Genomic DNA, 72089 nt, shown 5'->3' with positions numbered 1-72089 from the left:
ATTGAGATTGGGTCTCAAAAACTCCCTGCCTGGGCTGGCCTCAAGCCACCATCTTCCTAATCTCAGCCTTCCAAGTAGCTAGGATTATAGGTTTGAGCCACAGGTGCCCAAATGTTTTTCTTCATTTTAAAAACTGATTTCTTTTTCTTTTGAGACAGGGTCTTACTACGTAGTCCACATTTGGCCTTGAACTCATGATCCCCCTGTTTAAGCTTCTCAATGCTGGGATTATAGACATGGGCCTGGTTTCAATCTAATTTTTTGATTAAAGACAGAAGTTTTTTCTATAGTACTGCTTTTCCCCATAAAAATAATTATTTTAGTAAGAACAAATAAAGATTTAAATAAGAGGAGCCTCCAACCAACCTTCGACTGATAGTCACAATTTTGCAAAGGACCGGCATCTCCTTCATATTGTCCCCACATACTGCTGTGTGGTCTTGGGCCAGTCACTTAATACCTCTGACCCTCAATCCTGTTATCTGTGAAGTGTAGATAATAATAGTACCTACTCCTGGCATAGCTGGCATGTAGAAAAGGTTAAAAAAATTAGGTATTTTATAATTACCACTACTTAGATACCTTTTCCTGTCCTTTCTCCTTTCCTTTCTCCCTTCCACAGCCCTTGCAAAGGAACAAGTCACTTCTTAGCATGCGAGGAGATGAAGAAGTGTCATATGGAGTAGTGGCCACAATCTAATCCTTTCTGCCATTAAAAAAAATGTTGAAATCCTAAAGAAATCAACAAGATGGCCATATTGCACAAGTGCAGGGGGCACCGTACACTTTGTGGTGGGAGTCATTGCTACTCCTAAAGTTATTCAGTGGATGGTCCATGCAGCCATGCATGGTAGCGCTGACTCCCACCAGTCAACTACTTTGATTTTTTTCTTTTCCACACTGTTTTCTTTTTCATACATACATTGGTGTAAATACTCACTAGATGACATATACATAAAAGCTTTACACGTTGGTTCTCCTATACAGGTCTTTTTCTTCCTTTCCAAAGGTGTTGACATTGCATGTGTTTGTGTACATAAAAGCTTATAGCTACACATCTGTGGAGAATTAATAGTGATAAAAAATGTAAGAAATAAAGACTAAATTACATTTGCCAGGACTGAAAATGCTTGTAATTTATAGACAGGATTGCTTTTTCTTACTTTGATGAGACGATTACATTTGGATCAAAGCAAAGGATTTTAATAGAATCAAAACATTCAATTAATTGTTCGAAACATTCAATAATAGATTTCCTGCCACCTTAAGCAAACGTAGACAAACTGGAACAAGTTGAGTGACATCTCTTAGTGTTGTCTGCATGCTTTTCTGTCAGATGTCTGCAGATACTGCCAGCAATCTGAATCAATATAACATTTTTTATCATTGTAAATAAAATGCTTCATCTAGTTAGTTCTTTAGCTGACATGAGGAAAGATTGTTTCTGATGAAATATGTGGAGAAATAGCCTTTGAATTTCGAATACTGTGGCAGTTTTATTTCAGTACAATTTATGACCAGTAATGGAACTACGTACAGGTGGTATTAGATTTCTATGAGTTCCTCAACGCCATTAAGCAACACAGATGTTTCCTTTATTCATAATGAGTTAATCCCACTGCCATTCATTCCAAGGAAGGAGAAGAGACCCAAGAGTCTATGTAGCTAGAGGGAGTGGAAGGAGCAAAGGGCTTAGCTAATCCACAAATTTGATTATTCACTCTTGAATAATTGAAGGTTTGATGTATTTGTATTAGAAATGTGTGATCAAGACCACTAAAGTTCAATAGACTGTGCTAAAATTAATATAGCACTTAGATGGACTGAACAGTATTTTATGAAGTGTACTTTTTTCAGTTTTTGGTTTAGAATTTTCTTACTTGTGGAGGAATTGCAACTGAAAATGAATTAAGACTGCAACTTTGCCTATGGAGATAGATATTCTGCATGCAATGATTTCTTCTTTCTCAAAATCACTGTTTGGTCAACAGACATCTATGCTGAGAGATTCAATAGAATAAAACATGCTCCCTGCTCTTTTGTCTTCTCTCAGTTCAAGGAACTGAGAGAAAGTCAAGGGACCAAGGTACTGGATAGGGAGGCATGGAAAAGGGTACATAGGGCATAGGTCGGTCATTTGGATTTTTTTGTGTACTCACTGGCATATTGTACTCCTGACCAGATTGTCTCCCCATATTTTTTGCCAACTCTTAGTATTGCCAACCGTCCTTGGTTTTGTTTATGATAACATATTTGTCTAACAAATATGTGTGGTAAAATTCTTATGTACAAGTAAATTTTTGGTGCTGTCAGTGACACAAACTGATGAACTTGAAGTAGATCACGATACATTGGTTGAGAAGACAGTCACATGAGCTAAGCCCAAAACAGATCAAATGATAGTTGATATAATAATAGAATTATAAGAAGCATAAGTAAGTGTGGAGAATTAGGTTCTTGACCAAGATTACGCCTCTGGTAAGCAAGAGAGGTAGGATCTGAGATCAAGTCTGTCTCCCATATTGGCATCATTTTCACTTTAAAACTGCAATACCAACAGCTGGACATGGTGGCACAAGCCTGTTATCCCAGCTACCTCAGAGGCTGAGATCTTCAGGATCACATTCCAGGGTAACCTGGGTAAAAAATTCTCAGGATCCCAGCTCAATAGAAAAATCTGGGTGGGGTGGTACAAGCCTGTCATCCCAGCTGGGAAGTGTAATCAGGAGGACTGTGGTCCAGGCCAGCCTTGGCACAAATGTGAGAGCCTATCTCAAAAATAACCACAGCTAAAAGGGCTGGAGGATGGCCCAAGCAGTAGAGCACCTGTGCAAAGTCCTGAGTTCAAACTCTAGCACCACAAAAAAATTTTTCAATATCAAGTAATTTCACAAAGTAAGACTTAACACAGAAATATGAAGCAGTAAAAATGTTTTCTCTTTTCATGTGGAACATCTACCAAGTATTACAGTTTTGACCCATGGGGTACCTTTTCATCCTCTGATTTGCCCACCAGTAGAGAAAAAAACTCACCCTTTAGAATGAGTGGAAAGAACATGAGTACTGAAATACAATACTTAGGATTTTCAATTCCCCATGTACGAAAATCATGCAGCATTGTGGTGGAGATTAAATGAGATAATTAACGTGAAATCCTTAGCATAGCATTTGTCACTGAGTGGCCACTCCAGGTATTGAGGGAGCGATCCAGTATGTTGATATTCATTTCCCTAAGTCAAATAGATATAAGCAGCTTGAGTTTTATTCATTTTTTTTTCATGTGAAAGTATAGAGTTTATTAAAGCAAGAAGAGAAGAAAGGGAGATCTTGCTGTCGGGCAGGAGGGGTCCCAACTGGGTTGCCCTAGAATAAGTATGAATGTGTGTCAATTACCTTTCTGTGTCTGGTGAGGGGACACCAACTCCCCAAAGCAAAATGGAGAACTGGTGTGGACTTTGGGGACTGTTGTCAACCTGTCATCATTTCAGTGATAAGATTATGGAAAAATATGTTTCTTTTATGATAATGATGACAAAGAATTTGTACAGGTTATCAGCCATTTATATTTTCTCCTGTGATCTTCCTGCTAATGTTCTTTGCTTTCCTATTTTCATCAACTCTAGCCAGATTATAGTATTCAATCTTTTGTTGGTATACCTTGCAGATACATAACCTCTCTTCAAAATATCTGCTGTGTATTGTGTTAGTCAGTATTTTGGCACTGTGACAAACTCCAGAGAAAGCCAATTTAAGGGAAGAAAGATTTATTTTTGGCTCATGGTTTCATAGGTTTCAGTTCATGGTCACTTGGCTCCATCACTTTGCACAACACAGCAGGGAGCACATGGCAGAGCAAAGCTGCTCACCTCATGGTGGCCAGGAAGCAAAGAGAAAGGAAGAAGCAGCAGCAGGGGTCACATGATCTCCTTCAAGGAATGTCCCCAAGGTCCACTAGGCCTCACCAACTGAAGATTCTACTACCTCTCAACAGTGCCATCAACTGGGGACTAAAACCTTCAGCACAGGGGCCCTTTGGGGAAACATTTCAGGTCCAAATATGTGTCTTTTAGTTTGTTCAAGTTTTCTTTTCCACGCAGAAATTCTAAATATTGATGTAGCCCAATCAATCTGCCAAATCTGACTTGCTCTGTGACGTTCTCCACAATTCAAGGTTCAATGCATTATTTTGTCCTATGTGCTAAGCACCATTAGGTGAACATGGTATACTTTCTCCATGGAATTGCCTTGGTGCATTTGTTAAAAATCAGTTTCTCCGTAGGTATGAGGACTAGTTCTGGGTTCTAGTCTGTTTTAGTGTGACTCCTTTGTCAATATTTATCCCAGTACCACCCTGTATTGATTATTTTAACTTTACAGTAAGTGTTTAAATCAGGTAGCATTAGCTCTCCTAATTTGTTTTTTTTCAAAGTTGTTTTGGCTATTGTAGGTCCTTTCCATTTCCTTATGAATTTTCTAACCATCCTCTCAAATTCTACCAAATCCTGCTGAGAATGCACTGAATCCATAGCTCAAATTAGGAAGAACTGACTTCTTAACGGTTCCAATGCTTCTCATTTAGTCACATTTCTTTAATTACGCTTAGAACTGCTTTTCTTTTTCCAGTGTATTGGATTCTCATGTCTTTTGTCAGATTTACCTCTAAATACTTTGTATATTTGATGCTATTACAAATGACATTTTAATATTTTATAGCAATTGTTTATTGGTAGTAAATAGAAATATAATATGTAATAGAAATATGATTTATATGTATATATATATATATATAGAGAGAGAGATCGATCTTATCCTGCAAGCTTGCTAAGCTCATTATTTGTTCTAGTAGCTTTTTTTTCAAATGGGGGTCTCACTATGATCTCCAGGCTGGTCTTGAACTCCTGGGCTCAAGTGGCCACCCCTCTGAGCCTCCTAAGTGACTGGACTGCAGGCATGACTGCACTCGACAATTCTAGTAGCTTTTGTAGATTCCTTAGGGTTTTCTGCATAGATGGCTGTATGATCTGCAAATGACATTTAAATTTTTTTTTTGCAGTACAGGGATTTGAACTCAGGCCCTTGTGCATGTGGCAAACACTCTGCCATCTAAGCTATGTTCCCCCACCCCCCAGTCCCAGTCCTTTTTTGCTTTAGTTACTTTCAGGTAGGAGCTCTCATTTTTGCCTGGGTTGGCCTAGAACTGTGATCCTCCAGATTTCTGTTCTCTTGAAGCTAGAATTATAGATATTATTGACTGCACCCATCTACAAATGATAGTTCTTACTTCTTTCTTTCCAATTTGGATATCTTTCACTTTTCTTGTCATATTTCACTGGCTAAAGCCTCCAGTGAAATGTTTAATAGAGGTGGTAAAAGCAGGTGTCCTTGTCCTTTTCCCAATCTTACAGGAAAGCATTGCATTTTTAAAAAATTTTTATTGTTTTATTATTCATATGTGCATACAATGCTTGTGTCATTTCTCCCCCCTGCACCCACCCCCTCCCTTACAACCCACTCTGCCCCTTCCCTCTTCCCCCCAACCCCTTGATGCCTGGCAGAAACTATTTTGCTCTTATCTCTAATTTTGTTGTACAGAGAGTATAAGCAATAAAAGGAAGGAACAAGGGTTTTTGCTGGTTGAGATAAGGATAGCTATACAGGGAGTTGACTCACATTAATTTCCTGTGTGTGTGTGTTACCTTCTAGGTTAATTCTTCTTGATCTAACCTTTTCTCTAGTTCCTGGTCCCCTTCTCCTATTGGCCTCAGTTGCTTTAAAGTATCTGCTTTAGTTTCTCTGCATTGAGGGCAACAAATGCTAGCTAATTTTTTAGGTGTCTTACCTATCCTCACCCCTCCCTTGTGTGCTCTCGCTTTTATCATGTGCTCAAAGTCCAATCCCTTTGTGTTTGCCCTTGATCTAATGTCCACATATGAGGGAGAACATACGATTTTTGGTCTTTTGGGCCAGGCTAACCTCACTCAGAATGATGTTCTCCAATTCCATCCATTTACCAGCAAATGATAACATTTCGTTCTTCTTCACGGCTGCATAAAATTCCATTGTGTATAGATACCACATTTTCTTAATCCATTTGTCAGTGGTGGGGCATCTTGGCTGTTTCCATAACTTGGCTATTGTGAATACTGCTGCAATAAGCATGGGTGTGCAGGTGCCTCTGGAGTAACGTGTGTCACAGTCTTTTGGGTATATCCCCAAGAGTGGTATTGCTGGATCAAATGGTAGATCAATGTCTAGATTTTTAAGTAGCCTCCAAATTTTTTTCCAGAGTGGTTGTACTAGTTTACATTCCCACCAACAGTGTACGAGGGTTCCTTTTTCCCCCACATCCTCGCCAACACCTGTTGGTGGTGGTGTTGCTAATGATGGCTATTCTAACAGGAGTGAGGTGGAATCTTAGTGTGGTTTTAATTTGCATTTCCTTTATTGCTAGAGATGGTGAGCATTTTTTCATGTGTTCTTTGGCCATTTGAATTTCTTCTTTTGAGAAAGTTTGTTTAGTTCACTTGCCTATTTCTTTATTGGTTCATTAGTTTTGGGAGAATTTAGTTTTTTGAGGTCCCTATGTATTCTGGTTATTTAGTCCTTTGTCTGATATGTAGCTGGCAAATATTTTCTCCCACTCTGTGGGTGGTCTCTTCAGTTTAGAGACCATTTCTTTTGATGAACAGAAGCTTTTCAGTTTTATGAGGTCCCATTTATCTATGCTATCGCTTAGTTGCTGTGCTGCTGGGGTTTCATTGAGAAAGTTCTTACCTATACCTACTAACTCCAGAGTATTTCCTACTCTTTCTTGTATCAGCTTAAGAGTTTGGGGTCTGATATTAAGATCCTTGATCCATTTTGAGTTAATCTTGGTATAGGGTGATATACATGGATCTAGTTTCAGTTTTTTGCAGACTGCTAACCAGTTTTCCCAGCAGTTTTTGTTGAAGAGGCTGCTATTTCTCCATCGTATATTTTTAGCTCCTTTGTCAAAGACAAGTTGTTTATAGTTGTTTGGCTTCATATCTGGGTCCTCTATTCTGTTCCACTGGTCTTCATGTCTGTTTTTGTGTCAGTACCATGCTGTTTTTATTGTTATTGCTTTGTAATATAGTTTGAAGTCGGGTATCGTGATTCCTCCAGCGTTGTTCTTTTGACTGAGTATTGCCTTGGCTATTCGTGGTCTCTTGTGTTTCCATATAAATTTCATGGTAGATTTTTCAATCTCTTTGATGAATGTCATTGGGATTTTGATGGGAATTGCATTAAACATGTAGATTACTTTTGGTAGTATAGACATTTTTACTGTGTTGATTCTACCAATCCATGAGCATGGGAGATCTCTCCACTTTCTATAGTCTTCCTCAATCTCTTTCTTCAGAAGTGTATAGTTTTCCTTGTAGAGGTCGTTCACATCTTTTTTTAGGTTTATGCCTAGGTATTTGATTTTTAAGCATTTCATTTTCAATGTAAATTTTGGTTTTGGTGGTGCTGAGCATAGAACCCATGATCTTGTGCATGCTTAGGCAAGTCCTTTCCCCTGAACTGTACCCCCAGCCTTTAGTTTTCATCTTTAACTGTGGTCTTATAAGCTGCGTACCTAAAGGTGTGCTTAGTAGGTTGAGGATGTTCCTTTGTCTTCCTAGTTTGCTGAGAGTTTTTGTCAGCATTGGATATTGGACTCTTTTTTTCTTTACTGGAATGATCATAAGTTTTCTAAGTTGTATTAATAAGGTAATTAAATCAATTGATTTTCAAAAGTAAAACAACTTTGGGCCTGGCATGGTGGCTCAAGCCTGTAATCCTAGCTACTTGAGAGGATAGTGGTTTGAGACCAGCATGGGCAACAAGTTAATAAGACCCCCTTCCATTTCCACCAATAAAGTGAGCCTGGTGAGACATGCCTGTCATCCCAGCTATGTGGGTAGTGTACATAGGAGGATCAAAGTCCAGGCTGGCCCAGGCATAAAGAGAGACCCTATTGGAAAGTAAGCAATGCAAAAGGGCTGGGGGCTTGGCTCAAGTGGTAGAGCCCTCGCCCTGCCTAGTTAGAAGGTCCTGGGTTCAATCCCCAGCACAAAAAATAAGAGGAAAGCAACTTTGAATGCCTGGTATAAACCCAAATTGGTTAGGATGTGCTCTGTTTTACATATGCTGTTGGATTCAATTTGCTAAATTTTGTTTAGCATTTTCCATATGCTCTAGTTTGGATATGGTTTGAGTATGAGCCCTCAATTTTCATGTGCTGGAAGCTTGGTCCCAGCGTGGTGCTGTTGAGGTGGTGGAACTTTTAAGACATGGGGCCTAGTGCAAGGTAGATAGTCCATGGGAGCATTAACCTCAGAAGGAATTGATCCTACTCTCACGAGTGAGTTAGCACTCACAAGAATGAATTATAAAAAGAGCAAGCCAGGTTCTGAATCTCTCTGGCTTTCTGGTTTGCACATTTTCCCTCTTAAATGCACTTCTGTCATGATGGTATCTGCCATATTGTGATGGAGTCAGAAGGCCCTCACCAAAGATGCTCTTGATTCTCCAGAACTGCAAATAAACCTCTTTTCTTTAAAAGTTCCCTGGGCTCATGTATTTTATGATAGCAATAGAAAACAGCTGTATACACCATCTATATTCATGAGGGACATTGGTTTGTAAATTTTTTTTATTACCATGTTTCTATCTGGTTAATTCAGGGTTAACAGAGTTAGTTGAAAAGTATTTCTTCTTCCTCGGTTTTTTTTTTTTAGATTTTGTGTACAATTAGAATTATTTTTTTCCTATATGTTTGATAAAATTCATTAGTAAAGGCATCTGGAGTTTTCTTTTGTGGAAAGGTTTTAAACTGAAATTTAATCTCTTTAACAAATATACATATTTTTAGATTACATATTGCTTCTTGAATTGGTTTTGTTAGTTTGTATTTTTCATGGATTTGCCCATTTCACTGAAATTATTGACTTTATTAGCAAAAAGTTGTTCATAATTTTTTTTTGTTATCCTTTTAGCATCTGTAGAATCTATATTGATGTCATCGTTCTTATCCTGATTTTGGTAATTTGTGTACTCTTTCATTTCCTGGTAAATTTAGCAATTTATTAATTTTTTTCAAAATACTAGCTTTTAGCTCATTGCCTTTGTCTATGGTTTTTCTGTTTATTTTTTATTTCTTTTCTTCTGCTCTGATCTTTATTTTTTTCCTTTTGCTTATATTGTGTTTAATTTGCTCTTTTCTCTAGTTTCTTGAGGTGGAAGCTGAATACACTGATGCAAGACCTTTCTTCTTTATTAAGAATATGATAGGCTTTAGGGTAGTGAATCCCACCCCAGTGTCTGCTAATATAACTAACAAAGTGTTATATGTTTGTTTTCATTTTCATTCGGTAAAAATAATTTCTAATTTCTTTTCAGATGACTGCTTGGATCCATAAGTTACTTATACATATTTATTTAGTGATAATGTTTGGAGATTTTTAAATCTTGAAAGTGACCTTTCTATTAATGATTTATAGTTTAATTTCTCTGTAACCCAAGAAGATGTATTTGGTAACTTGAATCCTATTGTATTAATTGTGACTTGTTTTTCGTGCCGAGAGTTGTCGCTCTGGTGAGGCATTCCATGTGCACTTGAAACAAGTGTGTCTTCTGCTGCTGAGTGAGCAAGTCTACATGTTAGCGAGGTCAGCTGGGCTTGGTGTACAATCCTCACCATGTCATCACTCAGTTTTCTGCTTATTGTTCCAGGAAGTATTGAGAGAGGGTTATTGAAATCTTTTACTAGATTCATGGATTTCCTATTTCCCCTTGTAGTTTTACCAAGTTGCTCTATGTATTTTGAAGCTCTCTTATTTGGTGAATAATGCTTTTAGATTGTCATATCCTCTTGCTTAATTGACCCCTTTGTCATTATGAAATAATCTTTTGAAGTCTGTGCTAACATTCTTTGCTTTGATTAATATAGACATCCACTCCTTCTGTATCAGTGTTACCATGGTATATTTTTTCCATTTTTAACCTATTGCCATTTTTGTATTTAAAGTATATTTCTTATAAATAGCATTTTCTTGATTTCTAATCCAACCTTATAATTTCTGTCTTTAAGCTGGGTATGTTTACACCTTTTACATTTTTAACAGACAAATAAAAACCATATATATTTATGGTATATAACATGATTTTCTGAAATGCGTTTACACTGTGAATGGCCACTTACATATGTGTTACTTTATATACTTATCATTTATTTGTCTTGAGAATACTAAATTTCTCTTGGCATTTTTTTTTTTTTTGAGAAAGGGTCTTACTGTGTATCCCAGCCTTACCTCGTACTTGTAATCCTCCTGCCTCAGCCTACTGAGGCAAGTGGGCACCACCATGCCTGGCTTCTTTCGCAATTTTTAAGTAAAAAATATATTGTTATTAACTATAGTCACCACGCTATACAACAGATTTCCTGAACGTACTCCTGCTAATTGAAATTTTGTGTCCTTTCACCAGCATCTATTCTGTCCCAGCATCCACCATCACTCTTGGCCCCTAGTGACCTCCATTCTACTCTCTGCTTCTAAGAGTTTAACTCTTTAGTATTCCATATAAAAGTGAGATCATGCAGTATTTACCTTTCCGTTCTGTGCCTGCCTTGTCTAACTTAACATAACATTCTCCAGATTCATCATGTTTTTGTGAATGGCTGAATTTCCTTCCTTTTCTAAGACTGTGGATTTATGCCACATTTTCTTTTTTTCCCTATTTTTTGGGGGTGGTGGTGGGAAGTACTGGGGTTTGAGCTCAGGGCCTTGAGCTTGCTAGGCAGGTGCCCTGCCACTTTAGACACACCCCCAGGCATTTTTGCTTTAATTATTTTTTGAGTAGGTTCTCAAGTTTATGCCTGGGCTGGCCTGGATGGCAATCTTCCTGTTTACATTTCCTCACGTATCCAGGACGACAGGCACAACACCACAGTCACCTTTCATTGCTAAGATGGGGGTCTAGAGAACTCTTTTTGCCCAGGGCTGGCCTTGAACTGCAATCCTCCTGATCTCTACTTCCTGAGTACCTAGGATTACGGCTGTGAGCCACCACACCTGGCACCACTTTTCTTCATCCATGTATGTGTTAGTGAACACTTGGCTGATAACAACTTAGTTATATGAACACTTAGTTGTTCATATCTTGACAGTTGTGATAATGCCGCAAAGAATGTGGGAGGACAGGTATCTGTGACATACTGACCAGATCTTTTAAGTAAATACTCAGAAATGTGATTGCTGGATCATATGGCAGCTCAATTTTTAATTTTTTGAGGAACCTCCATTCTGTTTTCCATAATGACAATAGTAATTTACATACCTGCCAACAGTGTATAAAGGTTCCCTTTTCTCTACATCCTCACCAATAACTGTTACCCCTTAGGGTTTTTTGGAAATAGGCATTCTAACTAATGTGAGGTGATATTACACTATGGCTTTAATTTGCTTTTCTCTGATGACTAGTGGAGTGAGTGTTTTTTCATATACTGTCTTGGCCTTTTGTATTATCTTCCTTTAAGAAATGTCTGTTCAGGGTCTTTGCCCATTCTTAAATAAAGTCATTTCTTCTCTTGCTACTGAGTTGAGTTCCTTATATGAGTTGGATATTAACCCCTTATCAGATGTGTGGTTTGCAAATGTTTTCTTCTCTTGTGTAGGTTCTGCTTCCTTTGCTGTGCAAAAGCTTTTTAGCTTGATGTAATTTGATTTGTCTATTTTTTTATTCTCTGCTTGTGTTTTTAGGCCATATAAAAAATCATCACTGAAATCAATGCCATGAAACTTTCCCCTATGTTTTCTCTAGTAGTTGTATAATTACATTTACAGTTAATGTTATTGTTAGCTGTAACTTTTTTTTCTTGTGCTGAGGCTCGAACCCAGGGTCAGGAGCATGTTAGACAAGTTCTCTACCACTGAGCTACACCCTTTGTCCCAGTTGTAACTCTTTGTTTTGTTAGTCGTTGCTGCAGGGCTTGTAGCATATATTTAACTTTCTCCCAGTGATCTTATACCATCTCATGTGTGATATAAGAGTCTAACAATTCCAGTGTTGTTTCTTACTCCTACTGTCACGTATTATAAGCCCTACAATGCATTTTTTTATTAAATGATTATCCTTTAAAGTTATCTAAATCAAAAATCTGTATATATTTATCCAGGAAGTGGTGGCTTCCATTGCTCTGTGTACTGTTGCATAGATCTCTGTTTCTATCTGGTGCCATTTTTCTTCTACCTTAGAGCTTTCTTTATCACTGTACTACAGGCCCGCTCATGATAAATACTACAGTTTTCATGTGTTTTAAATAGTCTTTCTTTTTTTCAGAAAGATGTTTTTATTAGTTATAGAATTCTAGACTGACAGGTTTCTCTTTCAGTATTTGAACAATGTTGCTTCACCACCCTTTTTATTGTCTTGTATCCGATAAGAAACCTGCTATTATCTTTATCTGTTTCTTCCTCCATAATGTGACTATTTTTCCTCTAGCTATTTTTTTACATTTTCTCTTTATCACTGGTTTTGAGTAATTAAGTTATGATATACTGTGGTATAGTTTTTCTCATATTCTTCTGCTCCAGATTGGTAAAGCTTCTTGAATATGTGAGTTTATAATTTTCATCAAATTTGAAAGAGTTTAGACTTTTTTTTCTTCAAATACTTTTTTGTCACCCTGTCTCTTTCTTTCCTTTGAGAACCCTAATGACAAATATTTTAGACTTTTATGCAGGCACTCTACCACTTGAGCCACTCTTCCAGTCTATTTTAGACTTTTAAAAAATTATTTTGTGGATCACTTGTGAGCTGCTCATTTAAAAGTCATCTTTTTATGTTTCATTTTGCCATTTCTATTCCTTCAAGTTCACTAATCTTTTCTTCTACAATACCGAACTGCTGTTAATACCACCCAGAGTATTTTTCTTTTCCTTTCTTTCTCCCTTCCCTTCCCTTCCCTTCCCTTCCCTTCCCTTCCCTTCCCTTCCCTTCCCTTCCCTTCCCTTCCCTTCCCTTCCCTTCCCTTCCCTTCCCTTCCCTTCCCTTCCCTTCCCTTCCCTTCCCTTCCCTTCCCTTCCCTTCCCTTCCCTTCCCTTCCCTTCCCTTCCCTTCCCTTCCCTTCCCTTCCCTTCCCTTCCCTTCCCTTCCCTTCCCTTCCCTTCCCTTCCCTTCCCTTCCCTTCCCTTCCCTTCCCTTCCCTTCCTTCCAACCTTTCTTCCTTCCTTCCTCCCTTTCTTCCTTCTTATTGACAGTGCAGTACTGGTGTTGGACTCAGGGTCTTAGGCAGGTCATGAAAGAAAAGGAAAAGAATCAGCAAGAAATTATTGGGAAAGAGGCAGAGAAGGAGACCCAAGCAATAGGTAGACATTGACATAAATTAAAGGGTCAGAACTTTACCCCATAGAATTTCAAGCATGGAGTCACCATCACCAGTTGGAGAATGAATAGGAAGAGAGTGTGACGGGAGAGTGGCACTTGTTTGGAGGTTCTTGCAGTAATTCATTTGGAAGTGATGAGGCCTGCAGTAAGGTAACGACTACGCAAATAATGAAGAGGGGGAAGGTTGGAGAAATCTTAGAGGAGGGCGAGAAGGGAAGAATCAGAGGGATTCAAAGGTGTTTGAATTGACTGATTTGATCTATGATGGTCCATTAACAAAATGGTGAACAAGAAGAGGAGAAATTCCCAGGAAAGTTGTGAATTAAATTGAAAATGTAAAAAGTGAAGACTTTTTTGAAAAGAGTTCCTGCCATTCCCAGATAGCAAAATGTTATATAATAAAGTGATGGAAACTGAGTCACTGTGGTACTCTACCCAAAATAGATAGATTTGAGCTTAGAATGTGTATGGTAAAGATGCCACAAATAATGTTAGAGAAGAAAAATTAATTAACTGGGGAGAAAATATTTCAAAATATATAGTTAATAAAGAGTACCTAAAATATGTTCATAATTCTTTCAGGTAAATAAGAAAAGGACAAAAAAAATAATAGGAAAATAGTTAAGGAACATAAATGGACAACTTACAGTGATTATGTCTAAAGTTCAAATAATGAAAAATTTTATATCTCTGAGTAACAAAAGGTAAAAATATTTGTGATCTCAAATGCTGGCTTGAGAATAGGAAAACATTCAGATTATGAAGAAAATAATTTGGCATGCAGTTTTTGACCTTGAAACTGTTATGGGAACTTGTACCTCAGAAATATTTGTACTATAAAACAAAGATATATTTCCAAGGAAATTCATTGTCAGTGTGTTTATACTAGTGAAATACTGAGATAATCTAAGTAGAGGTTTGATAAATTATGTTATATTGATACAATAGAATATTGTACATTTATTTTTTAAATGAAGCAGATCTCTCTATATAAATGATAGAAAGATATTTACAGTATGCTATTGGGTATAAAGCTAATGACTTAGAACATAAGGTAGCTACAATAAATAACTAGAGATTCAAAGAAGAACAAGATGGACAAAGTCCCTGCAATGTTGGAGCTAACAAAAACTTAAGTGATGACCCCTACGCAAGGAAATGGGGGCATTGGGAGGGGAAAATCATGTTTGCTTTTTACTTTATACGTCCATTTGGATGATCACATGTTCATCAATAAGCAACCTTTGGTTTTGTAACTTAAACATTAAGTTTTAAAAGAAGACAGGATACAATGTTTACTTGTATTTATAAATATTTAAAACAACTGTAAAGCAAGTTAACATTCTCAAAATTGAGAATAAATGGGTGCTTTTCTCTGTGGGTGAAATGTACATTGGTATAAACATTTTGGAATGTGATTTGGTTATACATGTGTGTGTGTATTTAAAACCGTAAAAATTAACTTTTATATAAAATTATACTTCTGGGAGTTTATCTTGAGGAAAAATTAAAGAGTATTAAAAAGCTAGAAATATGTTGATTGTAGCTTTCTTTGTAATAGTGTAAAATTAACAATAAGTATCTTCCAACATGAAGTCACTTAATTAAATCATAGAAAAGATATAAAATTTAAAATTACTGTTGATAATCACATTGGGTGTCACCAATGTGACATCCTTCCTCTTCATCCTTGCTAACAGGATTGCTATTTTTTTTCCAGATCTTGAGTGGCAGTGTGATTAGGGAAGGGGTGGTGCAGTCCAGGGAGTGAATTATAATTGACAACAATAGTCCTATACCTGTGTGTGTGGTCTAGGGTTTGACAGTTGATCTAATTCTAGAAACATCTTGGAGCTTTTGGAAAGATGTGCATCCTGACAAAAATACAGAGATGAGGAGGAAACCCTGCCACTTTCACCTATCTGAATATTTTGTGTGTAAAAATGCAATGCTTGGAGCTGTGTAGGGTTTGTCACTCCACCCAAGAGTCACAGAACAACCAAGCAAAGCCTTATAGCTGTTAAGGCAGTTATGCCAACTTCAAAACTAATGCTAGCCTTTTTAAATTGTTTATGTTTTTTTCAGCTGGCATCATTGTTACATATAACTGAAATTGCCCTGACAGGTAAGGCTCTACAGACAGTGAAAGAGTTTCAAGTCTGGAATTGGACAGCTTGGGTTAAAAGCTTGGATATCTCTTAATCACACTACTTATTATTATAACAAGGACTGTTCACTTAAATGGAAAAAGCCTCGGCTTTCTCATCTGTAAAGCAAGGATAACAGTGCAGTTTCTATCTTACGTGATTTAAATGTGAGGGTTGAATATATGTAAAGGGTTTTATTAAAATTAAAATTAAGCTGGGCACTGGTGGCTCATGCCTGTAATCCTAGCTACTCAGGAGGCAGAGATCAGGAGGATCGTGGTTCAAAGCCAGTCTGAGCAAATAGTTCGTAAGATCCTACCTTGAAAACACCCAACACAAAACGGCTGGTGGAGTGGCTCAAGTGGTAGAGTGCCTGCCTACCAAGTGTGAGGCCTTGAGTACAAGCCTCAGTGCCACCAAAAAAAAAAAAGAAGAAGAAGAAAAGAAAGAAAGAAAGTTAAACCATACCATATGTGACCTTTGGTATCTGCCTTCTTAGTATATGCTTAGAATATTTTTATTTTTGTCTGAAAACTTTCATTTTATTTTATTTTGTAAAAATCTAGATACAGACCCTCGAATACATGTTTCATTATGCCATATAATCAGTGTACATTCTGTTTCTTATTCGTTATTCTATTTTCATGCATGTATATAATTTCCTTTGATCATATTTAGGTCCCATCACCCTCTTCTCTTACCTTCCCTCCTTCCACTGGTTTCTTCCTCCAAACAGTCCCCCATTTTATACTCCTGTCATTTTTTTGGGTCTAAATTGTGCATATGAGTACTTGTGGTGTTATCTTTTGCCATTTTACTTATTTTGCTTAGCATAATCTCAGTTCCATACATTTTCCTGCAAATGACAAAATTTTGTTCTTTGTGACTGAATAATACTCCATTGTATAAATATACCACATTTTCTTTATCCAGTCATCAGCTGATGTGTATTCAGTATGGTTCCATAGCTTGGCTATCATGAATAGCATTGATTTAAACATGGGTATGCAGGTGTCTCTATTGCATGCTATTTACATTCCTTAGGATATATGTCCAGGAGTGGTACAGCAGGGTCATATGGCAGTTCTATTTTTTATTGTTGAGGAACCTCCATACTGATTTCCATAGTCGCTGCACTAATTGACATTAGCGTCAACAGTGTTTAAGGGTTCCTTCCCCCCATGTTCCCCACATCCTCACCAGCATTTGTTGCTCTTTGTCTTCTTGATGATTGCCATCTGACTGGGGTGAGATAGAATCTCAGTATCATTTGGAAATGCATTTCCTTAACGGCTAAGGATGGTGAACATTTCTTCATGTATTTATTGGCCATTTGTATTTACTCTTTACAGAACTGTCCAATTCATTTGCCCATTTATTTACTGGGTTATTTGTTCTTTTGATCTTTAATATTTTGAGGTCTTTATATGTTCTAGATATTAATCTTTTATTTAATGAATAAGTTGCAAAGATTTTATTTCATTCTGTGGGTTCTTTCTTCATGATGGTAATTGTTTCCTTTGAAATACAGAAGCTTTTTCATGTATTTTTTAATTACTTTATTTGGTGCAAATATGTGAGTAATTTTTATATCTTCTTGATCAATTGACCCTTTCATCAATATACAATCACCTTACTTTTTTCTGTACCAGCTTTTAATTTAAATTAAATATTAGTGTACCATGCTAACGTGTCCATTACTATTTTCATGGGATAGCTTATTTTCTCTGTATTAGTATCCTAAGGATACCGTAACAAAGTATCGCAATGTGGATTAAAACAATACAAATTTCTCTCTCACACTATGGAGGACTGAAATTCTAATGAAGGCGTTGGCAGGTGTGTGCGCCCTCTAAAGCTCCACAGCAGGATCTTTCCTTGCCTCGTCCTGCGTCTCATATTCCCAGCACTCCTTGGCTTACAGCTGCATGACTCCAGTCTTTGCCTTCTTCTGCATATGGCCTTCCTCCCTGTATCTCTTTTCTTTTTATAAGCATATTGGATTAGGGTTCACCCTAATGACCTCATCTTAACTTGATCATATCTGGAAAACCCTATTTCCACATCAGGTCACATTCATAGGTATTAGGCATTAGAACTTCAGCATATCTTGAAGAGGGGATATAATTCAATGCACAACACCATTTTTTCACTTTCAATCTGTGTCTTTGGATGTAAAGTGAGTCTTTTGTGGATTGTATATCATTGCATCGTTTTAAAAAACACATTCTGCCAGTCTCTCTGCCTTTGATTTGAAAGTTTAATCTATTTACACAAAATAATAACTGATAAGTAATGACATTTTTATGTTTGTTTTCTATGTGTCTTATCTTTTCTTCCTTAACTTCCACTACAGCCTTTTGTATTTCACTGGTTTTGTGTAGTATGCATGTTGGTACCCTTCTCATTTTCTTTTGTGTGCTTTTAAGCTTATTTAAGTGATCACCATAGGGATTACAAAAAATATTCTAACTTAATAGCAGTCTAGCATGAATTGATACCAATTTAGCTTCGATGGTACGTAAAACCTCTGCCCTTACACAGCTGTACCACTTCTTGTATGTTTTGTCACAACTTAGAATTTATACACTGCATGCCTATTAACAAAAAGATACAATAATTTTTATGCAGGTGCATTTAACTTTTAAATCATGTATGAAATACCAAAAAGGAGTCACAAACTAAAAATAATGTGGATTATATTTACTTCTGCAGTTCTTTTCTCCACACTTTTTGTTAATTGCATATTAATTGTGCAGTGGGGGGGTTCACTGTGCTATTTTCATACATGCATAAAACTTCGATTATACCCACCCCTCTAGTACTCTTTCTTGCCCTCTGCCTCCCCCATTTTTATCTTTCTTCCAGTTTTTAAATGGATTTCATTATGAGCTTTTTTATGCATGCATACAATGAACTTTACTCATCTCCCCCTCCCCCACTGATCTCTCTTCTCCTCTTCCCACTTCCTGTTGGTTTCCCTCCTCCCCAAATTATTCCCTATTTATGTTCATGTTCCCCCCTTTTTTTGGCAGTACTGGGGGGTCGAACTCAGGGTCTCATGCTTGCTAGGTACTTTCCCATTTGAGCCATACCCCCAGCTCTTTTTTGATTTAGTTCTGTTTTGGATAGGGTCTCACTTTTACATGGGGCCAGCCTCAGACAGCAATCCTCATACTGTACTGGCTAGGATTTTAGGCATGTGCTACCATGTCAACTTATTTGTTGTGATGAGGTCTCACTAACTATGTGCCTGGGCTGCCTTCAACCATGATCCTCTTGATCTCCACCCTCCCAAGTAGCTGGGATTAGAGGTATGCACCACCATGCTTGCTTTAGTGGAGTTCTTTATATGGCTTCTTCACATGTCTTCCAGTTACCTAATGTCTTTTCATTTCAGTCTAACTTACTCTTTTTATCATACTTTTGTAGGGCATTTTACTAGGACCTTGCTCAGCTTTTGTTTATATGCAAATGTTTTAATATCCTTCTCATTTTTTTGAAGGACAGTTCGGCAGTTATAGGATTCTTGGTTGACAAAAAGGAAAGAGGAAAAAAAGAAGAAAAGATTCAAAAAAGGGAAAAAGTGGGAAAAAGAAAAAGTTCCTCCAGTCTTTTCAGACTGGCTTGTTTGGGAGCACTCCTTCCATGTTTTGCCAGGCCATTTAGAACAGTCTTAACCTTGACTTCCTGCTTGCAATGAGTCCAGAGACCAGCCAGAAGTGAAAGTGTAGAGTCTTGAATTTTCAGGTCCTTCCTACCATGGTCCTACTCTGGACATGCATGTGCTTTTCTAAGTTTCTGAGAATATGTAACTTGTTTTTGGTTGTGCTGGGAATGAAACTGAAGGCTTTGTGCATGCTAGGTGAGTGTACTACCTCTGAGCTACACCTCCATTCCCACATACCATGTTCTAATGCCTTGATTTCCCAAAGAAATCCTCTCTCTGTCTTTTCCTTCCAGGTTTTCAACATTTTTCCCCATCATGTGGTCAGCAGGAGGCTGTTGATTGACTTGGTGATGTTTTCAAGGAATGCCCTTTGCACAGATACCTTCCTGCCATGAGTAAGTGTGAGTTAGGTGAACAAAGGCAAGCTCTTTTGCCAGACCTTCAGGTAGCCCTCAGGCAGGTTAGAAAAGACAAACACAGATGGGCAGGTGTGGTGGTGCCTTCCTGCAGTCCCAGCACTCAGGAGGCAGAGGCAGGAGGATTGAAAGTTGGAGGCCAGCCTGTGCTACTAAGGGAGATGCTTCTCAAAAAACAAAAACAAAAACACAAAAAAGAAAAGACACATGTAATTCCTTGTGAGTGAGATCTGCTCTTTTGCCTCTGGACCAGGGGCCCACACTGAGAACAAGCTGCTATCTTCAAGAACACCACCAAGCCAGAAATGAGGGAGGCCAGGAGAAGTAAAAGTGTTGCAAAATGTTCCTTTTTTGGGGGGTGGGTGAAGGGATGGTAGCTGAGGATCATATGAAGCCTTGCACATGCTACACAAGTACCCTACCATGGAGCTACAACCCCAGACCTCATGACTGTGTTTTTTATTGCCTTATTATCCTGGTTTCCAGTACCTTCCTCGTTCTCTGCTTCTGTCTACCATGATGTGAACTGCTCCCTCCACCATGACCTCCTTGCCATGATGGATTATAACATTTAAAACTGAACTAAAGTAAACCTTTCCTCTTTTAAGTTGTTTATTGTCACAGTGACAAGAAGCTAACTCATTCAGAAAATTGGTACTAGAAAATGGGGTTGTCATTGTGACTAAACCTTATCACGTGGTTCTTAAACCTTTGGAAATGGCTTATGGGAGGAATTTGGAAGAGTTTGGAGAAGCAGGCTAGAAAAAAAAAAGCTTAACACGCTGTAAATGGAGCTTTATGGGTAACTGATGGAGTCAAATGGCCAGAACACCAAGAGGAATGTGGACAGTGAAGGCTAGGCTCATGAGGCTTCAGATGGGTACAAGGACTCTGCTGAGAATTGGACTGGAGACCATGCATGTTACATTCTGGCAAAGAATTTGTTTACATTTTATCTGTGTCCTATGACTTTGAGTGAAGTTAAATTTTAAAGTAATGGATTAAGGAATTTGGTGGAGGAAACTTCAAGGGATTATAACTTTCAGGCTGTGATGTGCTTGTAGTTTTCTGCTTTTAGCCAGGTTTACAGTGAGTATTGAAAGCAAAAAGCATAGCAGAAAGATTTGAAAAATATGTGGTTTGTCCAAAAAAGGAGTGTATTTAAAGTTGTAGACAAGGAGGGTGTCCTTGTTAAAGAGATTAGTGCTATTAAAAAGAACTCAAATACTTAGCATTGGGACACTAGGGCACCCCAGAGATTGTCTGAGCCCACCCATTGTGGACTGAAAGGGGTAAAAGTGTAAACTCATTTAGAAGATTTTCCCTTAAATCAAGCATGATGATGGATACCTATAATCCCAGAACTTGAGAGGCTAAAGCAGAAGGATTGAGAGTTCAAGGATACCCTGGGCTATATGTCTCAAACAAAATCCCCAAAACATCAGTCTTTCCTCATGCTCCACTGTCAGCCCTGCGACTATGGTCCATGGTGGTTGGCTAATGCTTGAGCTGGTGGCAGACCTTGGCATCATCCATATAATGTTGTTTTTTCAGGCATGTAGAATGCAAGAGTTATAGGGTCATAGAAGCTTCCACTGAGATTTGAAAGGAAGACTTAAGAGGCCAGGCAATGTGTAACAGCATCAGGATCCCTGCAGTATGCCCCTGAGAGAGCACTGCATGAAGTTATGAAGGTGAAGCTGAAGATACAGTGGAGACCCTAGGATATTGTAGATTAGATGCCAGGAACGTGGAATGTTTGCCAAGCAGAGCCATAGACAATGAACGAATCCAGCCCAAGAGAGAGGCCTATGGGCTGCAAATAACAAGGCCACAGGAGCAAGACTTCCCAAGCCAGTTGGAGATCACATCACGATACCACATGCCTCAGATGATGAACATGGATCTATAGGATTTAACATTTGCCCTGTTGGGTTTTATTCTTGCTTTAGTATGATTCTTCCTTGCTCTTCTCCTATTCCTTCCCTTTGGAATGGGAATGTTTACGCTGTGCCCTTGTATCTTGGAAGTATGTAACTTTCTTTTTGATTTTACAGGGGTTCACAGCCAAAAGTTTGCCTCAAATCTCAGAGGAGACTTTGAATTTGGACTTTTGAACAATGTTGGAACTGTTATGACTTTGGAGACTCTTGGAGAGAGACTAAATATATCGAGCATGATGGCATGGTCACGAACCTTTGGGAGTCAAGACAGAATGTTATGGTTTGAATATGAAACATGCCCACAGGATCATGGTGTTGAACGCTTGGTTTCCAGCTATTTTAGGAGCAATGGAAACTTTTGGAGGAGGAAGTGAGTCACTGGGGGTGTGCCTTTGAAAGTTATATCTGGTCCTCATTCCCTTCCTCCCTCTCTGCTTCCCATACACCTGGATGTGCACTGTTGTGCTCCGCCATGCCCTCCCCACATGATAGACTGTAACCTCTGAAACTGTGGGCTAAAATAAGTCTTTCCTCCTTTAAGTTGTTCTCCCAGGTATTTTGGTCACAGAAACAAGAAAACTAACCCATACACTGTGTCACAATTTTAAAGTGAGGATGTAGGTTTATAATTTTTGTTTTTATTGTGTTTGAAACACATTGGGCTTCTTGACTCCAAAGATACATGTTGGAAATCATAATCTGCCTTCATTTTCTTATTCATCTCCTTTCCTTATTGCAAATATGTATTTGTTAGCTCTTCACACTCTTTTTAAAAAAATTTTTTGGTGATACTGGGGTTTGAACTCTGGGCCTCACACTTGCTAGGCAGGTACTCTATCACTTGAACCATTCTGCCAGCCCTTTCTGTGTTGAGTATTTTTGAGATAAGGTTTCACAAATTATTTTCTGGGGATAGCTTCAAATGTGATCCTTTTGATCACTGCCTCCCAAATAGCTAGGATTACAGATGAGCCACTGGTGTCTGGCTACACTTAATCCTTCTTGTTTATTCATCTCTCTGATTCTGTGTTGTATGCCAGTTGATTTCTTCAGATCTATCTTTTCATTTACTAATTATTTCTTCAGTGCTATCTAATCTGCTATTTAATCAAAACACTGTGGAGCTTTCTGGTGAATTTCAATAATTATACTTGGCATTTCTAAAAAGTTAATTTTGTTTTACAATTCAGCTAATCTGTTAGACTCTTATACTTTGCCTGAATTTCTTCTTCTTCTTTTTTTGGTGGCAGTAGGGTTTGAACTCAGGACCTCACGCTTGCTAGGCAGGTACTCTACCACTTGAGCCCCTCCATTAGCCCTGCTTATATGTCTGTTTTACAAAATATTTTAAACATTATTACTTTATATTCTTTTTTTTTTTTTTGAGACAAGGTCTCACCATGTAGCCTAAGCTGGCCTTGAACTTGTGAACCTCTACCTCAGCCTCTCAAGTGTTTGGATTACAGGTGTGCACCACCATACCTAGCTCTTATTCTATATTCTGGATCAATAACTTTTATGTCTCAATCTTTTGTGAGCCTAATTCTGTAAGTTTTTTAGGCCAGCATTCATTCACAAGAACTTATGTTTTCATGTCTCATTTTTATTATGAGCTTATGTTCTTTGAAATCTTATTAGTGGGATTGTTTTGAAGTCTAAATTGAAATTGAATTTCTTGAGAGATTTGTTTCAGTTTCTGATAAATGCTTGGAGAACTACCAACCTAAGATTAATTTACATGAAAAAGTTTTTTTTTTTTTTTTTATGATTCAGATTCTGAAAATTCTTTCACAAAACCCACTTGAGGATGGACTTATATTTTTGAGTTATGAAGAACAAATCCTTTTTTGGCCTCCACTTATGGTCAAGATTGAGACAGGCAATTTTCCTTATTATCTTCTTTTGTGAGTGCATTATTTTCTTTCTGGTCTACTCACTCAGGACATTGCTGTTTTGAGGTTCCTGACTTTATGAAAAATACAGTATGATATCCTGCCTTCCTTGTACTATGGCTCTGTCTGTCCTTTCCCATGTTCAATGTTCTTTAAAAACAAAAGTTCTAGGTTACCACAGGTTGACAGCCCAAGGAGGAGCTAGTGTTGGAACTTGTATCTCTCTGTTTATACTTCCTTCTTTCTGGCTCTTCATTTTGGCTTCAGAGGAGTTGCATTCTTGATATATCTATATTTCTTTTTCTAAAAACTGGTATTTTTAAGGCACTTTGCACTCAGCATTTAAAAAATTTGATAGTCTTATAAGAACTATAATTCTCTACTTCCTCTGAATGAGGGTAACCTGTACCTTATTTAGCTTAACCTTTCCCCTCTTTTTAAGTGGTCATGTTGTTTCAGTTTTTCCCTATTAAGGATAATAGTGGAGTGAACATCTTTGCTCTTTTTTTGATTTGTTGTTTCATTAATATTTAGATTATTTCCTTGAAATAGTTTCTAAATAGAATTTCTGTCCAAGGAAAAGTAATGATTGATTTGAAAGAATTTTAGGAAACAGACTCAACAAAGCTTGGATGTCGGAGGTCAGGCAGAGGCAGGAATCTAGGAAGACACTTAAATTTTTGGCTTAGGTATCAGGATAGATGATGATGTCAGTGACTAAGACTGGGAGTAGAGGTTAAGGTGGGTGTGAGCGTGGGGGAATGACAACAAATTCAGTTTGGACATGTTGCATTCGAGATGTCATGTAGCTGAGAAATTTTTAGTAGGCAGTTGGAAATACAGGGCAGAGGCTTAGGAGAAGGTTTCGGGCTACAGATGCAACTAGGGATTGGCAAAGTTGGGGTTCCCAGATCTCTGGGAATGTTCAGACATATTTTCAGTGGTTGGTACATTCACTAAATTGATTTATATTCACACTTATCCTCATGTTTTCATTTCAGCTGTAATATGGATTACTTATATGTCGACCTTATGCTGTTGCTAGTGGGATCCAGTGTCTGCCTTTGTATTTCTGTTTATAGTCTTGCTGGTGCCAAGTATCACAGGCCCAGGTTTAATATGTAAATGATGCAATCAGGTCAGGTGTCACTTTGTGCTTCCCCATGTGAATGAAGGCTTCTCAGTAGTTTGAATAGAGAAAAGTGGTGGGAGAACCGACTCACCATATAGCACACAGCTCTATTTCAATTTCAAAGAGCCTGTGCTAGCAACCAGCTCATTACTCACATTGTAAGCTGGCAATTTAGTTTCAAAAAAACAACATGACTACCCAAATGAATTAATGTTTACTTTATTTCTTATTTCTTATTACTTTTTAGATTTATGTTTAGTAGTATGAAAAATTGGATTTTTGAGGTTGAAGGTGTAAATGGGAGTTGACTGTGTGGAAACTTTCTTAAGTTTGGCTCTGATGCAATGAATGCTTCTGGAATGGAGCATGAAGTCACTACAAATGTAAGTGTCAGCACTTGTGTTAACGGAAGGGCTGGGATGAAGAGCGGATCCCCACATCAGAAGGGGAATAATTAACACAGAGGGTTTCAGAGGAGCTGGGACTCTGTGTAACACAGATAAATGGCAGGATCACCCTTGAGAAGCATGGAGAATCTTTGGATATAAGAAGTTTAACGGTGGAATCTGGAGTTGGGCTTGGTCACTTTTAATTTTCTTTGAAATACAGGCCAGATTGATGTGGAAGAAGTATTATAAGGCTCATAAAATCAGTGTAATAGTTGTTATGGGAGTCAGGCAGAAATTAACTAGCAATGCTGAATGCCTTCTGAGATGTGGGTTCTAGTCTTGGCTTTACTACTAACAAGTTCTATGAATTGAGCAAGTAATTCAACCTGTGTACACATTTGTAGAATGAGGAATTTGAATTAGACAATTTCTGAAGAGCTTTCTAGCTTATTTTAGAACTCAGCACTAAGTCCATTATAAAGTAATATAACCCAATAAATGCTTTATTTTTTTCCCTGATAAGAGTTACATCTGGAGCAAAAATCTTAGGCCATCTTGGATTATACCTAAATTAAAAATCCACATGGAAAATTAGAAAGCTAGTTAGAACAGAGCGGAAAAAGGAATGGAAGACTTATTTTCACTCCTGATTTTAAAAAAAATATACCCCTCACCCACCAAAACCAAACAATGCTCACAGAATGATCCAGGAACTCAGTTAAGGAAAAATGATGAAAGAAATTATCATTGTGTTTTTGGCCTCCAGCTCTGAAGAATTTCTCAGTGAATTCCAGCTGTGGGTTAAATTATCATGAAATTCCAACAAGGAATTGAGGAAAATGACACAGCCTCAAGGAAAAGCTTGTAAAGAAATTCACTCCCAAGACCTGGCTGCTGGGCCTCTTTAAGAAGGAACTGCTCTGAAGAAACAGGTTTGACAATGACTGAAGCTGTAAGCGTTATGGCTCCCCTCTCAGTGCTCTCAGACATTTTGTTCATAATTAAGCTTTTTGGAATTAAACTGAACATTTTCCTGGAGATCATATGCGACCTTGCAAATAGAGTTAAGACTACATTCATCAACAATCGACTACCTGACGGTCCTGTGAGAAAATTCTTTACATAAAAATTCCAAAGCAAGGCTGGGTGTGAGGCGGCTTCCACCTGTAATATCAGCTAATTGGGAGGCAGAGATTGGAAAGATCGTAGTTTTGGATGTATGTTGATTGGACTGGGCAAAAAGTTAGTGAGATCCCATTTCAATCAATAAGCTGGCATGGTGGCACACACCTGTCATCCCAGTTACAGGTGGCCATAGGTAGAAGGATCATGGTTTGAGGCCACACTAGGCAAAAGCGAGACCTACCTGAAAAATAGCTAAAGCAAAAACTGAGTTGGGTGCATGGCTCATGTGATAGAGAGCTTGCCTAGCAAGCTTGAGGCCCTGAGTTCAAACCCTGTTCCCCTCCTCCTCCCCCCCACAAAAAAATCCAAAGCAGCAGTAAAGCATCCAAATTATACCTGAAATGCCAGAAAATCCAGGCCCCCTAGGATTTACTGAACCATTTAGCCTGGAACACTGGGAAGCTGTGTGCATCTTCTGGGCTCATTTAGTTCCAGCTCTTGGCTAACTGAGTCTCTAAGAAGAAGGAAGAGGAGGAGGCCTCAAATAGAAGGTGAGGTGCCAGACCATTTATCTATTTACACTTCTGCTCCTGGAGGGCAGAGAAATTGTCTGCCTTTTATCTTTTTATCCCTACTGCCTATAATAGTGACCTGCACATAGCAACTTCCTGAAATATGCTCATAGGATAAATGATGTGACAGATCTACAATTCAGTGTTCCAAATGATTAAGGGAAGAGAGTATAATAATTTCTGAGCATTTTAAGGTGTGAGCAACAACAGTTCTTTTCAGTTCTACTTACACAGAAAGAGATGGCATGTGGCCTTTTTAAAATTAAGAATATATATGTTCTTTCCCTTTATATATAATATATATTATATATTACACAATGTATACACATATTTTCCTGAATACATGTATGAGCATATGTTGTTTTGATTATTTCCACACATCTCTTGCCAGGCAGACTTTTGAAAATGCTGTCTTTATTTTGTTATTCTTCTGATTAAGGACCCATGATGACTTCTAGTCACATGATATATTGGTTTGGAGCCTTAGGACAATTTAATATAAAGCAGAGTTTTCAATTAAATCCAAGATTTCATCAGCCTTGTGTAATGGAAATTATATAGAATTATGTTACATGGGCATAATTATTAATCAGTTACTACTTGAATGCTAGAATCAGAAATTCAACTCAATCTATTTTAAGCAAAAAGAAAAAAGAAAAGAAAGAAGATTTCTTTGAGGCACTGGGAAGTGGAGGAGATTGTAGCTGACTGGAGCAGAGCCAATTCCAGTGTCTCAAATGACATGTCAGGACCTTGTCTCTCTCTTCCTCCTTCAGATTCACTTATTTCTTTTTGACTTCAGTCTTCAGTTAGAATTTTTCCTCTGCAAATGCAAGATGGCCTCCAAATGCTTCAGGCTTACACCCTTCAAGTTCTATAGTGTCCAAGTAGAGGAAATCGCCTCCATTAAATGCAGAGGAAAAGTTCTGCTTGGCCTAAACCGTGTGTCAGCCATTCCTCAAATCAATCACCATGGTGGAAAGGATGGAATTTTGATTGGCTAAATCTGCAAATCCCCTCCCCGCCATGTCTCCCAATATTGATTGGCTACATCTAGATTGATGCCTCTGCCTTGTGACCCAGGAAGAGTCAATCCCAGGATGGCAATTTCCTGTGGGGACGGGCAGTTCTACAAAGGAAAAAGTGGGCGTGTTTTTGTAAGGGAACTGGATGAATAATGGTAGCTTAGCAGTCCAATATACCAAGCCTGAAATGTAGCTTGTTTGTGTAAGTCTGATGAACAAACTGGTCTCCATCCTGATTATTCAGGGGTCCACACTGAATGGCTAATGTACGTGCTGTACAGTTACCATTGTGAACTATTTGGAATACCATCATTGTATGACAGTATCTCACTAGTTATGAGTTAAAAATAACATGCTATGTAATATAAGCCCAGTTAGACACATGAAAAGGGCATTTCTCTTTATGGAACAGAAATTACCCTTTGTACTTAGAACATTTTTTTGGCAGAGTATTTTTCAGAGCCTGATCAGAAAGAAGCAGGGAGAAAGAATTGGTGAAACCCAATGCCCTTTGTTTCTCATTAAGAAAAATAAATACCATGTATGTCTAGTCCTTCTGAAATATTTATATCACTCTCCCCAATATCTAAATGTGGTTTGACTTTCAGATAATAAGACTGAATACTTCTGTCAGTAGTGAGCTTAGGGAAACACAGCTAAGTCCCAAGTCCATAAAATGCCCTTCAAAAGCAGTCATCCATTTAATTTGATCTATTAAACAAACTTAGCAGTTGGGATGCCCACACAGTGAGAAAGTCTGCTTAGAGATGGAATTTTGGCTTTAATTGGAATCTTCTGTCCTTTATTAGACAACCATAAGCTTCCAATTATACACACCATCCTCATTGCAAATATGAATTTATAAAAGCTTATGAATTTTCATTATTAGCAACAGATTTAGGAATTAAAAACAAGCTCCTGTCATGAACAAATAGAGGTTTTTTTCTTATTTCTTTCTTCCCTTTTTTTGCCATACCCCCCAAAGATTATTGATAATTGACCAAATATACACTGTGTATCCATAGCTGCGTTAGTGATTTGGAGCTGTGAAAAAGAAATGTGAAAACTAATTCCTATCCTTGAAGAAGTCAGGTAATATATCACAGGAGAAAAAAATTAGCATAGTAGAACAATTGACTAATAATTAGGTGGTTGCTTTGCCGTTTTCACTAATGATGTAATAACTTCCCCTCTGTTTCAGTCTGTTCAAATTTTACTTCATGATCCATCTTCAGAATTTTCCTTCGTATAGCTTCACTTAATTGCTTGAACGTAATGTGGGGTCCATATTGTTCTGAACCACCTACCCAAATGCTTGACTTAAGTTGTCACTGTCTTCTACTGCCTTTCATTATTATAGATGCAGTCCAGCCTCCGAAACCTGGTGAGAAACTTACTACCTCTCGGCTTTTCTCCTCCTGCTCCTCTATCTGCACACTACTTTGAAGGCAAACCAAACCCTAGTGCCAAACCCTAACCAAGTAGATAGAAAACTGGGCACTAAAATCAAAGTGCCAAATGCTGTGAATTTCCACATCCAGTTCTCTCTCCTGGATTAGCTTTTTCCTTCTCTCTCCCAATTTAGCCCTGTACAAGCTCCCTTCCTCCATTAACAGAGCTCAGACATCCCTTTCAGTGAGCTCGCCTCCTTTTCCAGCCTCTACACTGGAGTTTGTCTACATCTCTTGTACTTATTTTTATATTTTCTGGAGTAATACCTTGTTTTTGTGTCTGCGTTCCCTTTCTAGCCTTGTAGCATTAGTGCTTTTCTTACCTTGGAATCCTGAGAGACTAGTGGAATGCCTGGCACACAGCAGGTCCTCTCTAAATTTTGCTGAAATGAGTTGGGTTGCATGGAATTAAGTAGGAGGGTAGAGGAGACTTGAGGTGGCCAAAGATCCTGAGCCCTGAGTTTTACATTGAGGTTGGAATGGGGAAAAACAATCTCAGAGAGGTGGGAAGTGACAGGAGCAATGCCCTAGCAGTGAGTGTGAGTCCTGAAGACCTGGGCACTATGAATGGATGCATTTGTTTGACATGGAGGTTGTAGAATGGGGAGTGTTGGGAAATAAGTCAGAAAGGCCAGACAGGGCCATGGAGATTCTGAATGTCAAGCAGAGGAGGTGAAACATGAAGCAATATATAATGCAAATGAAGAGAAGAAAAATTTAGAAGTATTGTTGCACAAGGCAAGCTATATCCCTCTATGATGCTTCTGTTTTGGAACTTAGATTCTAATAGTTAATACGTCACTAGCTTCAGTGGGACTCGTGTAACCTGAGCACAACAGTGTGAAGCAGAGTGTGATGTGCTGGGAATCAGAAGCCCTGAAGTTGACTTTCCACTCTGGCACTAATTTGTTTCCTGATATGGTGAAATTGTTTTAGTCCCCAGTGTTCTCCTCTGTAAAATGAAGGCAGAAAGGTGGATGACATGATTCAAGAGTTTCCTTTGATCTCTAGGACTCAACATACAGTAAGATAAGTGATTCTTTGCCAGTTTACTAATCTTGGTTTCGTTTGCTAGTTTGCTTCCCTGTTTTCTGGTTTCCGGGTTGCTTTATTAGACTGCTCTTTCATAGTCCCAAAATCTGCCCTGCTGAGATCATCCTCTGAGGTCCTGACCATCTCGCCACTCCTAGAGAGTCCTCTTCAACCCTCCACCCCTCCTTCAAACCCACCTTCAGCTGGCATTTTTGTTTTGCTTAGTTGCAATTTTTATTTTGAGATTACTGTAGATTGGCACTCAGTTATAAGAAACAATACAGAGAGGACTGTGTACTTTTAGCTAATTTGTCCCAGTAGTAGCATATTTCAACCAGGATATTGACATTACATTCTCAAGACATGTAATATTCCCATAATCACCAGGGTCCCTCCTGTTGCCCTTTTAGAGCTATTCCCTTGTCCCTGGTTAACCACTGGCAATCACTAATCTGTTCTCCATTTTATAATCTTGTCATTTCAAAAAATGTGATATATATGGAGTTATGCAGTTATGTAACCTTTTAATACTGGACTTTTAAACTCAGCATATTCTTTTTAATATTAATTCCAGTTTTGAATATATCAACCACTTATTCTTTTTATTGCTGAATAGTATTTCATATTGTGGATGTACCATGGTTTGTTTAACCATTCATGCATCCAAAAGAATGTTATTTGAATGACTTCCAGCATGTTTTCCAAATTTTGGTCATTATGAACAAGGCTGCCATAAACTTTTACACACAGGCTTTAAAAAAATGTGTGTGAGCATAAATCTTTATTTCTCTGGGGAAATGCCCACGAGTACATTATGGTAGTTATGAATAATGTTCTTTAAAGAAATTGCCAGACCAGCTGACACCATTCTTGAAGCTTTATGTAGCCCCTCCATGCCTCTGATCTTTACCCTTCACTTTTTGGTGTTTTGCCTTTCACGTTGATGTTTTTCTCTCCAATGGGTCTGTAAACGTCTTAAGATAAGTAACAGTTACATGCAACATTTGTTCACCTCTCCTGCCCTCTCCCCACTCTGGACAAATCTAGGTATACAATAGACATTTAATAAGGCTTTTTTTTTTAATAAAATGAACTTAATGATGAATAAGAAATATTACGAAAATAGGAAAAACATCAAAAAGACATCTATTGGTTGAAGTTGAAGTGATGTAGCATATCAATGATTTCATAGAAGGTATTTCGTACCTAGCAAAGGATTATTTTAAGACAGGATGATCTGCAGGGTTTCTGGTGTGTGGGCTTGTCTTGAATTAAAGAGTAGGTGGGAGTAGGGCCTAAAGACATCCCAGCCAACTCAAGGAAAAGAGAAACAGAGAACTGTTTACTGAATGACTTTGCTGTTGGATATATCCCAACTGCAGCTTGGGAACATCGGGCAGAGTTACCACCCTGCTGCCACAACCTCTGCCAACTTGGATGAGAAGAAGTGAAGTTGACCTGTCTCTTGGCTCTGGAACAAGGCAAGCAAATGCACCAGCAGGCATAGAAAGGAAGAAGTTGTGAAATGAAAGACATGGAAGGGATGACTGTGATCCTCTTTCTCCCCACTATCCTGAGCCTCTTTCCTGCCTATTTGATGCCTGCAAGGTGATATAAAACAGAACATTGACCCTACACCAAATGGGGCCCTAGGAGTCTACCTTAGGGTTGCAGAGGGCACTAACACTCAGTTGTTTTAGACTGTTTTGTCCCCTAAAGTGGTCCTAGGTTTAAAAAGGGCTTAATATCACTGCTCTCAGAAGGTTATAAGCTTTTAAAAAACATAACACTTTTAAAAGTCAATGTGAAATAAAAGATCACTGTTTAAAGTAGCTGAGCTCTAGAACTGGCTGTCTCAGGGCTCTCTTGATGGTAAATTAGGCAGAGAAATAAAATATCTGAGGTTAAGAACTCCAAATCCTGCCTTTGCTATCAGATTGATTCAGGCTGTTGATGGTAGGAAAGTTTAGGAAGGATGAATTTCCCTATACACCCCTCATTTCTAATATTTCCCCCAAGCTGTTAGTATTTATAACAGAAGAACTCTGCATTGCATTGATTTGTCTTAGTGTGGGGGGAAAGTGTAGGAAAAATTCCCGTGTGTCATCAACTATTTAGTCAGCACTCAGTTCCTCAGCAGGGGAAACGGTAAGATTTATTAGGGAAAGTATCCGTCATCCCATATAAATAGATGCACAGTTAAAGCAGATGCAACCAGCCAGGGTGTATGTTTCTGTGCCGCTGATCATAAGGAATTTTTTGCAAGAACTCTTGAGAAAAGTCAGTCACTAGGGAAGAAAGCAAACATAAGGGCACACTTACACTTTATGTAAAATATATTTCAAAGTAGTAATTTTATTTGGTAATTATAAGATTTCTTTTGCTTTACATTTTCCTATTGAAAAAAATATAATGCAAATGATAAAACAGTCTAGAAACAGGAACAAAATATATAAACTAGGTCATTTGTCACTGCTGACCTCAGCTCCCCAGTCTCCCCTTCCTCTAGAGGCTACCACTATTGTCAATTTAATTTTGTGTTATTCAGAAATCTCCAGCAGGATGAGTGGACCCTCCTCTTTAGTTCCTACACACACGTCAGTCCATTCCTCACACCCCTCTGCACTTTAGGTTTTTCCTTAACATGTCTGGAAATCATTTCCTATTAGTCTGTACATATGAGCCACACTCAAGTTCTTAGCAGACTTAACCAATGTTATCACCTTGCCATAATGGTTCTAGGACTTTTTGTTTGTTTGCTTAAACATTACAGATGCATTTTAACTACAACTCCCCCTCCCCGATCCCATTGGTCTCTGCCCAAAGGCAATTCCTCTCCTGAAACGAGCATGTACATTTCTGCCTCCTTTTTTATGTATTTAGTACAGTGTGTTTCGTATTTCATTGTGTGACTGTGTCATTATTTATTTATCTACAACTTTATTTCTGAATGTTCAGGTTATTTCCTTTTTTTCTGTTAAAAACAGTGCTACAATAAACATTCTATTTCATGTCTGCTTGGGCAAATGTACAAGAATTTTTTTAAGGATATCTACCCATAAGTAGAATTGCCAGGTCACAGGGTGTGCACATCAACTCCATTTGACATTGCAACATGACTTTTTAACAATATGCACTCACAACAGTGATGTATAAAAGTTCTTTTCTTGTTCTTTCTTTGTTTTATTTGCTGTTTGTTTGTTTTGATACAGAGTTTTGCTACGTAGCCTAGGTAGACCTAGAATTTGTGATTCTCCTACAGAGCCATAGCAATAAAAACAGCATGGTCCTGGCACAAAAGCAGATATGAAGACCACCAGAACAGAATAGAGGACCTGGATATGAATCCACACAGCTACGCCCACCTAATTTTTGGGAAAGGCACCAAAAACATACAATGGAGAAAAGACAGCCTCTTCAACAAATCTTGCTGGGTAAAGTAGTTACCTGCCTGCAGAAAACTTAAACTAGATCCATTCTGTCACACTATACTAGTATCAACTCAAAGTGGATTAAGGACCTTAATAACAGACCCCAAACCTTGCAGTTAGTACATGAAAGAGCAGGGAATACTCTGGAACTAATAGGAATAGGCAAGGACTTCCTCAATAGAACTCCAGCAGTCCAGCAACTAAGAGAAAGGATGGACAAATGGGACTACATGAAATTAAAAAGCTTCTGCATAACAAAAAAAAATGGTCTCTAAACTGAAGAGACCATCCACTGAGTGGGAGAAAATCTTTGCCAGCTACACATCAGACAAAGGACTGATAACCAGAATATACAGGGAACTCAAAAAAAAAAAAAACCCTCCAAATTAATGAACCAATAAAGAAGTGGACAACTGAACTAAACAGAACTTTTTCGAAGGAAGAAGTCCAATGCTTACCATCCCTGGCCATAAAGGAAATACAAATCAAAACCACACTAAGATTCCACCTCACTCCTCTTAGAATAGCTATCATCAAGAACACCACTAACAACAAATGTTGATGAAGATGTGGGGAAAAAGGAACCCTCATACACTGCTGGTGGGAATGCAAGCTAGTACAACCACTTTGGAAAACAATATGGAGATTTCTTTAAAAACTAAACATAGATCTGCCATATGATCCAGCAATACCACTCCTAGGAATATACCCAAATGAATGTGTCTCAGGTTATTCCAAAAGCACCTGCACACCATGTTTATTGCAGCATTATTCACAATAGCCAAGCTATGGAAACAGCCAAATGTCCCACTACCAACAAATGGATTAAGAAAATGTGGTATTTATAAATGATGGAATTTTATTCAGCCACAAAGAAGAATGAAATTTCATCATTTGCAAGTAAATGGATGGAACAGGAGAACATCAGCTTAAGTGAAGTTAGCCAGGCTCAGAAGACCAAAAATTGCATGTTCTCCCTCATATGCAGATTATAGCCCTAAAACAAATGCAGTAATATAATTGGACATAGGCCACACACTAAGGGGAGACCACACATGGGAGGAATTAGGAAAGGGAAGGAAACCTAAAACTTGAATATGGTTGATGTGCCCAATGTAGAGGAGTGAATGTTGTAATCTTAAACTGGCAGAGGCCACTAAGTAGCCAAGAGGTTGGGTAAAGATGAACCAATGTGGGTTGCAATACACGTGTACATGGAAGCAATGCTAGGTATCTCTCTAAGTAGCTAGCCTTATCTCAAACTAGCAAAAACGCTATGTTTTTCTTATTATCACTTATGTCTTCTCTTCAACAAAACTGGAGAACAAGAGGGCTGAACAGACTCTGTCCAGAAGGGGAGGGGAGAGAGGACAGGTGACCCAACCAATGTACACATGTGCAAGTAAATGTAAAAATGATAAAAGAAAACAAAAGATATCTACCCATAAGTAGAATTGCCAGATCACAGGGTATGTGCACCTCAACTCCATTTGACATTGCAACATGATTTTTAACAATATGCACTCACAACTGTGATGTATAAAAGTTTTTTTCTTGTTCTTTTTCTGTTTTGTTTGTCTGTTTGTTTTGATACAGGGTCTTACTATACAGCCTAAGTGGACCTAGAACTTGTGATTGTCCTGCTTCAGCATCCCAAGTGCTGGTATTACAGGTATGTAATGACATGCTTGGCTTTCTTTTTCTTTCTTTTCTTTCTTTCTCTTTCTTCCTTCCTCCCTCCCTCCCTCCCTCCCTACCTTCCTCCCTTCCTCCCTCCCTTCCTTTTCTGCCTTCCTCTTTCTGTATGTCTCTCTCTGTGTGTGTGTGTGTGTGTGTGTGTGTGTGTGTGCACATGTTGTCTCCCTTTTTTTCACATCCTTACCAACACTTAGGATTTCTAGAGTTACCAACCTGATGTGGGTGAAATAGTACCTCACTGTAGTTTTAATTTGCATTTATTACTGAAACTGTACTTTTACTATGCTTTTTGGCTATTTAGCTTCCCTCTAACAATTAATATTGATAACTTTGACAGTTTTTCTACTGCATTACCTGTTTTTTCTGGATCTTTTACTTTCTGGATATTAATACCCAGTAAAATGTATTATAATTATCCCAGTTTGTGGCTTGTATTTTCACTGTTTGTGGAATGTTTTATCTAATGGAGTTTTAAAATATTTTAATGTAAACTTATCATGCTATTGTCTGCAAAAAACTGAAACTAGATCCATGTATATCACCCTATACCAATATTAACTCAAAATGGATCAAGGTTCTTAATATCAGACCACAAACTCTAAAGTTGATACAGGAAAGAGTAGGAAATACTCTGGAGTTAGTAGGTATAGGTAAGAACTTTCTCAATGGAACCCCAGCAGCACAGCGACTAAGAGATAGCATAGAAGAAATGGGACCTCATAAAACTAAAAGCTTCTGTTCATCAAAAGAAATGGTCTCTAAACTGAAAAGAACACCCACAGAGTGGGAGAAAATATTTGCCAGCTATATATCAGACAAAGGACTGATAACCAGAATATATAGGAAACTTAAAAAACTAAATTCTCCCAAAACTAATGAACCAATAAAGAAATGGGCAAGTGAACTAAACAAACTTTCTCAAAAGAAGAAATTCAAATGGCCAAAGAACACATGAAAAAATGCTCACCATCTCTAGCAATAAAGGAAATGCAAATTAAAAGCACACTAAGATTCCACCTCACCCCTGTTAGAATAGCCATCATTAACAACCCCACCAACAACAGGTGTTGGCCAGGATGTGGGGAAAAAGGAACCCTCTTACACTGCTGATGGGAATGTAAACTAGTACAACCACTCTGGAAAAAAATTTGGAGGCTACTTAAAAAGCTAAACATTGATCTACCATTTGATCCAGCAATACCACTCTTGGGGATATACCCAAAAGACTGTGACACAGGTTACTCCAGAGGCACCTGCACACCCATGTTTATTGTGGCACTATTCACAATAGCCAAGTTATGGAAATAGCCAAGATGCCCCACCACTGACGAATGGATTAGGAAACTGTGGTATCTATACACAATGGAATTTTATGCAGCCATGAAGAAGAATGAAATGTTATCATTCCCTGGTAAATGGATGGAATTGGAGAACATCATTCTGAGTGAGGTTAGCCTGGCCCAAAAGACCAAAAATCGTATGTTCTCCCTCATATGTGGACATTAGATCAAGGGCAAACACAACAAGGGGATTGGACTTTGAGCATATGATAAAAGCGAGAGCACACAAGGGAGGGGTGAAGATAGGTAAGACACCTAAAAAATTAGCTAGCATTTGTTGCCCTTAACGCAGAGAAACTAAAGCAGATACCTTAAAAGCAACTGAGGTCAATAGGAAAAGGGGACCAGGACTAGAGAAAAGGTCAGATCAAAAAGAATTAACCTAGAAGGTAACACACACACACACACACACACACAGGAAATTAATGTGAGTCAACTCCCTGTATAGCTATCCTTATCTCAACTAGCAAAAACCCTTGTTCCTTCCTATTATTGCTTATACTCTCTCTTCAACAAAATTAGAGATAAGGGCAAAATAGTTTCTGCCGGGTATCGAGGGTGTGGGGGGGAGAGGGAGGGGGCGGAGTGGGTGGTAAGGGAGGGGTTGGGGGCATGGGGAAGAAAGGACCCAAGTGTTGTATGCACATATGAATAATAAAACAATAAAAAAAACTTATCATGCTATTATTTACACTTTCATTGTTTTATTTATGAAAACTTAAAAATGCAAAAAAGATATTCTCCCATTCTTTCTTAACTTTTTAACGCCCTCCCCCCTCATATAACTCAGGACTTTAATCCACGTGAGATGTATTATTGCTGTAGTATGAAGTGGGAAATCAAAATTCTTTTCCCCTGGGCATAGCCAGCTGTCCTATCACCATTTATCTAATGTTCTCTACTTCCTGCTGACATGTAAGCCAACTCTGTTCTGGAGTTCTTTTTCAAAAATTTATTTGGAATGATAATCCTATGAATTGTGCTGTATCATAAACCAGAGATGGTTTTGATTTTAACAGGATTCTGAAAATTTGTAGATATAAGGTACTAATATTTGTATTCCCTTTAAAGAATGTGAATTACTTGTGGATAACATTTATGTTTAAATATCTTTGCACCTGTATTTTACCTCTGAATATATATCTCTTTAGCATCAGGGCTTCATTTTATTTTTGTTTACCTAGGAAAGTGGCATTTAACTTGTTTAGTATTATATTCTTTTATTTTAAATGTTCTCTGTATTATTTTAGTAATGCTTTATAATGGGTATGGTTAAATTTCATTAAATGTGAACTGTTTAAAATAAAATTGCAAGGAAACTCCCTGTGTAGCTCTCTGAAACAAACAAAAATGTCATTTTGTTTTCTTTTAGAAAATTGGAAGGGCCAAACAAGTCCTATCTTGGGGGGTTGATATCAGTGGGAGGGGGGAGGAGGTAGGGGAAGGGTGTGGGAGGGTGAATATGGTGCAAATACTGTGTATATGTGTATGTAAATGGAAATATGAGACCTGTTGAAACTATTCCAGGAATGGGGGGAGGAGGGGGAATAAAGGAGAATAATGGAGGGGGTGAACTCAAATATGATACATTTGATACATTGTAAGAACTTTTATAAATGCCACAATGTATCTCCACCCAGCACCACAATTAAAAAAAATAACAAAAAAATCTTTTCCAGCTTTGTCTCTTTAATCTTCTACATGAAATTTGGAGTCAGGTTGTTAAATTCCATAAAATGCCAGTTGGGACTATGATTGGAATTACAGCAATTCATAGATTCATTACACATTCATAGGAGAGCTGACAGACTGACACAGCAACTTGCCATCCTTCAGTGTCTCATCTTTTCTCCAGTGCATCTTTTATGTGGTGTTTTGTAATTTTGCCCAATAGGTCTTGCATATGCTTCATTAGGTTTTTCCTTTCATACCTTGAACATTCATCCTCAATGCTGAATTCTCCTGTTTGTTTGCATTGTTTATCTACACACATTCTCCTATATTTTCTGTGCAAATATTTCTCTAGTCTATAAATACAGTCAATTTTCTTTCCTTCTTTCTTCTGCTTCCTCCTCCTCCTTCTCCTCCTCCTCCTCCTCCTTCTTCTTCCTCCTTCTCCTTTTCCTTCTCCTTCTTCTTCTAGTATTGCTCTGGCTAGAACTTCTAATGCAATGTTTAAGAGAAGTCTTGACTTGCTCCTGATGCCGAAGAGCACATTCTAATGTTTTCCATGGAGTATTGTATTTTCTGTAGGTTTTTGGTAGTTAAATGTGGAAGAGACTGCTGGGTCCTCTTCTACATTGGTTCTTTCTCTTTTCTTCAGCAGAATCTCTCTCTGGCCTCTGGAAACACCTGTCAACTAAAATGCTTTCATATGCCAAGCTCCTTCATCTAAGTGAGGGCACATACTTGGTTCTTGCCATGGGATGTAAGTAGAAGTCACATATGCAAATTCTAGTAATATCTCTTAAAGTGAAAGCATAACCACTTTCCCCTTTTTTTTCTTCCTGCCACCCAAATGCATATGTAAGGACTGAAGTTAAAGAAATTGTGTTGTACTTGAGGTAATCATAGGAATAAAGATCATACAGAACAATAAAATGATAGAAGGATCTTAGCTATGGACCACTAGTGTTTTACTTGAGAGAAAAATAAAAGTCTACAGAGGTTAGAGTCTTCTGCCACTCACAGCCCAGCCCAATTCTGTAGCACTTTTCATCACTCTGCCAGCCGTTACTATTTCTTTAATGTGAATTACTCTTTTATCTTTTTGTCATTATATAATGATCCTCTTTACTCCTTATATTTTTGTCTTAAATTTTAATAAATCAATGATAATACTGTTAAATGTTGCTAGTGCATTTTATTTGTCTATTTACATAATTACCTCTTTGTAACATCTGTGTTTTAGGTGTGCTTCTTATAAGCAATACATGGCTGAACTTTTAAAAATGCTGAGTATCTCAGTTTGGCACAGTAGTACATTGTCAGTAGGCAATGGGGAGGCTGAGGAAGGAAAATTTCTTGAGCCCAGGGGGTTAAGGCCAGCTTGAGCAGCATAGCAAGACCATATCCTTTTTTGGCAAGTTCAATGTAGTATCTTTACATGTAATTCAGTTACTGAAATATGATTTAAGTTGTGTTTTTTACTTATCAATCTTTGACTTTGATTCTTTTTTCTTCTTTACTTTCTATTAGGCTGATCTGTTTTTTTGTTTTGTTTTGTTTTGTTTTTTTTAATTCTCCCCTGTCTTCTCTACTGGAAGTTAGAGGTTAGGAGTAAAATTTAGAGACCTTAGTGAAAAATTAAAGCCCCAGGCTTCCCTACTACTTTCACAAAGTGGATGTTTGGACTTTTCTACTTCTTTTTCATCCAGGGGTAGCTCTTCAAGAGCTTTCCTTCAAGGATGTTTCTTGGGCCCCCAGAACCTGGTCTCAGGGAGCTCAGAGAATTTACTTGTTCAGCTTTGGACCTTAATCATAGAAGGTGGCCAGGGGACTGGTTGGGCTCTGGGTCAGCCCCCACCTGCCCAAAGCCAAGGTCAGTATGAGAGACAATGGCACCAGAAGAAAGCCCCGAACAATAACCATTTACACTGATCATCAAATGAATGAGGGGTCAACTCAGACTGAACCCACAGTTATTTTGTTTTCTGTCTTTATTCTAAAACCTTTTTTTCTTCCTTTTGCACTCAACTCTTTCTTTAAAAGTTATTTTTGTTGCATTCTACCAGCACTTGTATGTGTAGGTTCCAATCTGCTCTGCTCTACAAAACCGTGGGAGTTAATTTACATATTTTACAGAATGTTTACAACTTCGAAGTCTCACCTTCCACCTCAGCTCTTCTGTTTTTGTCTGGCTTCCTCAGTTTCTGTTCAGCATCTTTACAAGCAGATTCTCTTTCTCTGTCTTGCTCCTCTGCACTGATGATTCATTTTGAAGTCCTAAGTATCTATGTAATCTTAGCCTCACTTCAAATTCTCCTTTCTCTCAGATTGAGGCAGGTCAGACCTCTCCTGCACACCAGCTCTTGGACACCGTGCGCAGCTCACTTCCATGTAAGAAAGGAGGACGTCATTCTCTGTGCTGGGTATGTTGTCTTTTTCCTGTACTCCAAAAGTTTCCCAAATGATGCCTGTGACAAATTTCAGCTTTCCAGCTGGACCCATCCCTAGCTATGATGGAAACATATGCAACTGGAAGCAGCTGACATGCCCAGACTTTCCAGCAGTGCGCTTTCCAATACATGGGGCCCTTATTTCCTGCCACTTCTTTCTGGCTGGGCAGCTCCCTTTAGCCACAGGCATTCCCTGAGTAGCTGTCTGAATTAACATCTGAGCTTGGCCAGCACTAGTGCAGCTGTGGGCTCTGGCATTGCTGCTCATTAGCAAATTCCCCAGTAAGCCTGCAGAGCTGCCTTGATTTCTCTTTTGGGCGTGATTATCTTAGAACGAGGCCAGCTTCATAGGTGAGACCTATGCAGCCACACTGGGCCGCTCACTCAGAAAACACAGGCCTTGGGTTAATGTTCCGATGTTGCTGATTTGAAATCTTAAATAATTCTTAAATAAAAGTGTGCTGGGCTCCCCAACTTATGTAGCCTCCTCTTACTCAATGTTGAGAACAACACTGGCACTTGGGGAAGTGGGTGGGGCTTGTTGACTAACCCAGTCTTTGGAGTCCAGAGCAAGAATCATTACAAGTAATTGTTTCAAAATATATTTTCAGATGTAGTGCCATATTCTTACAGGAAGCTTCCCAGACAAATAAAGTGCTTCAGGAGAGGGAGAAGGATAGATACCCTCTGGAATAGCTGTCCCTTGTAACTTCTTTTTGGTGGTACTGAGGCTTGAACTCAGGGCCTCATGCTTGCTAAGCTTGCTAGCCAGGTGCTCTACAACTTAGCCACTCTGCCAGTACGTACCTTTAACTTTCCATGATTATGTTAATGCTGTAAATCTTTTCTGCCCAATATAGTGGCCAATAAAGACACATATGGCTACTGAAAACTTGAATTGTGATCAGAATGACTGAGGGCCTGAATTTTTAAATTTTATTTAATTATTTAAAATTTAAAGTTAACTAGTCACCTGAAAGTAGCGGCTGCCAGATTGGACAATGTAGCTCTAGAACAACAAAATAAATTCTGACCTTTATGCTTTGATTATATTTTGCAATGATTCTACAGACTGAGACATTGTGCAGAAGGATTTCCTAAGCTTAGATTTATCAAGAACAAAGATGGAGGGTACTCAAGTCATAGTGTTCTTTCTAGGTGCAAAGAAGATATCCTTCCTACCTATGAAAGCTAGGTCAGGAGACTCATTGCTCGGCCAACATAAAGATAATGCATGAATGAATGAATTGCCTAAAGACTGCCCCACCCAATTCCAAAGGATTATGGAAGAAATAAGAAAGACAAAGAGGCAAGAAGGCCAGAGGACAGATTCTTGGCAAGGAGTGGTGATGAGGAGGTGGTAGTAGGAGGAGGATTGACAGATGAGCTTGAGCCATCACTCCTGGGCCCACATGACTAGGTGTTATACAGATGATCCAGCAAGTCCTGTGTGTTCTGATAAGACACAAAGTTTTTGAGAGCACAGAGGTACCTCAGAGGCCTCTGGTCATAACAAAGAAGAAGCTGAGTAGAGGAACTTTGAGCTGACCAGAACCACAAATTCCAGAAATAATTACCTAAAAGTTCAGACTGGAAAAACAGCATTTTAGTGGTCACCAGTCCAGGAAATAAGAAAATCACTGAGGATCCAGGTAATCCCACCTCCACTGCAGGAGTTATCCAAACTCTTATAGAACCCATTACACATAGATACTAACTTGGAGGAGAACAAGGTGACAGAGAGAGAATGTAAATGCTTATTATTTTACCAAAGAAAGCTAAAGAGAATTCACTTGAAGAGGTCATCTGAATTACTGAATGGAACTAAGATTAACTGAATGGAATACAGGTTAGGGTTCTTTTTTCCAATTCCCTCTTCGTGAACAGATAAATGGAAAAATAAAGAAGCTATGATTTCCTTGGATATCTGAATACAGAGTAAGTGAATTTGTGACTCCACTGTAAATGTGTTAGTTGTCCTTAGAAAGCAGATATGGACAGCAATTCTATTCACAAGTTTTCACAGATTTGGAGTACTTGGGGAGAAGGAACAGATACTAACCTGCTGAGCTGAGTCTGAGAGCCAGTTACACCAGAATCATAGCAGAATTAGCCACTTAACTCATAGACTCCCTTTGTTTATGGACACTAACAACTTTACATGGAATTTATATCCTGGTCTCCTATTTGGACATGGAAGAGGTTATAGATACCACAGCCTACCAGTCCAAGTGTTTTGAGATCAATGGGAGAGGAATAATCTGACAGAGTATGGTGTCATTTAGCTTATGCATTGCCATAGTCATCTTCTCATGCTTAGTGAATCATATCCGGGATCAAGGAGGCAAGATATACTTGGACAAAGTCCTAATGTATTTATCTGGACCTAACATCCCATTGTAGTGTCTATACAGCCCTCTGTGGGCTACACTACCACCTGCAGGCCAGTCCTAAAAAGTACATGTCCAAGACGATGGAGGAATTCCTAGACTGAACTCTGTTAAGCTAAGACAGTGCATTGTGCTTCAAGTACTCAGATTCCTGAAGTAGGAGCTCACGTGATCCATTACACATGTCTTACCATAGCTTTTATAAAAAACTGACATTCTCAAAAGAGAACGAAGTTTTTCTCGGCTCTCAGATGCAAATTCAGCCTTCTAACAAAGCCTCGCTTAATTCCTCCAATCTTACCCTTATCTACCTGACCCACCCCAGTGCACGTCTCCAACCGTTGATGTGGGAAACATTAGACCCCAGGAGGTCCTATCTTGATGATTTCACATATGGGTTTCCTTTTGTACAAAACTGACTAGTGGAAAATTCAATTTCTCACCTTCCTAATGATCAGGAATCATTTGTCACAGAGGAAGGAGTAGCTAAATTAGATATAGAAACTCAGTTTGTACCAGCCACCTTCTTTAGGCACTTTGGACTTACCATTCATACTTAGTCCTGGAAGTCATAGAACCATAAGGGAAGACTACAGCCCATTGCTGGAAATCAATCATCTGCTGGGAATTCCGAGGATATTCAGTTGTGATCATCACTAACAGAGGTAACCAGGTCAGGCAGTAGCTCACACAGTTGGACTCTTGTGCTTTCTAGGTGTAAAAGGAATAAATAAGCCTTAAGTTTATGTGCTGAACTACTGGAAAAATGATAATGTCAATAACTGTAGTGGAGAAAACAGTGGGAAAAATAGTTTGGGAGATAAGATCAAACTATTCTGAAAGTGTTCAATTTGAAATGCTTATTAGATGTCTAATGGAAATGTCAAGTAGGTGGAAGGATCTGCTAAGTCTGGAGCTCAAGAAAATGTCAGGATTGGAGAACATAGATCTAGGTGTTATTGACAGAGAGACAGGAGTTAAAGCCATTGGACTGGCTAAGATCTCCTATAAAGTGAGTGTATTTAAAGAACAGAAGAAGTTTAAACAATTTCTAGAATTAGAAATAAAAAGGAGCCAGAAGACTGCAAAGAAAGCAATGAAGGATGTAGAAGGAAAACTAAGACAGTGTGTGTATAAACCCAGAATCCAGTGCCTGACTGAGACTACTGAGAGGTCAAGAAAGAGAAAGACTACGAATCATTTAGAGGATTTGGAGATACAGAGCTCACTGGTGATCTTCAGAAGAATGGCTTCAGTGCAGTTACAGGTAACAATACATGGTTGGAGAAGATGCACCAAAACTACGAAGTGAAGGGGTGGGAGGTATGGCTCAAGAGGTAGGGCATGTGCTTGCAAGTGCGAGCACCTGAGTTCAAACTCCAGTCCCACCAAAAAACCAAAAATAAAATCTATGAAGTGAAGAAGAGACAGTGAGTATTGACAAGTCATTTTAGAAATGATGATGTAAAGAGACCTAAATAACAAGAGGGGTTAGATAGAGGAGTCCACAGATTCTAGGGATGGCATATTTATTTTAAGATGGCTGTCTATCTATCTATCTAGCTATCTACCTACCTATCTATCTATTGTGTGTATAAATGTAAAGGAGAAAGAGCAAGATTGGCTACTTGGTCAGTAGAGGTTCTTTCTCTCTTTTTGAACACTAGAAACCTTACATGGGGAGAACATTTTTAGTGTATCTTGAAAGGAATTTTTCAATCTACCTATCATCTATCTATCTATCTATCTATCCATCATCTCCATCTATGGAGAGAACATGTTTATATGCTGATGGAATGATTGAATAGAAAGGGGATATGTAAGGCTGGGCGCCGGTAGCTCATGTCTGTAATCCTAGCTACTCAGGAGGCAGAAATCAGGAGAATTATGGTTCAAAGTCAACCTGGGAAAATAATTTGCAAGAACCTATCTTGAAAATACCCAACACAAAAAAAGGGCTGGTGGAATGGCTCAAGTGGTAGAGCACCTGCTTAGCAAGCATGAGGCCCTGAGTTCAAACCCCAGTACCGCCAAGAAAAGGGTGGGATATGTAGAGATGCTGGAGAGAATGGGTAATGAAAAATATTTCAATAAGTGAGAGAAGAGCCAGGGCTTAAGTTGTAAGGTATAAGAGAACTTAAACTCAGTTTTTTCATCATATAGGAAGAAAAGGAAAAAAAACCCTCATAAATATGATGATAAGAAATGCCATAGCTGTCATCTAGTTGCTTCTACTTTGCGATACTGAGGTTTGAACTCAGGGCCTACACCTTGAACCACTCCACCAGCCCTGTTTTGTGATATATATATATATATATTTTTGAGATAGGGTCTTATGGACTATTTGCCTAGGCTGGCTTTGAACCACGATCCTTCTGATCTCTGCCACCTGAGTAGCTAGGTTTACAGAAGTGAGCCACTGGTGCCCAACTACTCCTACTTTCTTAATAAAAGTAGACTTGAGAACTATTTCCACTAACACTTGTTCACCTGGTTCACTGAGACCTTTTTGAAGGCTCAGAATCCAATGATTTGCCTGGATAACTGAGTCAGACGAGCCCAGGAATATGACGAAAGCTTGTGGATTCTTGGCAGTGCTACAGCTAGTTCTTGTACTTGTCCATCAGGAAGAATACCAGCTAGACAAATGAATGTATGAAATTCTCTCACCTCAACTGAGAACCCATCAAACCATGTTAAATGTTAAGGCTTTGCAGCAGCTAAACTGGACAAGACAGTCCAAGGGAGTAAGAAGTAGAAGTATCGGGCCTGGTTAGGCCTCTGCCCAATCAGGCTATGGCACCCTATTAAAAAAACCAAGAAAACTACCTTCACATTTTTCAGCTTCTACCTCTATGCTATATTTCTATCCTGCTTGTCATCACTTGGGGTTCCTAATCATATTTGGACCTCCTTCTTTTTCTTCTTCTCTCCTCCTCCTTCTTCCTTTCTTCTCCTTCCCCTAGCACTAAGTGGTTTTTATTTTTCAGCTTCCTCCTTAAGATGCTTCCTCTTGATTCTCCACCTCTTTAGCTCCAAAGAGCCTCAGATATGTCCTAGGCTTCCACTACCACTACCACTACCACATCCCCTCCCAAGGAGGCAGGGCCTTACACAAATAGAGGAATATGTAAAATGAACTTAAAAAAGATAAAATAATGTAACCATAAAGAGTTATTGATTAATCAAAGCAGCAGTAATAGGGCTTCTGAACAAGGCTTTGCCATCTAACCCCATTCATTTCTCCATGTTGTTCCTTAAGGAACAACACATCCCTTAGGAAAATGAATGACAGTGCAGATGAGGTAGGATTTAAAGAAGAGGATAGAGAAGGTTGCATCCCCAAGGAAGACCACACACACACACACACACACACACACACACACTTTGGTTACTATACATAGTAACTACATTTATTGTTGCTTACAAATAAACAAATAAAAAAATTAAATGTGTGTCTCCTTTCCTGGTAAGAATTTTATAGTAAAACATTAAGGGATATATTAATATAAAATGAAAACATACATAATTGTGCATGAATATTTTAATTTTATAAATAAGCTTTTCTATGGCTGGCACTGTATTTGAACCAGAATATCTAAGTAAAGGTACTATTAACCAAATATTGGTCAGGTTGAGTACTTATTTACCAACAAAATATGTGACTAAATGAATGAGGCCTTTTTGTTTTGTTTTTAAACACAATCCTTATAGTCACAGCTGGACATCTAGTTCACCTTGTGTTCTCACTCCAAATACCGTTGGAATTACCTTGTTTTACAAATAGGGTGATGGATCATCGAGATCTGCCCAGGACTAGGGGGTTTCCTAGGACATGGAAGTGTAAAACCATGACAGTTTTAGGCATACCTTTTTGGTTTACCTGAAATTGAAATAAATTTCCATTCCTAAAGCTGTGAGAGTGCCAGGCAAAATGGGTTGATGATGGTCACCCTATTTATACACCACACATTAGCTCTTTGCTTTAAGGCATGACAATATTATTCAGCTTGATTCTCTCCTAAATACTTGTCCCTAAATGTCTTTTCTCTATTTCAAAGACCAACTTTATCCACACTCCCCTCCCAAACAAATGTGTAGCAGTATTCAAAATAGTCTGAGTATGGAAGACAATTTTACAAGCTTTCATCCCTCCCTCCCTCCCTCCTTCATTCTTTGTTGCTTTCTTTTTTCCTTCCTCTTTTCTATTTTTACCTTTTCAGATCCTCTAAATCCTCTTCTCGATGAGGCCTTTACCTTTCCTGTCTGGTCTTTGGCTTGCCTGGCCCAGTTTTATCAAGACTCCTAAGTAAACCTGTTGAGAAGATTTGATACTTGATCACCCTTTATATATGGTTAAATTTCCATCCCTTTTCCTTTGTTACTTGAAAACCTTGCCTTGCCTTCAGCAAAAACCCCTTTACCCTTGATATCTCCTCTTGGTCACTCTACTTATTGGTTACAAATCCTTACTTGTCCTTGTATTGAGAATAGAACCTGACCATTATATTACACCTCTATTGCAATAATCTTGGATCAAGCCTTCTTTACTATTTTAACAAGTGTCAGGATAATTTTTCCTATAACAGACACATAGGAAAATGGGGTTTCTTTTTTTGTTTTTCTTTTGGTTTTTTGTTTTTGGTGCTGGGGATCAAACCTAGGGCCTCACATGAGCTAGGCAAGCACTCTACCATTGAGCTACATCCAGCCCCAAATGGGCTTTCTTAATTAATAAACAAGTTACAAGAGATGTTAGAATCAACATCTCCTCTTTGAAGGTCACTTTGCCCTGTGTCCCACCCAGTTTTGGAATTCCTCAAACCTCAACTTGTAACACAGTACAGTATCCTTTCCTTTTACTTTTGGCTGTTTAATGCATTTCATGGTAATCACTAATTCATCACATGGAACTGAGTAAGAACCATTTAATATGATTATCTTCCCCATTAAAGCTGTCATCATAATTAGAGCTGCAGTGAACTGTTTGCCAGGAATTATAACTTCTGCCAAGAAAAACTTGGGTGTCATTTTAGAAAAATTCTTAGGTGGGGGAGGAGGAGATCAGAACCATCTGTGTGGGGATCCAAAGCTAAATAACAATCAGTAAAGCCCCTTTTCCCTGCTGCTTGCCAAACTGTGGCCAGCCATCCAACTGGACCTTGCCAAAGAAGTTCGAATGAATCGTCTTTCAAGGTAGTCCAAAGAGCACATCCTCTCTGGGGAAGAAAGCCTTTGGAAAAGGCAGCAGCAAATAAAAACTAGGCCTTCATGCATAAGGCTTTTTAAAAAGTTGTTCCAAATGGTTTTGTTTGCCACCCCACTGTTTCCAGGGCAACTACCTAAGCCAGGACAGAAGTAGAAGGAGGCATGAGGCTAGAATGGGACCACCCACTGCAATTCTCATTTTATCCTGATGGCAAGAACCTTTATATCGACTCAAAGTGTTTGTCAGGCTTCTTGCTGTGAATCACTGGAATAACACTTTGCCCTGATGGAAGTGTGTCACAGGCTGCTGCTCCCTCATCCCCTCATACCGAGGTGTTTTTAAATGGAACCAAATATCCCAAGGGGAGTTTTCTCTGCACTACAAGCATTGCTTTGTCACACAGTTTTAGATTACACACTGTAAATTATGGATAAAAAACACACTATGCTAATTTCTTCCAGTGTGTCTTTCAGTTATTTTTAGGAAGAGTATCTTTGGAATTCGTCTTCTCAGGTAAATGTTTAAAATGAAGAGAATAATAAACCAAGACTGAAGGATGGTTGAGACGCAGACTGCAGCTGCATCACAGCCTGACATTTTAGAATAAGTATAACTTGTATCCAACATGGATTTAGCTGCCATTAGTGGAAGAAGCCCTGGACTGGACATCCTTAGACTTGGAGGTACCTTCTGGTTCTGCAGCTATTTTGGATATGTGACTTTGGAGCAATTCGTTTCATGTTCCTCTGAAGTTTCCTCACCTACGAAATGCAGGTGTTCAGCAAGATTTCTAAGGTGACTTCCACTTCTTGCATTCCATAGTACTCTGGGTTAAACTAAGTAAAATGTCCTCAGATCACTTGAGCAGATCATGGTGACTATCTTTAAAAGGAATGAATTCAATCTGTGAGGATTAAAAAAAAAATCAACTTATAGTCTTCACGATAGCTTGTTATGCTGGGCAGTTTTTTGTTTGTTTTCCCTGGAATGCTACTTCTCAGATCTATTCTCCATCTTTGTCCACCTTGGAAGGCTGTCCTGGAAGGACTACAATACAGCTTCTTTTCCTCTGGCTTCCAGCTAATGTGCAGGAGATTGAAAGGAGGGCAGACTGGGAGGTATCTCCCTGTTGGCTCTCTGCCTGTGAGTTGCATTTCTCAACCATGGGTCACAGCCCCTGGAAGGCACCCTCTACACCTGGCTGTTTCCAGGTTTCCCTCCACTTGCTGCTTCAGGTTTAGGGCCATTATACAATCCTTGTGGTCCTCTATGCCCTGTCCATTCTTTAAAAAATAATCTTTATTTAAGTCTTCCCAAATCTTCCAGTGTGGATGAGGCATCTGTGTCCTGTCAGTATCTTGACTGATACCCTCAACTTCTTGAGATAACAAGTGTACAAAGGCTGAAAAGGCCATGGTACTTACTACTAGACTGTCTAAATTCACCCTGAACGTATACTTCTCTTCCCCTGCCCCTCTTAAGTGTAACCATGAGAAAAGTTGAGAATCTCTGAATACTGCTGCTTGGTTACGTAGTCCTTGACCTCTATACATGCTGCTTTATCTTTTTATTTGTTTAAAATTTTTATTATTATTGTGCTGGGGATTACATTGTGACATTCGTAGAAGTTCTTACAAGATATCATAGTTGAATTTACCCCCTCTGTCACTCTATTTATCCCCCTCTCACCATTCCTGGAATAGCTTCAATGGGTCTCATTTTTCCATTTACATAAATGTGTACACAATATTGGCACCATGTTCACCCTCCCCTACATTCTTCCTACATCCTCTCCCTCCCACTGGTATCAGACCCACAAGCAATACTTGTTCTGCCCTGCTGCTCTCCTGTGCATGCTGTTTTACATGGGATTGAGAGGCAGGTGATAGAAGCCACTCTAGAAGCATAAGGTAAAGGACTGGGTACAGAGAATCAGATGCTCACAGTTAGAAGAGAGATTGTTGGACTCAGAGCTAGTCCTTCAGCAATGCTTCCAGTACAGCACCAACTGTCTAGAGAATGTCTCTGCAATGATCAAGAAGCTAGGGAATTAAGAAGTTGCTGTGCCACCTGCCAACTCCAAGCTCACACTGCATTGCTACAATGCAGAAATCAGAGAGCTTTGGCTTCCATTGTTGGCTCCAAACTAAACTGGACCTGATTTGTGCTATCAGAATGAAGCCTCAGTGCTGCTTCCTCTCTACTTGAATCAGTTTCTTTTTTTCTTTTTCTTTTTTGGTGGGACTGGAGTTTGAACTCAGGGCTTTTTTCACTTACAAAGCAGGTGCTTCATCAATTGAGCCACACCTCCAGTTCATTTTGCTCTGGTTATTCTGGAGATGGGGTCTTGCAAAGTATTTTCCTGGGCTGGTCTTTATATTCCCAATCTTATCCTCCCAAGTTAGGATTACAGGCATGAGCCACTGGCACCAGGCTTAAGTCAGTTCTGTGTTCAATTTGCACACAAGTGCATCTAATTGGTAAGCTTAAATCATGTTCCAACTTGCAAGTGAGTCTGAAATGTCACTTTTAAACTTCCTAGATTCTGCATGGGAAGGCACACTAGAAGTTTGGAATGAATTCTGAAAAGTCAATCTGCTCTATCTGCCACAAGACTTCTTCTGAAAGCATGCTTCAAATGACATACTACAAAAGCATGGATTGTGGAGCTTAAACAAAAAGATTAGAATCCAAGTCTCTGCTCCAGGGTTTATTAGCTGTATGAGCTTATTAATATTAGTTATAATTATTAATATTAAAAGCAGGGTGCACTAAATGTTTGTGGACCTATTTTTCATCTGCACAATGGTACTGTGGTTTGGTTTGGATGAAGAGTCCTCTGATGGCCCCAATGTAAAAGGTTGGCCCAAGAGTGGTGCTATTAGGAGGTAATGGAACTTTAGGAGGTGGGGCCTTGTAGAAGGTCCTTAGGTCATTGAAGACATGCCCTTGAAAAGGGTCATGGGACCCTGGTCCTGTCCTCTTGCTCTGTATCTTGGCTTGTGATGTGGGCAATTTACTCCACCCTGTGCCAGTCTCACTAGAGGCCCAAACTGTTGGGCTACCTGATTTTGGGTTTAAACCTTCAAATTGTGAGTGAAATCAACTTTTTCTCTTTATAAGTTGATTTCCTTAGCTATTTCTTTTGTAGTAATGCAAAGATGACTAATACAAATATAATGAATATGTCTACCTCGAGAACTGGCATTCATTCATGCATTCATTTATATATTAACATATCAAATATTTACTCATTGTTACATTAATACTAGAAGTTTTAGTTTAAAGTAACGGAAACCTAAGTGGTTGGATAAGCCAAAAATAAATTTATTAAACAGTATTTGGTAGGTCCCAGTATTGCCAAGAGAGCTGGAAAGCCAGTTTCAAAGCTGATATTCCCAACACCGCCTAAAACAGGCATCACAACGACCCTGAAGACCTGAGGCTGCCTCCACTTCCCATCACCCAAAGCTGCACTTTGCACCACCAGAAAGAACTTAGCTGTACTGATGTGGGTGCTCCTATCAGCTCTGCTGCTAGGGACTCAACAGTGCCCCCTCTGAAGGCCAGCAAGAGTGGCATCATTCTCAATAACAAAAGTAGTTTCCACATGGGATTTCTTTCTCACTTTGCTCTCATGGGAAGTTTCACACGAGTGTATGGTGGAGGGTAGGACATATACTCAGCTCAGCTGTCAGGACAGCTCAGAAAACATGATTTGTGATGTCTAATTTCAAAAGGAAAGAGACTCCCTAACTAAAGTGAGAGTATTCACAAGGTGCTGTACTCCGGACAAATGTCCACTATGCCTCCTCCAAGTGGCTAAGCAAAAACGACACTCACTGGTTCTCATTCTCTTTCTTATTCTCTATCTTTCACCCAAACTTCATTCCCAAGCACTTTCCCTGAGAAATGGTGGCAGGCTGGTCCTGAGAACTGCAAACTTATCTAACCAATCTTGTGTACAAAGCATTTCTTCCAACCATTCCATAAAAACTGTGTGACTGACTGCTGATCTGACTGGGGTCACGTTAGCTTTCCTAAATCATTCCTTGAGTCAGAGTAAGTTTATGTACGAGGTCTGGGTTATGGGACAACCAAGGAAGAGAGGTACAGGTTTAGCTCCAGAATTGTTTGACTCAAGCCTGGGAAGAGAAAGATTTTTACAAAGGAAACATGGGGGACAAGTAAAAATAATAATTTATCTAGTATAATCCTCCTGACCATTCAATATCCATACACACACTCTCTTCCTCACACATGCAATGTCGTAACTGTTACAACCCACAGAAATGCAACTCTTCTATGTAATATGAAAACTCCCTCCTTCTGCTGGTTCTAGGGCAGGAACTACTTCCAACTTTAGAATATCTTGGCAACATGCATCACTCTCAGATTGGTCTAGAATAGCTCTTTATGTATTGGCAACCTATAGCCAAATGATAAATTTAACCTTATTTACAATGATGGAAGAATATCAGGATACCTTAAAGGGGGAAAAAAAAGCCATGTGGGAAAGGAAGGGAAAGCCATGTGGGAAAAACAGCTTAGAGTGGTACTTACCAATAACAAATTCTCTCTGCCCTAGTGATGGAATGAATCTCTTGATCACTGACCAAGTAACTGACTCTAGTTCTCTCCTCTACGAACAGAGTCAGTGTCCAGTGCCCACTGTGGTCACATCTGAAGAGGACAGTAGGGAGGATCATTTGTGGGGATAAATTAACTTAGGACTATATTTTCTATTGAAGAGTCCTAGAGCCTAGAGGTTGCCTTGGGTCTATCAGTGTTTTTCTAGGAATACAATTTCCTTGGAGAACTGGTAGGCTCTCCATCCACATCCAACACTAACTAGGATGTTCTCTCTTACAGCAATCTCCATCCACATCCAACACTAACTAGGATGTTCTCTCTTACAGCAACAGACCTTAGAGTTCTGCCCGTTGTTCAGCACTTGACCACAAAGCTTTCATTTTGTTCATTTTCTTGGTGCAATGATAAGCAATAGCTTGAGCTGAAAGAGATAAAACTAATCTGGGCTCCCTATTTACTTCAGTGATTTGACTCTAAAATGGGGGCTAAATAAAGCCTTTACCAAGCAAGAAAAGATCAGAGGAAGGGATTAGCAAAGGTTTTCCAGGATCCCTTCTTATCTTTTTTTTGTTTTGTTTTAACTCTATCTTATATTTTCTTAAGTTTCCCAAAGCTTGGACTTTAAGTTTATCTTGGGTGAGAGAATTCAGCTCAAAAGATTATCTGACTACTAATCCTCTTTGATTACAGGCCACAGTTAGAAAAGGCTTTCCTTAGCTGCTGCTCTCTCTCTGCTTTCTGGTGAACCAGTTGGCTCTTACTTGTAGTAACTTATCTTGAGTTATAAAAACCAACCTGATCTAACCAGCTGAAATTTTTCTATTGACTCTTTCAAATCTTCAGCCCGGGTGGACACATTGCTTGAGTCCCTAGATACATTCTTATGAAGATAGTCATCTTCTCATTCAGGAAAGGGAAATCCACTCTGTCTCCTACCTCACCATGACCTCCCAACTACTCGTTGTTGTTCTAAGTGGCACTTTTAACAGTTGCATATGGGAATCAATTTCTACTTCAGTTTTCCCACAAACAAAGGAAATTCACTCTGGTTATTTTAAACAAAACAAGGAATATGCTCAAGGTTGAGGAGTAGAACAAAGAGATAAAAGCAAAGCTAAGTGACAGACTGTGGGAAAGACAAGAATCAATACATTTCTCAGTATTCAGGTAGTAGGAAATAATGGTCAGTTTTTTTCATGGCACTATTGTCAGGATAAATTATTTCATTCTTTCTGTTTTTTCCTTCCTCCCCTTCCTTCATTTCTTTTTTCTTAGGTTCTTGATACTACATAGCTCAAGCTGGTCTCAAATTCACCATTCTCCTGCCTCAGTCTCTTGAGTGCTGGAATTACAGTCATGTACCATCATGCCTGTATCTCAGCCATTTTCTACCCTATCTTACTCTACTAGAGATTTAATTTGGAGAGATTGAACGGACTTGTCATTCTTGGGTCATCCATCTACTCATCTCTGGGTCAGAATAAGGGAGGACAGTTAGTATGATTGACTCTTGCCAAGACTTGCAAGGGGATTCTTTCAAGGCGTTTTTACCAGAAGAAAATGCAGTTTGTGCCAGGCAGGCAAATCACAAAAGAAATTGGAGAAAAGGAACCTCTATTCCATAGTGGCAGAATTTTAGCAACACTGGTCCTTGTAATTAGGTAAAAAGTAGAAAATACACTTAATGAACTAGATGATTTAGCTAATGAAATTTCCTGGAAGAATGTTATGGGTACCACTTGGTATCTTCTTGTTGCTTAAACTAAAAGTAGAAGAAAGTAAGATGAATATAAAACTCAATTTAAAAGCAAAAATATCATTAATGTTTCTGAGACTGTCAATTAAGCCAAAGTTTCACAGCAAAGATCAAATACATGAAAGAACTATAAAATTCATTGTTATAAAAACTCAAAAATGGTTCCTCAGAAAATAATTAAGACCTCTAAAGTTCTTAAGAACATATCACCACAGATCATCTTAATTTAAAAAAGGCCTTCTAAGAATCTTAAAGGTATTGTCCTTTCAGGGCCCATTAGGAAGAGCAATGCAGGGAAGTTTATCATGAAGAGATCTTTGGGATTGAATTATGTTTAATGAAGTAGATTATAATTTGATTAATAAAAAGCTCACAAGGATTTTTAAAGAATTATGTCAGCTTGGACTAAAGGATATAGAAACAATGAAGAGATTTTTAGATTCTCAAATTTCTAAGGGCAGAAATAGGCTGAGAAAACTGTTCAGTGGTGAAGGTGGGTTATTCCCTATTAAAAATAAAAGAGGCCAAGAGCCCAGAAGGTAGAGCTAAGAGCCCTGTTGACTCATTCCCAGGTGGTAGGACTAGTCCTCTAATGAAGCCACTGGCAACATGCATCTTGCTAGAGTTCAAAATTGCTATGGATTTCTGTGTGCTTCTACTTTTTTCCCTCTTTTTGAAAGGCAGTGTCTACTGAAGTCATTGTAGGCCTGTGCCATTCCTGTATGCTGGGAATACGCAGGAGAGATATTTTGTCTCTTTGGTTCATGGATCTACAGATGAAAAAGAAATGTTCCTAATAGGAAGAAGGTTGTTCAAGGGATGAGTAGGATGTTCAGAAGAATACCATCTTCAATGCTCCCTTTACCTTGCCTCTGAGGCTCTTCTTTTTCTAAACTTTAAGAGACCTGGTCTTCAAAGGTTTCAAGATTTGCTGGAAAAATACTAGCAGAATCTGATAGCTCTCTTCTGATGTTCATTCTCTTTCAATAATAGAACCCTTGAATTTTATCAAGGCACATGCCTGCTAAGAACAGAGATTGCATTTCCCAGCCTTCATCGCAGCTATGCACTGCCATACGTTAATTGTCAATAGGATATCACTTCTAGAAAGTATCCCTAAAGCAAAGATTATGCCTTTTTGACTATATTTTTCTTCTTCCTGCCACTAGAAATACAGATTCAAAGACCAGTTATTCAGCAGTTACTTTGGACCATGCTTATACATTCATCCCTTAGGGCTGACAAAGAACAAAGTTCAAGGGATCCTGGGTACCTGACAAATAGATATTTTATAAGAGAGAATAATGTCTAAAGTGCTAAAGCCACTGTGAAATTGGATTCTATCCCACACTACACAATCTAATCCCTACAAACACAGTATCATAAACAGTTGAATTATGACTCTCTAAAAACTGGAACTTTGCTACCTTAGTCATGGCTGTATCTATCTCTTGACCTAGAATGATGCATAGTGCATGACAGGTACTTAATATTTATAAAAATGAATGAATAAAACGTTATGACAATCAATAATGAAGAACCTAAACTAATGACTGAGGCCAGAGTTTCCCAAATGCGGGAATTTTTTGTATTTAAATATACATAAAATAAAAGTAATCATATTTACTATTTTTTATGTATAGTTCAGTGGTATTAATCATATTCTCACTGTTGAGCAACCATCATCACCATCCATCTCTAAAATTTTTCTAATTTGCAAAACTGAAGCTTCATACCCTTAAGCTATTTTTTATTCCTCTCTTCTTTACCTCTCTCCCCAGAAACCACCATTCTACTTTCTGTCTCTAAGGATTTGACTACTACATAGTTCATATAAGTGGAATCACACATCTGTCCTTAACATAGTGCTCTCAGAGTTCATCCATGTTGTAGCATATGTCAAAAATCTCTTCCTTTGCAGACAGAATCATATTTCATTGTATGTATGTACCACATTTTATCTATCCATTCATCCATCAATGGACACTTGGGCTGCTTGCAATATGAATAATATGTGAATAATAATTCAGATTCCTTTGACTCTGATTTACTGAACCAAAGGCTTGGAAGTGTGGCTGGAGGTATGGCTTAAGTGGCACAGCATTTGCATAGCAAGCACAAACCCCAGTACTTCCAAAAAGAAATCTTGGAAGTGGAAGAAGAGAAGTGGGGAGCATTTTGGAAGATGTATTTTCTAGGTCACTTGGAGTATAGATAATGACAATTGGAAGAACTGACAATTGAAGCTACTGATCCTACACAGTAGTTGTGCTAGTCTAGAGGTACAGAAAAAACAAATAATAAGATTGTGAACCAGGAGTTCTCTGTTTTGTTAAAAACTGAGAATAACTTACATTGGGCAGAAATGAGGAGGCAGCATTGCTCCATTAAGTATGTGGAGCAATTGTTATATTTCTGAAACTCTCATTACAGCACCACACCACCAATTTTCCTTTTCTAAACACATCTGCTGCTTCTCTGATATGAGGATGGATTAGCAGAAAAAAAAAAAAAACTGACGCAGAAATATGACCTCTTAAAACTGAAATTCATCTAAAATGATCTTTTGTCTCTGGTGAAGTCCTGTGCAATTTATAATAGTACAAAATCATTCCCAACTTTTTTTCCCTATAGCTAAAAGTCTGTATGTTGAGATTTGCTCCACCATTGAAATGGAATTGCAAACATTTTTACAGCTTCTTTGTTGTGGCTCTAAACCAGAGGAGGAATGTTGCCAGAAATCCTGCTTTTTCCCAAGATATCCCAATTCACTTCTAAGTTAAAACATTGGTTTTATTCTGCCCCCTTTGGTTGAGTTATATTAAAAACAAATTCATCCTTCAACCTCTTATCCTGAAGGGATGTTAATTCAACTACATAATTTATTCTCTAGAAAAAAAATACATTTCTGACACATCTGTTTTAGAATTACCCATTTGTATAAATTTACTTGGATAAGAACCAGGAAAATTCCTCCTATGTGGCGATAAAATAAATTTTACTAACCTATTTTCATGTTGTAAGCGAACCAGTAATATTCACGGTGGCTTTCTGCTCCTTTTCATAAACAGTTTGAGTTGTGGTTTGATAAAGTGTGATGTTAGCTGAAATTCATTATGCTAAGAGAATGTCTCTCAATTACTTTTTTTTTTTCAGTACTGGGGTTTGAACTCAGGACCTACACCTTGAGCCACTCCACCAGCCCTTTTTTGGTGATGAGTATTTTTGAGATAGGGTCTTGTGAACTCTTTTGCCTGGGGCTGGCTTCAAACCTGATCCTCCTGATCTCTGCCTCTTGAGTAGCTAGGATTACAGGCATGAGCCACTGGCTCCGGGCTCCTAATTACTTTTAAAATTCATTAACACATTCAATAACAAAATTAAGCATTTACTATGTGTCAGAAACTGTAATTAGCAGGCAAAAAGAGAGTTTCTTACATGTGATTTTACATGTACATAGATATTGATAAAATAATCTCACAAAAAATGTTCTATATTTATCGTTACCAAAATGGAATCCTTACTGTGCTTTATGAGTGAATAACAAAGTGATTGGTCTGTTTGAAGGCCCTTGAAAGTCTTTTGAGCTGAGTGTTAAGGGACAGTAGGATAAGAAACTCTTGGGAGACCAAGAAGTTTTCAGGAAGAGAGAATAGTATAAACAAGTTAAATGGAATTAGAGGCAAGATGATGGAAGAGTAGAAACTTTCTCCATTGGATTCCAGGAATGAGTCTAGATAACAAAGAACAGACTACATATAGAAGAGAAAAAAGACAGGAAGAGCACTGAGAACCAAAAAAGAGGGACAAGAAAGCTCAAAAATATGACAAAACAGGAAGGCAACAGAGTAAATTAAGAAATAGTTTCCAGCTCCAGCCCCAGCTCCCCCAAGGGGAGGGAAAGCCAAAGCCTCCATTCCAAGGTAAACCAGGTGGCCTTCATAACAGGCTGGCCGTGGGACAGCTAACTACACTTCCCACAAACGCTAACCCCAGTGCAGGAATTTGACAGGACAGTGACCTCCCCAGTACTGCAGGCTAGCACCAGAAAACAACCTTTCATTATCCATACCTCAAGAGCTGGGGCAAGGTGCCATCTTGAGAGGAGGCTCCTGATAGAGACAGAGCTACTGGGGATTGGGTCTCAAAAATAAGGAGCAATCGCAGGGTGTCTTAAGATGTCTGACCCCAGTGTATGAGAGGGGACAACCATGAGAGGCTCATGGAGAGAGAGAGGCTTTGACTTGGTGATTGCTGAGAAGGTAAAGTTTGCTGAGAAAAGCATGGTGTTGGCGGTCCCATCCTAATGCCTGTGGAAATTTTCTAAAACAAAGCACCTGGCCTTTGCTGGCAAAGAGCTTAGGTTACAGAAGCTGTTCATGAGTGGTCTGTAGGCAGGTGAATTTTGAGAATGAGCAAACCACGGATTTGAAAAGTCACAGCCTAGGGAGTTCTGTGACTCCCAGCCACAGTGTCCATGTGGGAGACTGCTACTAGAGGCAGACAGAGAGAAGGAGAGACTTTGACCAGGGCAATCTAAAAAGCAGTAAAAAGCCCAGAGGTCAGCATCCACACCATATCCAGTGACAGCAGTTCTATTGACTAAGACCCCATTCTCAGAATGAGTGGCCCTGCTACCTCAGATCTCTTTGCATTTCAACAGGAAATCTCAAGGATTCCACACCCCACCCCCAGCCTCCCGTATCCCCATCTACAGTGACCATGAAGTTCCAAAACAACTCCACTGGCAAAGTGCTTTGTTAAGAGAATTGCCCTGGAATGTGCCCACCACACAGTTGGAGATACCCCCTTGTCCTGAGGCCCCAACCTGCACCTTATGCTACCACTTTTCTCTCCTTGAAAAATCCTCCCTACTGTAAAACTGGCCTGCCAGGCCATCAACATCCAGAGTGGCAACTCCACTCTCCTGAAGCTGTTCCCATAACAACACAGCAAAAGGAACTTAAAGTAGACAAAGCAGGGAATATCAGCACTTCTGTGCAGCAAGAAACATAAGCTGTTTTCTTCTTTTTATCTAATCCATTTTCAGTTGGTTCTTTCCTTCTTTCTTCATATTTTGGATTCTTATTGTCAGAATCTTTTTTCCTTTGTTTCTAAATTTTTATTCTCCTTGTTTCCCAAACCATTCTCTATTTCTGTTATAAATAGATAGTGCTCTCCCATACTATTGTCTCCTAAACCCACTTCCCTTCTTCCTCTCCTCCTACTTCCCTCCTTTCTCCATGCTCTTCACCTATATTACTCAAGTTCCAACCCTGATGCATTTCAACCAGTGTTCAGCTTCCAGAGCATCCGCTAGGAGCCAGAGTTTTGCTCCCATACAAACTTAGTGTAAGTTAAATGTTCCAATTGTTTCTTACCCATTCAAACATTAGGTTTAAACTATGATATATTATAAGAACTTTGGTAAATGTCATAATGTACCTCCAGTACTATAGTAAAAAAAATTTAAAAACCAAATATTAGGTTCATTGGGGAATTGTTGACCTTGTTCTCCACATATGGGAAGATGTAAAAGAGAAACAGCCTAACAAATGTGTAAATCTCAGTGTAGAAATTTAAATATGAAAAACCAAGGCAGTGTCTCCCCTCCAAAACCCCATAACAACTGAGTCCAAAGCTAATAAATTGACTGAAATTTCTGATAAAGAATTCAGAAGCCTACTGTTAAAAATGATCAATGACCTCAAAGAGGATTCAAAGAAACAGATAAATGAAGTTAGGAAATCAAGTCAAGACCTAGACAAAAAAGTCAGCAACATGGAAGAAAAATTTATCAAGGAAATGGAAATTATGAAAAAAAGTAGAAACGTTAGAAATGAAAGCCTCAATAAATGAAATATGAACTACAGTGAATAGTATCACCAGCATTCAAGTTTAAGCAGAAGAAAGAATATCACGGATGGAGGACAAGATAGAGGAGATATTGCAAGTAGACCATCACAAGGAGAAAAAGAATACCTATAATTACAACATACAAGAACTCCAGGACACTGTCTTTTTTTTTTTTCCTTGGGACTACATTTCTTTCTTTTTTTTTATTGTTTTATTATTCATATGTGCAATACAATGCTTGGGTCATTTCTCCCCCTGCCCCCACCCCCTCCCTTACCACCCACTCCACCCCCTCTCTCTCCCCGCCACCCTCTCAATACCCGGCAGAAACTATTTTGCCCTTATCTCTAATTTTGTTGAAGAGAGAGTATAAGCAATAATAAGAAGGAACAAGGGTTTTTGCTGGTTGAGATAAGGATAGCTATACAGGGAGTTGATTCACATTAATTTCCTGTGCATATGTGTTACCTTCTAGGTTAATTCTTTTTGATCTAACCTTTTCTCTTCCAGGACACCATCTAAAGACAAAACATAAGAATTCATAGGTGGAAGAAGGAGCTGAAATACAAACTAAAGGCATAGGAAACCTAGTCAATGAAATCATATCAGAAAATTTCCCAAGTCTATGTAATGGTACAGACACTCATGTACAGGAGGTGTTTTGAACCCCAAATAGACAGGACCAGAAAAGAACAACTTCCACATCATATCACAATTAAAATGCCAAAACAACAAAGAAAGGATACTGAAATCTGCAAGAGAAAAATGCCAGCTTACATACAAAGGTAAACATATAGGAATCACTTCAGACCTCTCACAGCAAACCCTAAAAGCCAGGAAAGCACTGAGAAATATAACTCAAGGTCTGAGAGAGACTAACCACTGACCAAGAATACTATATCCAGCAAAGTTGTCCTTCAACTTTGATGGAGAAATAAGACCTTCCAGGATAAGGATAAACTAAAGTGGTTCACGTCCACTAAGCCTGCATTATAGAAGATACTTAAGTGAATATTTCACACAGAAGATGAAGAAAAATGATCACAAACATGAGAGGTCAGGAAAGAATAAAATTCAAAGGGGAATTGATGAACCCCTGAGAGAGAGCTAGGAAAGTTTCAAGCATAATCAACTCAGAAAACCAGCAAAACGTGAAGATGAACAATGCCAAAGTAAAGAAAAATCAACATGAAACTAAATTTGGGAAAAAAAAAGCAATAGAAACATGAGTCACCAAATACCTCTCAATCATAACCCTAAATGCAAATGGACTTAACTCTCTAATCAAAAGACAGTGATTGTATGATTGGATCAAAAAACAAGATACAAAAATTTGTTGTCTACAAGAAACACACCTCATAACAAAAGACACACCCAAACTAAAAGTGAAAGGTTGGAAAAGATATACCAGTTATGCAGAAATTGAAAGGAAGCAGGAATTGCAATTCTCATATTAGACAAAGAGATTTTAGCAAAAATCAGTTGGAAGAGATAAAGGTTGTGGCATATTAATAAAGGGAACAATCTAGAAAGAAGACATAATAATTCTAAATATGTATGCACCAAACATCAGTGCCCGCAAGTTCATAAAACAAATGCTTCTCAGCATAAAGGAACAGATAGGTCCAGATACAATAATAGCTGAAGATCTCAACACCCTACTCTATACAACACCCTTCCTACACACAACATCCAACAAAAAAATTAAAGCTTTCCTAGAACTAAACAATACCATGGACGAAATGGACTTAACAGACATTTATAAAATATTCTATCCTACAGCAACGGATTACATATTTTTCTCAGTGGCCCATGGAACTTTCTTCAAAACAGATCACATCTTAGGTCATAAAACAAACCTCAATAAATACAAAAAGAAATTGAAATAATCCCCTGTATCCTAACAGACCATAATGAAATAAAGTTAGAAATCAATAGCAGAGAAAATCACAAAAACCATTCAAATTCACGGAGATTGAAAAATCACACTCTTGAATGATCAATGTGTCACTGGAGAAATTAGGAAATAAATTAAGAAGTTCCTAGATTCAACTGAAAATCAAAACACAATTTACCAGAATCTATAGGGCACAGCAAAGTCAGTCTTAAGAGGGAACTTTATGGCCATGAGCTCCCATATCAGAAAATTAGAGAGATCTTAAATAAATGGTCTGATGATGCAACACAAACTCTTAGAAAAACAAGAATAAGCCAATCCCAAAGGTAGTAGACAGAAAGAAATAAAAATAAGGGAAAAATTTTGAAATGGAGATGAAAAGAATGACACAATGAATCAATGAAACAAAAAATTAGTTCTTTGAAAAGATTGACAGACCTTTAGCCAAACTAACCAAAAGAAGAAAGGAAAAGATTCAAATTAGTAAAATCAGAGATGAAAAAGGGGATATTACAATACACACCAATGAAATTCAGAAGATCATATAGGCATATTTTAAAAACCTATACTCCAGCAAACTGGAAAACCAAGAAGAAATAGATGCTTACCAAAATTGAATAAAAAGGATGTGAACAACAAACAGATCTACAATGAGAAGAGATTGAGACAGTTACAAAGAACCTTACAACAAGGAAAAGCCCAGACCCAAGTAGAGCCACTGCTGAATTCTACCAGACCTTTAAAGAACTAATGCCAATGCTCTTAAAATTATTTCATAAAGTACAAAGGGAAGGAATACTACCAAACTCATTCTACAAAGCCAGTATTTCCCAAATACCAAAGCTGGTAAAAGCTGGGTGCTGGTGGCTTATGCCTATAGTCCTAGATACTCAGAAGGCAGAAATCAGGAGGGAAATAGTTCAAAGCCAGCCAGGGTGGATAGTTCATGAGGCCTTATAATACCCAACACAAAACAGGGTTGACGGACTAGCTAAAGAGGTAGCACACTTTCCTAGCAAGCATGAGGCTCTGAGTTTAAATCCCAGTACTGCAAAAAAAAAAAAAATTGTCAAAACCAGATAAAGACACATCTGAAAAAGAAAGTTACAGGCCATATCCCTGATGAACATAGATGCAAAAATCCTCAATAAAATACTTGCAAACTGAATCCAACAGCACATTAAAAAGATCATACACTACAATCAAGTAGGTTTCATTCCAGAGGTACAAGGATGACAACATACACAAATAAATAAATGTAATACAACACATAAAAAGAATCAAGGACAAAAACCATATCATCATCTCAATAGATGCAGAAAAAGCCTTTGACAGAATTCAACATTCTTTCATGATTAAAGTTCTGAATAAACTAGGAATAAAAGGAAGATACCTCAACATAATAAAGGCTATATATGATAAATCTATATCCAACATCATACTAAATGGGGAAAAACTGAAACCATGTCCTCTAAAGTCAGGAATGAGGGCTGGTGGATTGGCTCAAGTGGTAGAGCGCCTGCCTAGCAAGCTTGGGGCCTTGAGTTCAAACCCCAGTACCACAGTAAAATAAAATAAGGAATGAGACAGGGTGTTCATTCCCTACTTTTATTCAATATAGTATTGAAATCCTAGCCAGAGCAATAAGACAGGAGAAAGAAATAAAAGGGATTCAAATAGGGAAGAAATTCAAATTATCTATATTTTCAGATGACGTGATCTTTTTTTTTTTGATGGGAATGGGGTTTGAACACAGGATTTTGTTCTTGCAAAGCAGGTGCTCTACTGCTTGAGCCACACCTCCAGTCCATTTTCTCTGGTTATTTTGGAGATGGGGTCATGCAAACTATTTGCCCAGGCTGGCCTTGACCCATGATCCTCTTGATCTCAGTCTCCCAAGTAGCTAGGATTATAGGTGCAAACTACCAGTTCCCAGCTAGATGATATGATCTTATATTTAAGAGACCTAAAAACTTCACCAAAATACATCTTCAACAAAGTAGCAGAATACAAAATCAATATACAAAAATCAGTAGCATTTCTATGGACCAACAATAAACTATCTGATAAATAAATCAGGAAACTAATACCATTTACAATAGTATCAAAAAATTAAAATGCCTAGAAATAAATTTAACTAAGCATGTGAAAGCTATACAATGAAAACTATAAATTACTGAAGAAAGAAATCAATGAAGACATTAGAAGATGCCTGTGCTCGTGGATGCGCAGAATCAATATTGTGAAAATAATCTCTATGTTCAATGCAATCTCCATCAAAATTCCACTACATTCTTAACAGAGAAAGAAAATCAATCCTAAAGTTCATATGGAAACACAAAAGATTCTGAAAATCCAAAGCAATACTGAACAAAAAGAGTAACACTGGAGGTATCAAAATACCTGACATTATACTACAAGCTGAGTGCTGGTTGCTCACACCTGTAAACTAGCTACTCAGGAGGCACTGATCAAGAGGATTGTGGTTCAAAGGCAGCCAAGGCAAATAGTTCATGAGACCCTATCTCAAAAATATCCAGCACGAAAAAGGGCAAGCTGGTAGTGTGGCTCAAGTAGTAGAGTGCCTGCCTACCAAGCATGAGGCCCTGAGTTCAAACCCCAGTGCCACCACAAAAATAAGTAAAGATTCATAGTAATTAAAGCAGTATGGTACTGGCACAAAAGCAGAAATGAAAACCAATGGAACAGAATAAAAGACCCAGTTATGAACCCAGGCAGCTATAGTCATTTGATTTTTTGAGAAAGGGGCTCAAAACATGTGTTGGAGAAAAGATGGCCTCTTCAACAAATAATACTGGAAAACTGGATACATGCCTGTAGGAAATTGAAACTAGATCTCAATCTCTCACCTTGTGGATCAAAGATCTTAATTTAAGCTCTGAAATTGTGAAACTATTATGGGAAAGGATAGGGAAAACACTGCAATATAGAGGCAGAGGTAATAATTTCCCAATAGAACTCCAATAGCTCTGCAATTAAGAGAAAGGCTTTACAAACAGGACTGCATCAAACTAAAAAGCTTCTGCACAGCCAAGGAAACAGTCACTGGTCTGAAGAGTCAGCCTACAGAATGGAGAAAATCTCTGCCAGCTATCCATCTGACAAGGGATTGATAACCAGAATATACAAGAAGCTCAAAAAACTAACCCTGCAAAGCAATGAGTAAATGGACAAATGCACTGAACAGACAATTCTCAAAAGAAGTCCAAATGGCCATAAATACATGAAGAAATGCTCAATGTCTTGGCCATAAAGGGAATGCAAATCAAAACCACATTAAGAACCAGGCAACCAGTGACTCACACCTGTAATCCTAGCTGCTTGGGAGGCTGAGATTCAGAGAATCATGGTTTGAGGCCAGTTTAGGCAAGTAGTTCACAAGTGGTTGAGGTATGAAATAAGTGCCTTCTCTAAAATAATCTCTGTAGCTAGAAAAGAGCATGCCAATTAGGTCATCCATAACTCTGGATCTGGAGATGGGGGTCATCCCACCCAAATCATTTTTGGGAAAAGTGGCTACCTAAAAGTAATTCAGGCTGTTATTACCATAAGAAGGGTGGAAATTTTCTGGAAAGATATCAGATGTCCAGTATACATTGCAGAGTTTCAAGGGGCTTGAGAATGGAAAAAGTAACATCACAGATCTTCCTCAATGACACAAACAACAAAGGTGGCCTTCCAAGTGGAAAAAGGATTAAAATTGATTGGAGCAGAGCAAGTCTGCAGCAGGGAGACCAATTAGGAGGTTAGAATAGTAGTCCAGTAGGATAATAGCTTGTCAGAAGAAGTGACAGCTGAGTTGGGAATAAGCAGACAGATTCAACAGGCTTTTAGAAAATGAAATGGGTATAACTCAATGATTTATTGGAAATAGAAGAATTTATTAAAACTAACTCTGAGGTTTCTGATGTATACATAAGTTGGATCAATGGCGCTGATAAGGGGTATTAAAAAGAAAATCAGATTTGAGAGAAGAGTCTCAGTTTCAGATTAATTCAGTTTTCCATTTTTTTTTTGGAGATAGTCACATGGTTAGACAACTCTTAGATTGTTTTGATTACTCAGTGCATTTATTTAAAATTTTGCAACAAATCACCTTCTTACTTTCTAAATTTTTCAGGAAAAAATAGCTTCCCACTCCATCTAATGCTTAAAATGAACTACTGACATTCCTCACATAATCTCCTTTTATGCATTGCATAATAAGAAAATTCAGAAAAGAACCTTCACTTCACTTCTGATTGAGTACACCCTAATCTCTAGGAATAGACTCCTGGTGCACAAGGGCCCCTGCTGTAGACACCCCAACATCTAGCACACAATGCAACAGAAGGCACAGAATCATGGCTTCTACTGATGCCCTAGCCTGCTCTAAGGACTGAGGTGCTGATGGGGTGTTGGCAGGGGAGGGCCTTCAAGTTTGGAATGTATTCCTCTCAGCTTTGGAGTTAATTTTCCAACTTTTCTAGATCATATTTTGTTTGGTTGCAAACAATAAACATATGAAAGGAAATGAATTGGCTCTTAAAAACAGAACTACAAGGTGAAGCTGGCTTATAGGACTCTAGTGACTCAGAAAACATTATTTGTTCTCTTGCTCTCTCTCTTTTTTTCTTCTTCTCCTTCTCCTCCTTCTCCTTCTTCTTCCCCCTCTCTCTCCCTACTGCATTTCCCTATGTTTCAACCACTTCTACTGAAAATGGTCCTTTCCTTTCTTATGCTTTGGTGGGAATGGGATGTGAGGGGTAAGCTTGAATAAGTTTAAGCTTACATTACCCCATCTAGGCAAACTCAGGAGATCAAAATAACTTCTTTCCAAAGCCCCTTCATAAAATACAAAGACAGGAAACTTTGTCTGGTCTAGGTCATGTACCAACCTCACAGAAAGATGGAAGATTATGACAGACCAGTTGTGAGGCAGAACCTCACAAACTGAGGGACAGGTTCCCAAAGGACATGAGTATGGATATGGGAGAGCAAGGTATAGAGAAGGAATGGTACTGAACACATATAAATATAAAACTGATCCTTCTGGTTACAAGTTATGAAAATTTCTTCAAGTATTTGATCCATGGGAAAAAAGATTTTTCATAACTAAGACTTAGAAGTTTTACAAATATACTTCCAATTTAAATACCTGAGAGAGGACATCTGTTTGGTTTTACTAATAACCATTGTGACATTTAAGCAATGCCTTAAGTTAGTTTCCCACAGAAGGTGATTTAGAGGCAAGAGCTGATAGTTAATTTGGGAGATGGCTCCTGGAAGCACTTTTAAGGAAACAGGGAATAGAGGAAATTAAGTAAGAAAGTCAAAGGATTCCTTACAGAGCAGGTTACTGCAAGGGCAGCTAGATTTTAGGCCCATGTAGGAACTCTGAAGATGGTGCAAAATATTCCTTGGAATAATTTTCCAGTTGAGAGGCAAAGAAGTTGCATATTTTCCTACAACTCCCAACTGTCATTCATTGAGGACTGATTCCAGGGGCATTAGCTTTCATAAACACCTAGCTTACCTATTTCCCTCCAGTGGAAAGTGGCAGGGGCTTATGGCAGAACACTGTCAGCATAAAGTGGATATAGGAAAGGAACAAACAGGAAAAACCCTGCTTTGGTTAAATCATAGGTTGATAACTTTTGGGTAAGTGTCTAATCAGTTTGGTTGATATCTTTTGGGTAAGTGTCTAATCAGTTTGGGCTCCTGTAAGGATTGTGGTATTTTATAGTATTAAACAGAGTTTAATATACTGCTTTTTCAGGAAGATATGGCAGAAACTGTTCATTTATGTGTTTAGTATAGAGAAAAGAAATATGAAGATACAGTGCAGGTCATTTATCTGGAAATCTAAACACCAAAAGATTTAAACATATGAACTGTTATAAAAGACTGGTGTGAGTTAAACAATAATGACAACAGTGTAACAACTATGGTACTGGTAATTCATGTGTTGTGATGAATCTTAGTTATTTGTAGGCTTTGGCACACAAAAAGACTTTTCAGAGTCTCATTGCACTGATTAAAAATATGTATCACGTAACCCTCATCCATAGAATGGAAAGAACAAATCAAGAAATGCACCTGTTTTTTCCTTTCTTCAAGATTTAATCCTAAAGTCTGTGTGGCAGTTGGGGATAGAGGGATTAACAGTGGTGGTAGCAGACCGGCATATAGTGTAGCCTGAAAGTAAGAATGAATCCTGGGTTTGGGGATACTGGTGAATTTATAGGTAGGTAGACAGACGGAGAGACAGATAGATAGATAGAGTTGCACAGCTCACTGTGAGGGCCTAGAAACAGCAATATGCCAATAGCAATGAGGACATTTAACATGCAGACATTGGTTTGTATATCCCATTCGTTATGAAAAGGAATAGGGCAGAATTATAGGGTGAACCTAGAATATCTTTGTATGTCAGAAAATAAGGCTATACTCAAAGAAAGATGAAGATGTTAAGAGAACAGAAAAGTCAAATTTCAAGGTTCTCCCTGCCCAAACCTGGGACAATTTGGTCACCAAAATAAGTAGCAATAATATGATCTATAAGTGCTAGGGGAATAGCTCAAGTGGTAGAGGGCTTGCCTAGCATGCAGGAGGCCCTGGGTTCAATCCCCAGCACCATAAAAAAAGAGAAACTATATGATTTATAAGATTGGATAAAATAGATATTCATAAATCCATTTTAATATAAATAAATGGGAAAGATTTTCTTTACAATGATTAATGTAGAAGGAATGATGAAAATAGAAAATCACTATTTGACAACCACCACAGTAATAACACAGAAAAAAAAAATGAATGCTAAAACTTGTGTATAAAAATTTGAAGAATGGAATAAATTTGCTTCTAGATAAAGTCTATTAATTTTCTAATTAATACAATTAGAATGACAATTCTAATTGTAATTACAAATTCTAATTAATTAAATTTTGTAGTGAAGAAGCTAGGTAGATACCACTTTAATAAAATGTAATAAGGATGTATTGAGAGTAATTTCCTAAAACAAAGAGTCACTATAAAGCAACAATCTCTTTATCTCCAAGGATCAAAATTCCAGCCATCTCCTGTTCGCTGCTTCCCATATCCTCCCTTACTATTTGTTCCTTGAATGACCCTCTTAACCAAGGTCCCCATTAAAGATGAAAAAGATCAGCCCATTCTGGGTCTTTAGAAGATCTCTTTTACTTTCACAACAGCTTCCTTTGATTAATTCTTATTTCTCAGTGAGAAATAAGTTGTAACTTCATGACTTACAGTGAGAATTGTGTCCAGAATCCACAAAGTAATAACAGGTTTTAAAGTAGGAAAGTTGTTGGTATAAGTCTTGCAGGAATTGCTACACTCTGTTTTAACAGAATTTACTTCCTATAGTAACTTTAAAACCATGGAGCTCTTACCATCAAGAGATACAACCTGTTTCCTTGTAATTTTGTGACCAGTAGGACACAAAATGGCATTGTGTGATTTCCTAATCTCGGCCTCAAAGTGGTCTTGAAGATTTTACTTTTGCTACCCTGGAACGCAACTACTATGTGAAAAACTCCAAACTAACCATTGAGGGGCAAACTGAGGCACCCAGGCAACAGCTCCATCATGGGAGTGAGACTGATAAGGACCACCCATCCCTCATCCCATTTGCCAACTGAGGACATATACATACATTAACGCACTCAACCATGGACAGCCAGATAAGTCACCCAGATTGCCCTAAAACCAACCCATACAATTGCCAGCCTTTATAAACCAAGAGTGAGGCCCATTGCCCCCCTTAAAAAAAGCACAAAATCTGTTGGACAGAGCTGTACTCATCTGTTTACATATTGTCCATGGCCGCTTCTGAATTATAACAATAGAGATAGCAGTTGTGACAGACATTGTGAAACCCCTAAAGTCTAAACATATCTAGCATTTCGGAAAAAGTTTGCCAGCCCTTATTTTAAGCCATTAAGTTTTGGGATGGTTTGTTAGATAATCCAAACACCGCCTTTTATAGCAGAGGAGGCATCAAGCCCTTGCTTGAACTATAATTAATTTTTATAATTCCATGTGTACGTTTGAGACCTGGGAAGGTGTTTAACTTTATCTAGACCAACATCTGTTTTCATATGAGTAACAATGTCATTTTTCTAAATAGAATATGTTAATAATGCTGAACACAATATCCACTTTCTTGATACAAGGCCCTTTTTGAATTTAATAACCAGATAAAATTCAATATGGCTCTTTTCCACCCTCAAAAAAATTTCATTTAAAAATTATTCATGCTAAAGTGATTTCAACTTGATGTCAGAAATGAGTCTCTGCAGTATATGAAAGTCTTTCAAAGTAAAATTCACCACAGAAAGCAACATCTAGGTATTACTGCTGCATTTTCACAACTTTTTCCTGATAGTTGGTCCTTATCTTTTTTTTTTAAAGTAAAATATTACCCTGTCTTCGGCCTTCAAAGAGATGAACTATATTTTCTGACTTACACAAGGTATTTTAAAAAACTAATTTTAGGGATTGGCAGATCTACTGTGTAATCCTGGCTTGCTGAAAAGTATATGAATAGATTCCCAAGTGAGCTAGGGAAAATGAATAAATATAATGTGTAAAATACTGTAAAACTTAGGTATTTGTCTGTACACTGAAGTTTGCTAGCCTTCTCTGCCTAAATGGATGATTAGTCAATGCCAATTAAATGTCACTATTTCTGCAACAAACTATAAAATACAATGTAAGTTAAAAATAGGAGATAAAATGCATTTTTTTCATATAGCTGTGCAGAGATACAAAATGCACAGTAGGGTCCTAGGATATAGGGCTAGTTTTGAAGCATGTACAACTATAAAAGAAAGTGCTGGTTCTTGAAACTGGGGATTTGAATCACCATCAGTATGAGATATCATGACTCTGAAGGCCTTATTCAAGGTTACCTACAGGACATGAAAAGCTTTCCTCCAAAAATTTTGTATTGTCTGTTTGAATTTTAGAAGACCTCCCATAGTTGCTAATCTGCTTTCAGTCTTTTCTTAATGCTCATAATTTATAATAGATATCCAGTAGTTTAAAATTAGATTTAGCAATGGATTATACTTTTATTGTCCTTGAACTAGAGTTGCAAGATTTTGGAAGTAGAAGAAACCTTCGAGATTATCAAATGCAGAAAAGGAAATTATTTCCCTTCCTGTAGCTATGTGTCTTATCTCTAGAGGAACAACTTAAATAGCACCATTTTCATATAAATAACTAGTAGATTCTAAATACTTCTGAGTGGACTGGAAATAATATGCATTGACCAGGTTAATCTACTACTTTTAACAATAATTTAATGAAAATGTTGAGAATATTCTGGTTATTACAGATCACAAGAAGTTGGGTCAGAGTCCTGAAAGGTCAGCAATAAAATTCAAGGGGATCCAAAACTGAGAATAAAGAGTGAATTTGTCAACATCGTTGTGTTATGGATTGAATTGTGTCCCCATCAACAAATTCATATGTTGATGTTCTAACCCTTGGTGCCTCAGAGTGTGACTGTATTTGGATACAGGGTCTTTAAAGAGGTAATTTAAATGAGGTCGGTATTATGGGCCCTAATCCAAAATAACTGGT

General features: G+C 38.3%; 1 long non-coding RNA gene and 1 other non-coding gene across 2 annotated transcripts; both read left to right on the top strand.

Annotated features, from left to right (window-relative positions):
• Positions 1–38934: 38934 nt before the first annotated feature.
• Positions 38935–51139, top strand: LOC109695235 (uncharacterized). The gene is made up of 3 exons (XR_012442132.1): positions 38935–39086; positions 40654–40749; positions 50918–51139. It is a non-coding gene; the product is annotated as an uncharacterized lncRNA (long non-coding RNA).
• A 13896-nt stretch (positions 51140–65035) lies between these two features.
• Positions 65036–65108, top strand: Trnag-acc (transfer RNA glycine (anticodon ACC)). The gene has a single exon. It is a non-coding gene; the product is annotated as a tRNA-Gly (tRNA).
• Positions 65109–72089: the final 6981 nt, after the last annotated feature.

This window comes from Castor canadensis, chromosome 2 (assembly GCF_047511655.1).
Source record: "Castor canadensis chromosome 2, mCasCan1.hap1v2, whole genome shotgun sequence".
Classification (NCBI taxonomy): Eukaryota; Metazoa; Chordata; class Mammalia; order Rodentia; family Castoridae; genus Castor; species Castor canadensis.
Note: the sequence above shows the minus strand (reverse complement) of the source record. Positions and strands in the feature narration are given on the sequence as shown.